The sequence below is a fragment of the Bombus bifarius genome, unplaced genomic scaffold (assembly GCF_011952205.1).
Source record: "Bombus bifarius isolate JDL3187 unplaced genomic scaffold, Bbif_JDL3187 scf7180000008072, whole genome shotgun sequence".
NCBI classification, from domain to species: Eukaryota; Metazoa; Arthropoda; class Insecta; order Hymenoptera; family Apidae; genus Bombus; species Bombus bifarius.
The window spans coordinates 1-72,089 of NW_022884432.1; the positions used below are offsets into that span (position 1 = coordinate 1).

At 33.4% G+C, this 72,089-nt stretch overlaps 2 protein-coding genes and 1 long non-coding RNA gene across 5 annotated transcripts in view; 2 read left to right on the forward strand and 1 right to left on the reverse strand.

Annotated features, from left to right (window-relative positions):
- Positions 1 to 3,511: 3,511 nt before the first annotated feature.
- Positions 3,512 to 34,632, forward strand: LOC117208414 (BEN domain-containing protein 6-like). The gene is made up of 4 exons (XM_033449606.1): positions 3,512 to 3,711; positions 8,025 to 8,244; positions 25,857 to 25,971; positions 33,363 to 34,632. The coding sequence occupies exons 1-4, from the start codon at positions 3,643 to 3,645 to the stop codon at positions 33,412 to 33,414; spliced, it is 456 nt and encodes a 151-aa protein (XP_033305497.1). The 5' UTR covers positions 3,512 to 3,642; the 3' UTR covers positions 33,415 to 34,632.
- LOC117208415 lies at positions 11,539 to 12,384 on the forward strand. Of its 3 annotated transcripts, none has more exons than XR_004487689.1 (3): positions 11,539 to 11,566; positions 11,679 to 12,182; positions 12,261 to 12,384. It is a non-coding gene; the product is annotated as an uncharacterized LOC117208415 (long non-coding RNA). The 3 variants fall into 3 exon arrangements; XR_004487688.1 differs by lacking the exon at positions 11,539 to 11,566 and having other exon boundaries at positions 11,575 to 11,829; positions 11,888 to 12,182; XR_004487687.1 differs by lacking the exon at positions 11,539 to 11,566 and having other exon boundaries at positions 11,575 to 12,182.
- A 36,978-nt stretch (positions 34,633 to 71,610) lies between the features above and the next one.
- The window catches only part of LOC117208422 (elongation of very long chain fatty acids protein 6-like), a 1,852-nt gene continuing 1,373 nt past the window's right edge, over positions 71,611 to 72,089 (reverse strand). The window contains exon 2 of the mRNA XM_033449617.1: positions 71,611 to 72,089. This exon is cut by the window's right edge and continues 29 nt beyond it. Within this exon, the coding sequence (XP_033305508.1) occupies positions 71,611 to 72,089 (479 nt within the window).

Consider the following 72,089-nt stretch of genomic DNA (forward strand, 5'->3'; position numbering starts at 1 on the left):
AATTAACAATATAAATATAATCAAATCAAATTTATATAATCAAAATATTTTTATAAAATATATAATCAAAATATATTTATAATATATAATCAAATCTCTTTCCATATGTGTACATACATATTTGGCAAAGCTAGTCTGTAGTTGACTAACCTACAAATGTTTCATGTACAGGACGTAGCAAAATATGGGGCACAAAGCGATTGAAATTTGTCGAACCGGAAACGTAAAACGACAATTTTAATACGAGGCTCAATCTTCGCGAGAAAAATGAGTTCTTATTGTATTCGTATAATAAGAATTTCATAAACGTGGCTGTCATCAAAGAGCAAAATTGAGGTTAGAATTGTTACGTTTGAGACGCGGAAATTATCGATCGATCTGTTTCGCGATTATTTTACATCGTAATTTTATGTGCCGTATAAATGAGCGTAATTCTCTGTTTACGATGTATTTCTTTTCTACGAAATAAATATTTGTATTTGTTTGTAAGTGTATCTCAAAATTAGTCTCATTTATCAATGTGTATTATATTGATAACGATATTGCATTTAGCTTTTCGTTTGTTTGCGTTCCGAGTAATTTCTCATGATGCGCCTGTATTTTGAAAATTAAACGATAGCATTTTATTTCGCATTTCTCGCTTATTCCTGCAGGTAGAATAACTTGCTGCTGATTATTCGAATTTATGCAGATAGGAATGAGCGAAACGCGTGTGTATACATTATGCGTACTTATAAAAATTTCAAACTCCAGTTTCACGGAAATGACGCCTCGTATTAAAAATTTACCTTCTACATTTTCAATTTACCTTTACTTCTTGTACCGCGTTTTTCGATAGTTTTAAATATTCATTACGCGGGCTTGGCCATTATTTAAATAAAACATTTGAGTAGATGTTATTTTGAAATAATTATGCGCCTGTTTATTCGAACAAGTAAATAATTTTCCTTAAAAGAATCTTAAAATTTAGTTCATTGTTTAACTATCAAATAAAATTTTTTTATTTTATTCCATACTTCGTATTTGGATAAATGTTTGTTGAAATATTGTCTTAAATAATTTCTCATCCAACATTGTCAATTGCGTCAGAAATGCTGCTTTTGCTGTCTCATAGGTCACGCAAAATTAATAAATAATTAATATTAAATATTAATTTAAGTAAATAATAAAAGAAATATTAATAATAGAAGGATAATTGGAATTATATGTTTATGTTGTATAATTATATATACATTTCAGAGATTAAATAATTCACGATTATGCGGTTCATAACTCAACTGTATGCAAAAGATAATATTTTAATTTAATATTAGAATCCAAATTATTTCTTCTATCTGAGAAATTTAACTAAGGTAGAAAATTACTCGAAAATTATTTATTTGATTTGAACATAAAATAAAGTTGTTTCCCCTATGTTGCTTCTAAGATGCAAATAATGAAGTAGATGAAATATCAGGTTGGCAACTAAGTGATTGCGGATTTTTCAACACCATCTAATAACAAAATCCGCAACCACTTAGTTGCCAACACAATAGCTCATTATTTTGGTGATTTTTACGCAGCTACGAAAAATGTAAAAGTGCAAAAATATGCGGAATGCGCATGTCAAAAATACATGAATATTCAATTAGTGAAATTTTTGCTTAGTTTTTTTAGTTGTATTCATAACTAAAAATTTGCATATGTAAATATCGGATCCGATTGAAATCGCTGACACAGATTTTATTGACGCCAGAGCAACGATAACTTTGACTGACAACCACTGTCATGAAAGTATTAACCGATAACAACAATGGTCGACATAAAGTATAACCAGTTTTTTACTACAAGCTCGAGCCAAGTACGAGTTTGGTTGAACTCAGCGTTTTTTAAACTTTTTTCTTTCGTGGCTCCATTTCGTCCGGGAAAATTTTACGCGACGCTAACTGTATACGTAAAAATGTAGCACAAAATAAATATACAAACAAGCAATTAATAGATAATAAATCAAAAAAGCTTAATTTTAAACAATGCGTGTTATATTTCTGATTTTATCACTCAGTAGCACTTATTAGGGCAAAACTAAATTTGTTTGTTTAATCTTGATAAATATGCTTGTTTATTTTTGGATAAAAAATTAAATCTTGGCCAAATATTTGATATAACAGAGCATTTTCAAAGTTTCTCACGATTATTCGAAATTTTGATTTCACAATCGTATATATAAACACGTAGCATAAAATGTTATAAATGTGTTTAAAACTATTGTAGAAATTGTTGCAAGTTCTGTTCTAATTCCAAGCCAAAATTCATTTAAATGATTTTTTTAGATCTATGTCGATTAATAATTAGATGAATCCTTGATCCTTTAATGACAGAATCACTGGTATGTGACAGATACAAAAATTGTCATAGCCTCATAATTCTGTTCAACCTATAGCTTAAAAAGCTCTGCTTCAGAATATTGTTCCAATCTGCATTCTGGTTTTGCCTAAACATTAGCCACTTGTGTGATGGTATTAGTTAATAAAGAACCGATTTTTACACTATAATTAACGTAACTGTCTTTACTAACCGATACAATCATACATTTCGCAGATGTACGAGAAAGCTAGAAAATAGACTAACACAATACTTGTATTTTAGTCGAGTTTGCTATAAGCAATTGATCAAGTTCTGTGTCGATCATTGACAGTTCTTAATATATACTGTCATCGGTTGAAGTTACTGTCAGCCAAAGTTGTTGTAGATCAAGTCCGTGACCTGTGAATTGTTGTTGGTGAAAACAGTATCGATGACTTCATTGGAACGCCAATAATTCACTGGCATCAGACACTTGATCGACATCAGACATTTGATCGACAACAAATACTTCATCCACAGCAGACACCTGATTAATGTCAGACTCTTGGCCGATACGAGGCACTGATCGACATCAGACTTGATCGATACCAAACATTTGACTGACACCAGACTTGAACGATACCAGGCTCTTGATCGACACCAGACTTGATCGATACCAGGCTCTTGATAGATACCAGGCATTTGATCGACACCAGACTTGAACGATACCAGGCACTTGATCAACGACAGTACTAACCGTGATCGAGATACATACTCTCTAGGTAGCTAGGACAAAGCTAGATCGTAGCTTGCTGTAAACAATTGGTTAAACTCTGTGTCGATCATTGTTGTTGTCGGTTAACGCTGTCGTCGATTAAACCTGTTGTTGGTCAAAGCGGTTGTCAAGCAAGTCTGGTGCCGGTGAATTGTCATTGGTAAAAGCAGTGTCGATGAAATCTGTATCAGTAGTTTCAATGGGACCTTAGTAAATATCCACAGTGTACTCATTATTTAAAATCGTTTTTCTCCATCTTCGTTGCAAAGAAATCTTGCCCAAATCTGTAATGTACTCTATAACAGCGTTTGCTAAAATAAGAAATTCATAGGTTCGAAATGAAGAAATTTTATTGGATTATATATATATGTATATCTATATCTATATTGAGAGAACATAGCATTTGAGAAACGCTATATGAAAATACTTGTTCAGGTCGAAGGGTACGCCGCGGCAGGCCGCGGCTTGGGACAAGGGGTGGAAAACATGGATCCCCGTCTGTACAGGGTAATTCGCCATCGAGGAGTGAATGGTTACCCTTGGATATGAGAACTACACCTCCTGCTGCGATGCCTGCTTTCCGTGGTTTCGAGGAGTCCTCTTCCGACGGCGTGGTAAATTTCCATTGTTCTTATATTTTTTTCTCCTCGTTCATTTCATTCAAGCTCGCATCATTGTTAACCCAGTCTTAGCCCAGTTTTTTATACGACCGCAGTAATTTCATATGATCTATGCAAATTAATAAAATAGATTAATGATACGGAATACGACCGCAGTAATTTCAAATGATCTATGCAAATTAATAAAATAAATCAATGATACGGAATATTCGAGATTTCGTTTTTATAAAAGTATTCATTCATTCTTTTATCTGGAAGAATCCTGGTTTATGCGTTCGTGCACTACTTACGTTGTCTTATAGAGAGGCAATGTTGCGCGTATCATTGACACGTTTCACTTACGCGCACTCAGCGCGTGTTCATTTATTGGTTTTGCAACTTAGTTTGCTACATACGTATTTCAATAGAAAAATGGTGAAAATAAATTTCACGGTAAATTTCCGTTGGACACTGGGAAACGCATTTAACGATAAATCACGCGAATTTCGTCATTTAACTTGCCTCTCGAAAACTTTCGTACACTTTCGAACAAAACGATCGACCGCGTTCAACGACGGACTTTCAAGTGAAATTCAGGCGCGACTATGCTTGTCTTTCGTTTTCTACAAAATATCTTGCACTGTCGGTTTTATTAATTATTTGCCAACATTATTACGTATTGGGTAAAGTTACATACAGTGTGTCCGGTTTATCTCCGAATGATTTTTATAATCCTATATAATTGTACAGAAATTTATTAAGTATATATAGAAATATATAGAAATATATACATAAATTGTATAATAATATCTCTGAACAATAATTATCCTAAAATATTCCGAAAAATATAGATTGTGCAAAAAGATGTTCCAGACGAAAGTTGCGGGACATCGAAGCGAGTTTACTATACTCTGGTGTATTCGACCTTGAAACCTGGTGCAAAAGACACGAGTCTGTAGTGTTTCGAAAACGTCTGAATTCCAGTTACAAGAAAATCTACTGAAAGATAAAGCTATCCATTAGACAATTTTAACGTCTTTCGCAGAGAGTTTCAAGGTCACTACAAGGTCAAATACACAAGACTATATAGTATATTCTCCTCGATATCGTGGAATTTTTGTTTGAAAAGTTTTTTTCATATCTTCATCATTCGCATGTTTTGAGATAAACTGGACACACTGTATATTTTCACAAAATTTTCAAAGACATTTCCTTTCGTTTAAACGGCTGTCTTTCTTCTTAACCTGTTAACTAGAAAAGCCAACCTGTTATTTGATTTGCGAATATTCTTAACGTAATTTGTTCACTTAAGAGTATCCCTCTTCTGAAATAATTCAACTAGTTTTTTATGAAAACGTTGTCGTCACATATGCTACGTAAAGGAATTAATTCACCTACATTAATGCAGCGCCAAGAAGAATATTTAATTGACGCATAATCTAGCTAGCATAATATACGTGCAAATTGCCGTGTCATTTTCCTCCTTTGCTTTGCTTCTGTTTATTTTCACTGAATCTTTTTCTGCGCTTGCTAATTATTAATATCATACGCCCTGAGGCTGTTTCACTCCAAATTATTCCAGAAATTATTTTCTTCTTTATCATCCTTAATCAAAGGCAGTTACCTGTCCTCTACGTTCTTTTCTTATCCGCTTGTCTTAAAGAGCTGTGATAATTTATTGACTCAAGTTGCTTGAGTCTCGCGTTCGTGTTTTTGCATCCTCTAACACTTTGAAATACTAATTTTCTTTCAACATTCAATTTTCTTGCTTCCGCATCTGCGTCGGTGACGCCGGAAGTGACTCGAGTGAAAAATTTGTCATGCAAAAACAACAATTCAACTTCTTTCAATTTTACACCATTTTCATAGTCGTCTGCACACTTATTGATCTAACTGTGCAGACTTTATATCTTCTTACCTTCTTATCGTTCACAGCAATTTATCTACTTTTACAGTTATTTACTGTGTATTTATGTACTGTACATTATTTACTGTTTTTGCTTGTTTTCGTTGGACCATGGTTCTTATACTTATATATTTATTTCTTCACTCACTGCGTGTTTATCTTCTCCTTATTTTTCTATTTACTGTTACCTCTAACTCTTCCGCTACGGCGGAGTTGGCCAGCAAACGGTTAAACTGGAAATACCTCTGTACACTATCGCTCGGAAATATCTGGATAGTTTGGTAGGTTCCTATTAATAGTACAACTTTATTAATTCTCCAGTTACATTTTACATTAAATTATAAATTCTACAGTTACAGAGTCGGGCGAATTGTTCATTATTCGAATCGTTTCAAATGAATATTTATCCAAGACTATCGGGATAAATTCATATTAGTCGAGTATTTTGTCAGTGAAGTAATTATTCGTTGTCAGTAATCAATTTCATTTCATACACTTATTCGAATAACAACCGCAGAATTATTTGAATAATACGAATAATCGTTTGTACAAGTATATACAGACACTGGTACAATTCTTACTGTTAATTTACCAAACGAATAATTTACGATAAAATTATAAATAAAAACATATAATTTTTACGTGAACTGTAACAGCAGACGGAATATCAAACGCGTGATTGTTCTGTCATTTGAACATTTCATGAACCCAATACCTTTGTTCTTCTTATTAAATAATATTAATATAGGTAGCTTTGCCGTACTCGAGACGAAATCTCTGCTAACTGCGTGTAATGTTGTAGTTAAATTATGTGGAATACTTTCGAGCGATGGTAGCTACGTCTTTTTATAGATAGAGCGAAGAACACTTTGGTGGCATCTAAATAAACTGTAAATTAAATATAAATTAATATTATGAAAATATATAACTAGCAAGTGAATCTGTTTTCAACCGAATCACTCAACGATCGAATTGATTATTTCCGTGGAAATTTGGTTGAGTAATTAAACATGAATTAATTACGTATTTTGATATCGAAGTTAAGAAATTTTTGAATTACACTTTCTGCACCAAAATTTATTTTTAGTCGTTGCAAGAAAATTATAAACGTTTGTAATCGTCTGATTAATGTGAAACGGTCATTCAATTATATAAAACTCTGATTCTGATTAATTCAGTATGCTTTAAGTAATTGAACATTTGTGCCAGATTCATTATAATTTCGCAGATAAGCTTCCATAGTGAAAGGATTAATACAGTGTTCTCTGGATGAGGATATCGGTTTTCACTTTGAGATAGCGTAACCTTCACATCCTATTAAGATGTTAATCTATTAAACAAGACAGACCTAATTAATGCTCTATTTATCTTCACATCTTTCAAGGATCAAAATGAGTATAACGTTGACTCCAAATTATTCCTTCCTCCCTTTTCTCAAAGAATTCGTATTTAACACTAGCAGATTAATTTTCTATTAATGCGATAACTGTTATTTATATATATAAATGTAACGGGGTTTTAACACGGTAGAAATTTTCATTAGAACATTGTGAACAGCGTAATTTTAACAACTCTACGAATTTGAAATATTTGTTACTGTTAAAAAATATCGCTGGATGGCAAATCAGCGAAAGAACGTTGCAGGAGAAAAATTGTATTGCACTTCAGGAAGGCAGAAAACTAAAAAGAAAAAAGAGAGTATGAAAAGACTTTAATATAATGCAATGGTAGCATACTATATTTCATAGTTTCTTATTGTCTGACAGAGCCTGACACATAATATAAATTAATTATTTATAAAAATGTAATTATCTCTTGAAACTCTATTCATAGTGTCCATATTAGTGTACTATATACTTACATTGAAAAAATATGTAAATTCCATTGAATTTTGAAAAAAACATGTTTACGAAGAAAGTGAATGCTTGTCATACGGTTTCCTGCCTTCGTATAGAGTTCAAGGTCACAGAAATGGGCACCATGTCATTTCATTGCAATAATATTAATATTGTTCCCTTTTTTTAAACGAGATTGAAAATTTGAATTTTGAACAGCTTTTTTAGGTGGAATACTCCACTGTGAGTCGCGTCACTAAATTAACTTAGAGAACACTGTATTTTGCTACTCACTACATTTATCTGTATCTGAAAATTCTATTACGTTCCTTTAAAACTTTCCTTCCTTAAGATATGTTTTAATTTCTTCCTTGTTTTAATACAAAAGCATCATTTTTTTTTTAGATCAGCATCTGCTATTTGCAACACCTACATGCATTTTTGACTCACACGCAGAACTCAAACACTGCACCTGTAATATATATACTATATGTATTATTTTTGTACCTATTTTCCTGGATTAGAAATTAGCATAAACATGTTGGCTTTCTTTTTCTTTGAAACTTTGACAAACATGTGTTCGGCAGGTGCACTTGGGAGAGGGAATAGCAGTTTGCGAGGAACAACTAAGGGCTGTGAAATGGAGCGATTACAGAAAATTGACCCGCGGACTGGCTGCAATTTTGTTCAGCCCCACCGAGTTGGCCACCTGCTCGGTCACAGGACAACGATGGAGCCGAGCTGGAACTGCCACTGAAAGACCAGTGAAACCTGCGCTAGATAAGGCCAAAGTACAGGCTATTATATGTAAGTAGCAGCTACTTTTTCTTAATATATATACAAACTACTTTTGACCATTGCTGGATTTATTAGGTTGGTATGTTCTCGAACAAGATTATAATCGTACGTATTGTACAGGAACAAGGAATGTGGATCTGATTGATTATAGTGACACAGGTCAGGTTCCATTGAAATCACCGATGCTGTCTTCGCGGATCACAATTCACCGACTTCGCCAACGCTGGAATTCACCAACACCAGACCTGCTGGAATTGACCAACAGTAGACAGTATTAACATGGAAAAATATAACAATAAGAGATGATCGTTACCTATGCATGTAGTTTTATCGCTGCAAGAAATTGATGGCTGGCTGCCTTGTGGCTGCCGGATTGAAAACGCTAACTGAAACTCAAGACAGAGCAGAAGCTGGTGGCTAACAGATAAATAAATTTTGTCAATATGAAATTTATGATCTGTGTTAGCTTTAGGCTGGTATTCTTAATCTGAACGTCACAAAGCATCCGGCTATCAATTATTTGCTACAATATACCTACATGCTTAAGTAAAAAGTCCTCTCTTATTTCTCCGTGCTAATACTGCCAATCAGTTAAAGCTGTTGTTTACCGGGTGAAATCCGGTATCTTTGAGAATTGTGGTCCGCGAAAACGGTGTCAGTGATTTTAATGGACCATAGAGCCATCCTTTCTCACACCATAAAACGGTCCGTAAAAACAAAAATTCGTGAAACGTAGGAACTTTGTTGTTGTGCGCAACTATCAACATAAATCGTTCAGGAGCCACATTGATCAGCTACATAAATTTGAAAGCAGAAAAAGGCGAGGTTAGGGACACTATCTTTGAAATTTATCTCATAAGTTGCTATTATTTCCGTCCGCAATTATTTATAAAGAGGCAACGCACGTATGATATCGATGACCTTGAAATATGTTGTCAAGATTATAATTCTGAACAACTTTTTCCTCATATATGTTACCATCGCTTGGCTTCAATATAATTTAGTTGATACATATCTAATCTAATCTATAACCCATTAATATATCTTTCATTATTATATTATTATATTTTTTTTTCATTACATCAATGGTGATTAGCATCAATGAGTTAAATTTAGGTTGGGTTATATAATATATTGTCAAGATCATCACTTTGAACAACTTTTACTTATATACGTTACCGCTGCTCGGCTTTAGTTTGGTGTTGTTTTATTTGGTTTGACTTTTATTGTATATACAGAAGAACTCAAGAACGTATAAATATATTTTCTTAACAGACCAAAAAATACTCTTTGTTTGGTAATAATTTAATATTTCCAATCTTAGTCTCTTCCAAGAAAGAGTGTTTCTCACAAGACTCACTTTATTGTAATCTCGTCCTCAATACACATGCAATCATCCTCCGTCATATCGCGCAGTGCAGCCACCTATGGGACATCTGAATTACTTTGTACATTTAGTTTGGCAAATATTAATCTAACCCAACTTATAACCTATTAATTTATCTTTTTTTATTTGTATTAAGGACGATTAACAGCAATGAGTTAAGTTTAGATTGAGCTATGTGAAAATACGGTCACTCATATGGCAGAGTGTAAAGTGTAATGGAAACTAAATTGAATTGAAGATTTTTATGAATATCCGAATAGGCTAAGCGGCGGTTACTTGTGTAGGTGAAAGCTGTTCGGAATGATAAGCTTAACAACATATCTGAAGATCATCGAAATCGATATTATCGAATTATCCAGTCATCCTCTTGAAATAAATGAATTTAGGTAGCAGGTAAGTGATTTGTCATTAAGCGTGTTTGTCATATAGCATCAAGCGATGGAAATAGTAAACAAAACACAAAACCAAGTAGGTTACAAACGATAAGATATTGACTGAAATTAAAGTCATAACCATTAATATAGCATAACTACTGCGACGACGTACATTTCTAACTACATACAGCCAGTGTAAAAAGTATTCGTAATTAATTTCAACAAAAATATTGTAGAACATCGTTCATGAACAAAGTTTTCTACATGAATATGTATATATTCTTATTAGTCTGCAGAATAATTTTCGTAAACAACTAGATGGGATATTTATATCCTTCGTGAAAACGTTAACAAACATTTAAAAAACGAATAAATCTTATCTAATATATAATACAGGGAGTCACTAGATTTAATTATTTCAATACTTAAGGAGTTTTCTTTTGATTTTATTATACCTCGAAACCGTCGTGGTATTGAATTTACCAAATTGACGAGTACTCTACTCGAAATATTTTTCCATTCTTCTAAAATAGCTCTCTCTAAATCATTTCTCTATGAAATACGATGATTCGATATTTTTCGTCTTAGATGATCCCCTATATTTTCAATAACGTTTATATCTACGGGTTGTGAAGATACTTTCAAGTGTTTCCAAACATCAAACAAGATCCACGCTCGCGTATTAGTAGCATTATGCTTTAATTGTTATTTTGCATCACGATGAAATTGTTTTACAAACCCACTTTTTTCTGCATTTTGATACAGCTCATCTGTTCAAATATCTACGTATATTTTATCCTACGAAGCGGTAACTGTACGAATATCTATTACGCATATATTTTTGCCATTCGCTACATATTTATTAATCTCTTCACAATCGGAATATGTATCGCACTTTTTTCTTTTTTGAAAATTATTCTGAGAACTTGTAAGAATACATACATATCTTTTGCTCTCATTTCGTTTTTTTTTTTTTTTTGTTACTAAACGGTGTTCTACAAACGAAGTTAAGTACTATATGAATATTTTTTACACTGACTGTACAGACACTGTCAAAGTGTGCCGTGAAATCTAAACAGTGTTCCTCGACCGTTATCGCTATTGCACGATCGTAAACTTCGACAGATGTAGATCGTGTAACTGTTCGTATACGTTTTAACATTACGAATGTCCTCGTAACGTCCCTTGAATTGACGCTTCTGTGAACAGCTTTCAAAGGTGGAGCGAGGTAGAGCGGGCAAAGTACCATTCTTGCCCTTATGCTGCCTCACCAGCCATCTTCTTTTCTCTGCGCTATGGTTTTATTGAGACACTGTATATTTAACGTGACGAGTGGGACTGATGGTGTCATGTTCGGGCCATATCAATCGCGGCAGTGGCAATCCGATTTTCAAAACAGATACAAACGATGTTAAAAATTATTATTATTATTTCTATAGTAAATTTACCACCGTTGTGTTCATCATTTATTTATATTTATACTTATCACGAACTCCAGTTTGACTTACGTAGTAAGCTAAGGACCTAATGCGTTGGTATCTCGTTGTTCCATATAAAAGAATATTAATACGTCGGTATAGGATCTATATCCATAAAATTTAACCATAATAGTCGTAACTCATAATTTTTTTACACTTTGTATATTTTTTTAACGTTTATCATAAAGTAAATCTTTATTACAGCATTGTACGAATAACATGTCAATTTCTACTAAGCTTACGGGAGTTGTTCGTTTGTGTTCGCCTAACTGCACCAGTCAAGTTTATTGCATCAGTAAAACATTTCGTTCGTAACGATGATTCTCTAATTGTTTTAAACAGTGTAATCATTCACGTAAGTAATTACATTTCTTCACGATGTCAGAACACGAATAACCTCTGTATTTCTGTAGCCTATCTGTTTCTCAAATGCTAATTCTGTTTAACTATTCAATTGGCCATTATTCTGTCTACTGTTTTTGATCACAACGGACTCACAAAGCATCTGCCAGGAAATAGACAGCGTTGCTGAACTACGTATAAAGGCTTTTCTGTTTCTACGTAATAATGCAAAGATTGCACATTGTACGAATCGTTTGAGAAGATTCAGCTTTTCGAATGGAAGCTTCTTATGCAAGGTGGATCGTAATTCGTGGCACAAGCGGAGCGAGAGGAGTGATATGGTTAAAAATAAGGCGAAACTTGAGAGTAAGGAAATTACGTTATAGACGCGTGCCAGAAGAATAGTCCATTTCAATTTTAATCGAACTCGCTTCATTGTTTCAGTTGAAACGTTCCCTCGCATATTGGTAGAATGCTAACAGACTGTCGAGACAATCTCTACCATGACACGGACTCTCTCTCCCTCTCAATGTCTCAATTAAAACAACAGACCAAATTTTATTTATTACGTTCGTTGTGTTCATCGCCCAGCTCGAAGAATTAATTAATAATTAAGTATTGACAGCGAATAAGCCAAATAAGCGAGGACTGTGGCCTAAAAAGCAGAGGAAGTTACAATAGCAGTCTGTGATGAAATCCGTGAGGCTAATCACGTGTCATTCAGCGGATCTTCAAACGCGTTTCTCTCGAAAGCGAAGCCACCAACTTAATCTTGTTATTTCTAATTCACTTTCATTCTGGGCCATAGAATTTTCCTTGCTCTGCTTCTATCATGTTTGCTGACGCGAGATGTATATTCTGCATTTTCCTTCCATATTATTTCTTATACACAGACAGCGCAGGTTCTTATCTCTTTCCATCTAATATGTAATTCTTGCCATTTCATTCTTTTAACGCTGTCTATTCGTTAAACGGCGTTTCCGTACTCTTGTTTGATAAATTTTTCGCCATGGAGACAGTCGAAGCTTCGTCAAATTCAATATATTTAAAACACGATCTTCTTTCTTGTGACGTTGATAACTTTGTTCGCACTCCGATGCTGATGCATCGGAACAACAACTTTTTTTTCTTTTTTGGACTACAGACTGGCTAACAATCTATTTCTTTCTTTCACAATTTTTCTTGTGTAGATTGAGACAGGTAAATTTGATTTTGAAATTATTTTATTCTCGACTTCCTCGATATTGGTTTCATGTTTGGATAGAGTTTAATTCTCGGTTATCTTTATGGATTCTAGTGATCCACAGTTTTACTTTGGAAAGAAATATCTCCAAGATATTCGCTTATAATTGCATTATGTGTGCAATATTATTAGTTTAAAATGTTTTTTATAATCTCTGACGATTACACCGTTAAAACTTTCTGCAGTCGTGTACAGAATGTCGTGGCAACTCTCCACAGTTAGTAATGGGTCTTGTTGACCCAGGTGTGACAAAAACGTATTTTTTGCTCAGATCGAACATATTTCATTTATGTGCAAATTTTCCATACAGATTCTTGTGCATTCACCGTGGAGGAACTCATTGAAATCTTTCTTATTTCCTTTTAAAATACATAAATTGACCTATCTATAAATAAAATACAGAATTTTTGTATCTTTGTGTCCGAATGACTTGACTTTTTCATATAATTGCCTCAGTTTTCTTATTTGAAAATTGCTTTTCTTCGACATGTCAAATGAATATCTTCTTTGAAACATGCACTAGAAAGCTACTTTCTCCCCTAGAGCACCACATCTCGAAAGCACCATCGTAGATGTTTAGCGAGGGAAACATAAAGAAGTTACCGCATAACTTTTCATAAAAGTATCTTTCTTCGAAACTCGCAGGTGAGAAGATTTTTTTCAAGAACGATTTTTAAGAACAAACGTTGTTTGTTAACCTTCCTTTTGTCAAAAAATATTCTAGGACGTTTAAACTATCCTTAAATTGTGTCCATTCGATATCACTGTTATTTTTAATTAAACAAGAGCTACTTGAGAATCGAAAAGGGCCTCTGTGTCTGAAACAAAAGTCGATTTACTATCAGTGGAAAAGAACAAATTGCAGTTCAGCAGTAAGATCATCATCTTGTGGAAAATACATTTCTTCCGGTGGCAGTACTTTTACGCAAACAGTAGGCAATTCTGAATGGCACAGTTTTGATTAGGCTAATTAAAAATGGCACCATAGTATTACCAGAATATCCATAATATATCCATAATATGATATCATATTATAAGCAGCGTGATATAAAATGTTTAGAAACAAAAGACTATGTACATTTCGTACCGGCAAGTGGATGTTGAAATATTTCAATTTCGGATTAAAATAGACTTACGAAGTTTTCCAAAGGTTGCGTAACAACTTTATCGTCTGATCTCGTGTTTCGAAAAATGCTAGATAATAAAAAAGAGATTAGAGGGTATAAAGTCTGCGAGATGAAAAACAGAAATAGAAAGCAAACGATTTAACTCTTGAGAATTTCGTTGCACGTGCCTATTGAGATTTTGTGATGTAAAAAACAGCGTGACTAATTGTTAAATGATAAGATATTTCGCTGATTCCAGCTCGAATTGATGTGTTATTGGATGACGGTGCAAAGACGTTAAATTGAAATCGGGTCTTGAAAAGTACCATATTTTCAAACGAAATGGCAAAATGTTTGATTACGTTGGAAGTATAGGCGGTTTACGAGCACTTAACGCAGTTAATGTGTTTTTCTTGCGCATCATGCTGTATCACACTATATATTCATGTGCATATCCAACAAATCAGGATTCTAATACTTATAAACCGAGCAGGAACGTAACCGTTATCGAGAATAAAAAAATGTACACGAATAAATGTGAAAATATTACTAAGCTACTATTGGGTTGGCAACTAAACAATTGCGGATTTTGTTAATATCACCTAATGACAAAGTGCGCAGTCACTTAGTTGCCAACCCAATATATCTCGCTATAGTAATAAGAGACGATCTTTGCCACTAATTGTTACGTTTAAGACTACTGCTCAAGCTGTATACTGATTTTCTACTAATTGCAAGTGCACATTTGTCTTGTAACTTCTGCGTACATTTTCTGATTGCTTTCAAATGTTACTACATTTAGAGTAAAAAAAAAAAAAACATACAATACAGAGCTAATGAAATTTCAAAAAGTTTCGTATAATGCACATAATATATTCATAAAAGAGTTGTATGGAAAATGTTCGAATATTTTTATAAACCACAGCGTATCGTGTTATTTGAAACAATGAAACTAAATTTAAATTTGTTCGCTGGAAAATTGCTAACACTTAATGAGTGAAATTTCCGAGTTTATTAATTCAAGAGTGATAAGGAATCTGGTCATAAAAGATATGTATATGTTAATAGAAATATTATTTTTGATCATGTGTAATACGCTCGTGAGGTCTTGAGCAGAAACCGAAGAAACGTTTTAAAGAGTAAGACGAATTAGAGGAAGTAAAAGAGGAAATTGGGAAATTTGAATTTCGATAAAATTTCGCGAAACAATTGAATCTAGCGGAACAAAAGGACACATCGGAAAGGAACGTAAAATGCGTGTATCAAGAACCATTGTAAACACAGGATATCCGAGAATAGAGCGGTGACTACTCTCGACGATGTCTAAACGTTTACTTGGACTGAAAATAGTTCGTTCAGGATTTGGAATTTCAGTCTATAAAACAACTCTTCTTAGAAAAATCTAGTTGCCGTACGTCAATCTATTTTCTCCCGAACTGTATAAATATCGAAATAAGCGAACGAAAAGGTAGATCAAACGTATTAGCAGTCGCGTGTAATGTTAAGGCTTGTTTGCTCCTTTATTCTTAAATAGCTTGATTTTAAGCAGTGCCTAAATATTTAAAACAGATTCAGCAGTAAAATCTGATATTAGAATATGTATACGAATTTTCTCCCAATATGAAATAATGGAAGAAAATGTTCTGTCAATATGGTAATGTTAAAAAAGATTTCAATTTCATATATTGATATTTAATTTTATACATACATACATATATATATATATATAATTGTATAATATGTATATTTCAATATATATTTCAATATGTATATTTCAATATCTATTTGAATATATATTTCAATATGTATATTTGGGTATATATTTCAATATGTATATCTGAATATATATTTCAGTATATATAATTGAATATATATTTCAATACGTGTATTTCAATATATATTTCAATATGTATACTTAAATATCTATTTGAATATACATTTCAATATGTATATTTGGATATATATTTCAATATGTATATCTGAATATATATTTCAGTATAGTTAATTGAATATGTATTTCAATATGTGTACTACTATATATATTTCAATATGTGCACTTCAATATCTATTCCAATATGTATATTTGAATATCTATTTGAATATACATTTCAATATGTATATTTGAATGTCTATTTGAATATACATTTCAATATGTATATTTGGATATATATTTTAATATGTATATTTAAATATATATTTCAGTATATATAATTGAATATATATTTCAATATGTGTACTTCGATATATATTTCAATATGTGCACTTCAATATCTATTCCAATATGTATATTTGAATATCTATTTGAATATACATTTCAATATGTATATTTGGGTATATATTTTAATATGTATATTTAAATATATATTTCAGTATATATAATTGAATATATATTTCAATATGTGTACTTCGATATATATTTCAATATGTGCACTTCAATATCTATTCCAATATGTATATTTGAATATCTATTTGAATATACATTTCAATATGTATATTTGGGTATATATTTTAATATGTATATTTAAATATATATTTCAGTATATATAATTGAATATATATTTCAATATGTGTACTTCGATATATATTTCAATATGTGCACTTCAATATCTATTCCAATATGTATATTTGAATATCTATTTGAATATACATTTCAATATGTATATTTGGGTATATATTTCAATATGTATATCTGAATATATATTTCAGTACATATAAATGAATATATATTTCAATATGTGTACTTCGATATATATTTCAATATGTGCACTTCAATATCTATTCCAATATGTATATTTGAATATCTATTTGGATATACATTTCAATATGTATATTTGGGTATATATTTCAATATGTATATTTGAATATATATTTCAGTACATATAATTGAATATATATTTCAATATATGTACTTCAATATATATTTTAATATGTGCATTTCAATATATATTTCTATATGTATATTTGAATATCTATTTGAATGTATATCTCAATATGTATATTTGAATATATGTTCAATGTGTATGTTTCAATATATATTTCATTGCATATAATTGAATATACAGGGTGGTTGGTAACTGGTGGTACAAGCGGAAAGGGGGTGATTCTACGCGAAAAAAGAAGTCGAAAATATAGAAAAACAATTTTTTTTTTAATTTTTAAAAAGGATTTTTTTTTTAATTTTTCCATCGAGACAACGATCCACAGTGAGATCCGTTATAACGTACCGCACGCGTACCGAGCGAAAATTCAAAGTTGATTTTCTCGAAAACAAAGCCTCAAACAAAAAATTTTTATTCTATATTTTCGACTTCTTTTTTCGCGTAGAATCACCCCCTTTCCGCTTGTACCACCAGTTACCAACCACCCTGTATATTTCAATATGTGTATTTCAATATATATTTCAATATGTATATTTGAATATCTATTTGAATGTATATTTCAACACTTGGTTAGTAATTGACATTGACTATTGTCCTACAGTTACAACCAAAATGACTAAAAGTTCCAGTGTAACAATCAGTAGATGAGTTTGACTGACTTTTGGTTACGAATAATCGTTATAGATCAAAACATGTTTGGTTACCGACACCATCATAGATGAGAGAACTTCTTTTTGGTTGCCCATAGCCATTATGTATTAGAGGGAAAAATGAAAACGAGAGAGAAAAATAATACTTTTTTTTGTTGTCAATTCATAAAAGTGTTAAGGGCAACATTTTTGGTGCATCAAAATAAAAGAGAATGGTCTTACACCACTTTCAAAATAAACGGTCCATATGGTAATTGTTATTTTTCTTTTGTAGTTTTATTATATTTATTATATATACATTATATTTTGCATATATTTGCATATATGTGGATAAAAATTGCTTGAGGAGAAATATGTAACATCTGGATCGATATGATCCGGCCAGTCTCTTTAGATACACAAAACCTCAGGTTCTTATAATGTTAATTTCCTTTCCTCAAGATTTTCTCAGTTTTTTCAATTGCAATAGAAAAGACCATTATATGATCGAACTAATAATTTTTGTTTCGCAATGTGTAGGGTAACTTTATTACGTGACAAAATTTTACACCATATTTTCGACTGATATTTTTACATGGAATTAATGGGACACCCTGTACATGTACTGAACGAAGGTTTCGCATTTCCTATAGTGTGCAACTACCATATTTCGTCAGTCGTTCTTTTGCCTTTCCATAACGCCATCTGATACTTTGTAACGTACGACGATTATACAAGCACTTTGACAAATTGCAAATCTTTTGTGAACAGAAATGCTACGCGTTTCTCATCGGAACAATGCGGTGCATGTCAGTTCTATGATTGAGAAAAAAATAGTGAAAAAATAAAATTGGACATACTCTATACATATATTCACTTGAGTTGGCACCATCTGGTTTCCAACTATCGTTGTAAAGTGTTGCCAATGAAAAAAAGTTTAGTCGATAAAAAAATTGTCCCCTATCACCGAAGTAAAAAAGTTTTCGCACAGATAGAATTGTAAACTGTAATAATAATGAGAATATTATATTATAATATATAATATATAATAATGAGAATAATAACATTGAGAAAATTGTAAATTGTTATTTTGCAATAGCATCTTGCACTGTATTGTAAAGTGGAATTTATATTGCGTCTCAAATAACGGTAAAATCTTTCTTGCAATTCTTATATACGTATAACACGACATAATCTGATTGGAGGTACTTCAAAATAGAATAAATGACTAAAATTATTAAAAACATGGACACTAGGTTATTGTTACAATTTCATTTTATTGCGTCCTGTACATTCTTATAATAACGTTAATTCAGTAGAATTAGCACCCACACGTTACCCTTAACAGCTAAAGCAATTTTCTGGATGTCCTACACGACAAATTGCAGGAATCTGCTATGGATTATTTGAAAAAAAGAAAAAGAAACCGTATCCTAAGTTCAGTCTTTCTATAATAAAATGTTCTGTACATGAATACGCTAGCTATATTTATGAAACAAAAATTAACTATACCGGATGTTCCAAAATATGTAGGAGATATGTGCAGGGTCGATCCTAGATATTAAAACGATAAAAAGATTTAAATACAAAAATGTCGTTTGAAGTTTATCTCCCAAGTTATGAGCAATTTTATGCAACAATTTTATCTAATTAGTTGCCGCAACCCAATGAATTAGCTGACTGGCCAATCGTCCACAGACATGCAATCGCAGTCAATCCGCATACGTTTTTCGCGGAAAATCCATGGTAAAATGTATGTAGTGTGTACATTGTAATGCATTATCTGACGATATCATGCGGACAATGACGGAAAGTGTACACAACTGCAGAGCAACGTTACCAGATTGAGGGATGTAAGAGAAAAATTCCTCTGATGGTGGGGAAAGTAGTATAGTTGATGAACTAGTGACGTCGTGACGCATACTGTAGACAAATGCAGATAGTAGGATAGTTTCCGTGGCGGGATGCGGGAAACGTAAGACGAAATTCATGTCACGTGATGCAAGCGACATAGTGTGGCAATGGAGGTAAGTGACGCCATGTTATCGTTAAATTAAGGGAACCATCTGGCAACACTGTTACAGAGTTGCTAGGTGTAAGGAAGGCGCGACGTCAAATAGACCTACACAAGGTATTTCACCTAACTTGACCATCTTAAATATCTGGCTTATTTTTTATGCTAGGAAAAAGTATCAGAGGAATAGAATAATCGATTCGAAGAGACAAATGAGATGGTAGGCAGAAAATTTTCTCGCGGCCACTTTTTTCGCGATTTCATAGTCATCGAAGTATCTTTAAACGGGATTACATATTTTCATTGCGACAGTCTTATAGCTCATAAAAAAACAAATTTAACAATGTGCAATATGTTAACATTTATGCGGCCTTCAACGAGAAAATCATGTTTGTATGGAGAGAAGGTTAAGGTAAGATTTGTATGTTTCAGTGTGGAATATTTATTTCAGAAGGAGCTGAAAATGTGCACCATAAATCCCAACACACTTTTGGAGACGGCGAATGAATGATTTCTCTACATTTTCAAGTACTTCTGTACTATACTCTATATGATAGATAAGCTGCTGATTGTAAAGCAATAATCGCGTTGATATGATGCATGTAAACATACTTCAAACGATAAAAGAAGAATACGAACGTTCGTTTATAAGCACCAGGAACAATTACACGGCACACTGTTCCAATGAAATTGAGATTCTTTCATTTACCGTCTCCGAAATCATTGACATTGAAAATATTGGTATTGAAATTAATAGCAAACATTTCATGATTTTTCCATTGAAGGTTACTCGAAGGTCAACATATTTCAAATCGTTGAATTTGTCTTTTTATGAGATATAAGACTGCTGTGATGGAAATATGTAGTCCCGTTTAGCAATACTTCGACGACCTTGAAATCTCGAAATAAAAAAATGGCCATGAGAAAATTTTTTTGTCTATCACCACGTTTCTTGCTACTGTAAAAAATAAGCAAGATATGTAAGATGGTGAAGTTAGGTGAAATACACTATATATAGACACACTAATGCGATTCATGCACACCATGCGGTGGATTATGGTACTAATCGGTAATTTCTAAGCACGTGGAACGTAGACGCGTTTATGAACGTGTTTTTGAGTTCATGGGTGTGTTACATGTCTGCGAACAATTGTCTGTCAGTATGAGCTAGGCTTAAGTGAAATGGAGAGAAAAGCTCGTCAGCTGATTCATTGTCCAACTACTTGTGTATTGTTTTATTGAAGTTTCAAGACGAGTAAGAAATTAGACAAGACAAATATTTACTACTCTTGCATCGGTATAATTTCAAAATGATTATATCTTGAAAAATTGAAATGTTTTTATTAACGAGTATATGCTGACCATTATGTTCATTAGTTTCTTCCTTTAATACTTATTCCTTGCAGTATTTGTTGTGTGTATCGTTACGACATTGGAAACATTTTATTAATAGTGGATACTTTATACGCAGGCATTGACAATAGCATTGCTAGATCTCGCACTGCTATTAAAAACTCATATATAGGGAATGATCCAAGTAGGATGTATCTTTAATTTAAGAGTTCCTTGAATTATAGAGGGATTATAAAATGAATGTAGTTTCTTTTCCTAATGGTCATGTTCTTGAAACTGCGTTTTAATATTTTACAAATAACTACTGTTACATTATAAATAGACAGCGATAACAGTTTGTTCTCTCTTGCTCCAAGGAAGACAATTAGGAGGTAAGCATTCCTCTAAGCTTAGCTGGAGGATGCAGAATCTAAATCCTGGCTTGAAAAACAGAAAGATCCATACAAGGCGAAATGCATAGCTTATGACAAAATTGTTTTACTAATGTTTTAATAGCAAAGTATAATGTGAAAAATAATAATAAAATATTAAATTTTTGTATTGTTATTAACAAAATGGGAGATAAAAGAGAATTGGGAAAACATAGAAGGAAGCAAAATGCGTAGCGTGACTATGCAAAAATAGAAAAGAAGAAAAGAAAGGAGAAGAAATCTATGAATCGTTAAGAAGAAATTTTGTTAAAATAACGCAAATAGCACTGCCGCGTTTAAATACCGTGCGCCCCTAAAAGAAGCAAAATTTCAGCTGTCATTAAAAATGCCATAAATAAATCCGTCATTTTAGAAACAACAGAAATATTGCGAGGTAAATGCTTTTCTGTTTTAATAGCTGAAATCACAGACACATCCGATAAGGCAATTATATGTTTTTTAATTCGTTATGCTCACAAAGAATAGGTACACGAGATTTAATTATCGGATTTGATTGGAATTATAAAATGTACAGCAGAAGATTCTTGTACGAACGTTCTTTATATTCCTGAACAAAATACAATTTGTCCATAAATAATATCGTTGACGTATGCGTTGACAATGCGAATCGAATTTCTAGTTTATCTAGAGACAATGATGAAATTTTTGTCTCCGGATGAAATATCTGTGCAATATATTTTCTTGTCCGAGGCGTCATTTTCAAGAAAAACTGAATTTGAAAATTTGTCAAGTATACTTAAACTTGGCTAACTTATTTAGGCGTAAGTAAATAATCGTCAAGAGGTTATTCTATATGCGTAGGTAAATTAAAAATGTGGAATAAAATTTTTCCACTTACGGTACGATTTTAAGTTCGTTTTCAAGAAAATAGGGTTTAGATAGTCGTGTTTAGTTAAGGATTGACCTACTACGCGCGTATGATAAATTATCGCACTCATTTTTCTCGAGAACAAATCGTCTTGGGAAAATATTTCGCCCTGTATTTCTCACTTATTCTCACGTGTAGAATAACTTTCTGTCGATTATTTGTTTCTGTCCAGTCCAGATTTAGCTATGTATGTTCAAGCACGTTCGATAAATTTTCAAACTCGATTTTCTCAAGCACGAAGCTTGGGACAAAGAATTTTATTCTACGTTTCCAAGTTGCTTTTGCTCGTAAAATAACCCTTTAGTCCATTAATCACGTTATACAGCACACCCTGTGTATATTTTTGTCTCAATAATTCAATTGTCATTTGTTCTTTTTACAGTGAGTATGATCTGTCCTTTTTTGGAGAAACATTATTTCATGTTATTAAACATATTATCATTATTAAACATTATTATTTAAATTGTGCTATAATTTGATATTATATCATATTATTATTATTATATCGCATCGTTATTTATATTATATAATATCTATACATAATATCATATATGTTATTATATTTATAATATAATTATATTATGTATTATAATATTATAAATATTATACTATATGCATTATATATATCATATAATATAAATAACTATTCGATATAATAAGAATAATATAATGTATAAATATTATAATATGATATTATAATATATTAATAATATAATAAATACAATAATATTGATATATGAATATAATATTATATTTATAATAATATATTGCATATATAATGTACATTCAATATTTATAAAATTTATATTCTAAATATTAATATATTATTAATAATATTGATATTATATAATATGTATGGATATGATATAATATAAATATAATATAAATAACTATTCGATATAATAATAATAATATAATGTATAAATATTATAATATAATAATATATTAATAATATAATAAATACAATAATATTGATATATTAATATAATATTATATTTATAATAATATATTGTATATATAATATACATTCAATATTTATAAAATTTATATCCTAAATATTAATATATTATTAATAATATTGATATTATATAATATGTATGGATATGATATAATATAAATAACGATACGATGTAATAATAATATAATATGATATCAAGGTATAGCACAATTTAAATAATAATGTCACGTAATAAAAAAATTATATAATATATGTAATATAACAATAAATATATGTTATTATCATATTATATCATATTAACTGCTTTATATAAGATTTTTAAGTTTTTCGTTTTGTAGTTATGAGATGTAGTAAAAATCGATTCGGGAAATATATACCGGGTGTCCCACTACTGATAGTACAATCGAGAAGCAGAGGGATCTACATGAAAAGATATTTTTTTACATTTGACGCTTCGTTCTCGAGAAAATTGACTTCGAAAATTTGATTGCTATATGTAAATTTCGATAGTTACCGATTAGATACGAGTAAACCATCAGCAGGAGATTATTCTACCTGCGAAAATATTTGTTCATTTAAGGAAATAGAGTTTTCAAGGAAATAGAGTTCGTCCGGTATGCACGTATTTGATCAATTTTCAAATTTTATTTTTTCGGAAACGAAACTTTCTATGGAAAAGTTTTTTCCTACTTTTTTGACCTACTTTCACTCGGATAACTTGCTGTCAATTATTCGTTTCTGTCCCGCTCGAAATTAATCGAGTTTGACTACACTTGACAAACTTTCGATTTTCTCGAAAACGAAGCGTCGTATGAAACAAAACAATTTTATTCCGCATCTTCGATTTGCTCTTTCACGTAAAATCACTTTCTCGCTGATTGTACCACCAATACCGGGACACCCTGTACATCATATCCATAAGCGACATCTATGTACAGTGGAAACTCCAGTATTCGAATTAATGGAAAGCTATAACTGATCTAATGAGGAATTATTCGGATAACAGTAATATCTTTTCATAATTATTTAAGGAAATTGCTCTTGCTTAGTTGTTGTATATATCCTAAATTACAGCTGTTCGAGTACTCGAGAGCTAGTAATTAACTGTAAGGTTAGGTGTAAGGTTAGCCACAAGAGGAGATTGGTTTCTCGTTCGAAACAGTATAGTTTCTTTACATCGAAAAGATCGGTAATTAGCTGGTTTAATTATTCGTGGGAATAAAAACTAGACAAATTGAAGATTTACGAAGAATTTACGAGATTTAACAAATTTCTACGACGTGTAAAAAAAGAAAATTATCATCTGTTGTCAACTAAGCATATCCATCGAGCAAATTTTATAAGTCAACATCGCATCTTTGTTCGCCATTTTCTGCTCTTTAATAGATAAATCAGAGCAGTGTTTTAAATAACTCAACGCAGAAATTAAAGTATACAGTAACAAGGAACCAGGAACCCTAACAGTTATAACCAAAACGATTAAAAGTTGCAGTATAAGAGCTAGCAAATAATTTTAACTGATTTTGGTTATGAATAATCGTTATGAATAACCAAAGTATTATTGGTTATCGATAACCACTATCGACGACAGAATTTTTTTGGTTACCGATAACCGTTATTGCGACAATTTTTTTTGGTTACTCATAATCATTATACATAAGAAAATTGTTTTTAGTTGTCGATAACCATCATCCGTAACATAATCCTTTTTTTTAGTAACCAGTAACTAATATTTATGATGGAATTCTTTTTGTTTACTGATAACTATTATCGACGACAGAATGTTTTTGGTTACCGATAACTGTTATTATGACAATTTCGTTTTGGTTGCACGTAATCGTTATATATAAGGAAATTGTTTTTGGTTGTCGATAACCATTATCCGTAACATAATTCTTCTTTTTTTTTTTTTTTTGTCACCATTGACTATTATTCGTGACGGAATTTTTTTTGATTACCGATGACGTAACATCTCTTTTTGGTTACCGGTAACCATCACCAATAACGGAATGTTTTCTTCGTCATCGTCAGTTGTTAACATTAATGATAATCGGTATTTAGCCTAAAGGCACTAAAAACAGATTCACTATTTATTTTTTACATGCAACTTTCTTAACTCGTTAAACGGGTAGAACAGGTATATTTACTTCAGTTAATTGCTCGCTCGGTATGCCAAGTAGCCAAAAAGGAATCTCTTATCGATAATGGTTATCGGTAAGCAAAAAAAAAAAAAAGAATTCTCCCCTTGTTAATGATTATCGGTAACCAAAAACATTGTGATTGTTTATAACGGTTGTTCGTAACCAAAATCGGTTGAAATAATCTACCGATTCTTATATATGGAATTTGTTTCATTTCGATTATAGCTGTTATGGTCCCAGGTTCTAAGTGAGCGTAGACGTCCTTCTTTTGGAGTGATAATTCTGTCCACGAAGGGCATAAAGTAAAACGAATGGAGGAATGAATGAAATATTGGTTGAATGCAGTGATGATCAGTAGAATCGCAGTATCTAATTTTCCACATCTGGTGAAAATACATTTTTCATTGAAATTTTAAAGCCTACGTGACATCGAGGTTTCCCACAGTCGACGTGAGCAGCGTGAAGCAAGTGTTGGCTTACAAGTGCAAGGAGAACTCGACGGCACTCAAGATGAAATCTATTAGATACATTTGGTGAGTCCAATTTAATTTCCGATTCATCCTCTCGTATTTTTTTTCTTCTTTATCTTTCCTTCGACCGTAAACCGAGACTTTCAGTTATTGCACTTCATCAACGAGAACTTGCTAAATTTTCATTCGAGTGTCATCGACGTTTGAAATTAAATGAAAATTTGCTTTTCGCACGACAATTATAAAAATCCATGATGTTAAAATAGGTATAGAAAATCATGCAGTTTTATTTACTGGTGAAAAGTATTTTCTGTTAATTATATATTTGTGAATATCGTTAATAATATTAGTTCCCTACGATTCTGAATCATTAATCGTTATAATAGATTAAACCAGAAATTATGGTAGATTAAACCAGTAATGGTTTAAAAAACTGCTGTGACAAAAGGAACGCTGTGCGTTTGCATTTAAAAGTGGTATTTAAATCGTTTGCGAGGTTTAATACCCAATAAATGAAAATGTAAATTCTGGCACTTTTTGTCGGCGTAAGCCTCCTCATATTTGCATAAAATTGTTTCTTTCAGCCTGCGAGGCGCTTTGACTTTTAAATTATAGATTCTGGGCATAAACAAATGTTTTCCATTACTGAAAGATACGCAGCATTTACTACTTTAATGTTCCGCAGAATTTTAAAGATGTTCCCTTATTCAGATAAGAGAAAACGGAAATAATAGCCTTTCTAATAATCTGGCAGTTACAAACTTTTGTTATGTCTTCAGATACACAATTTATATTTATATTACTTTCTGAGTGTACTCATTGAACGCGGTACATATATACAGTCCTAACCTAAAATTTTCTTAAGATGAAGACTTACCCTATTTGACATTTTGGTTATAATATTGAGTACAAACATGTTGTAAATAGAAGTAGTATAATTGAAGTTATTGTGGTATTTCATTTTTCTAAAACGATATCCGATCAATACTTGTTTGTTTCTATTCTGTGTGTCACGTAACGTTAATTAGAAGTTTTCTTATATAATACCTGATGGCCATATAGCAGACACACGACACAAGTATACCTGAACAGCGTTAAGCCGGTTACACACGTAACTATATACTTTATATACTAGTATACTAGCGGTATACATATACAAAATTTCACAAGTATACACAAGCGTGTGTATGATAATATCGCACAAGTATTTTCATTGTACGAGAAATATAAATACGTTTAAACATCCATACTTGTACAAGCCGTGTGTGCGCAAGTGTACCTTAAGCCGGTTGTACACGTAACTGCATACTTGAGCGGTGTACATGTACGAATTAACTGCACAAGTATATCTGACGGCCATATAGTTCTCACACGACACAATTATACCTGAATAGTATTAAACAGGCTACACACGTACATAACTGCATATTTGAGCGATATACACGTACAAATTTATTTCACAAATATACATGAGCGTGTATATTTTAATATTGTACAAGTATTTGAACTGTACAAGTAACATGAAAATGTTAGAATTTATATTGAGGAACTTAGTAGTAGAGGCGTGACTTAAATTTTAACCCTCTGGTGGTAAGATTGCAAACTGCTGAAAGTAGTCTAGTCAATTAGCTGGTTTATTTATATTCCAAACACTCAATAGCTTCTAACAATTTAAAACTTGTTTAATATTCTATGAAGTAGTTTTTTTTTCTTTACAAGTAGTCCTTGTTAATATACTAAGTTCTGTGTTAATTGAAGAGGTTGGAAGACTAACTGATGGAATTGTAGTATTCTTTAAACGACGTATGCGACTATTTAGAAGAAAAAATTTAAATAAATTTCTTACACGACTTCTTTAAATTCATGAATTTTATGTCCAATTCTATTTATGATTGCAATAATACTTGGAACAAAATCTTTTTTTGCTAAAGTATAATGAGTATACTCTATATAATGATACACTTTTGTCCATTGTTATATTTTTAACCCATGCACTGAAGCAGTCAATAATTTCCTCTTGACTTTATTTATTTTTTAGTTACACTGTAGGTTTTCAGTTCTCTGAAAGATAAAAGAAAACGATAAAACGGACAGCGTCATTTTGACATACAACTGTACACACAACAATATATATTATTTTTATTTATTTCTAGAAAAAGTTCCATTGCGTAAATTTTTATAATTACATAAATAATTACACGACTGTTGTTATACTGATCAATTCGCAAGCATTAAAACGAATTTAAAACACGTTCTTTACAACGTGTCCCTTTAAATATTAGTGATCGTATAGATGGTAGATACTCGATCTGTTCTCGGTAGTTCAATTTTCTGCTACTAGTTGGCGTATCGAAATTCTCAGTTTCCTAATCGTGTAGTACCACTACAGTGAATTTTGCTTATAATGTACGTGCTTGATAGCGCATGCGTCGATATTGGTTGCCAACCTAACCGAATCCAAACCTAATTCTTATCTTTTGTCTCTAGTTTATATAAACGTAAATTAAGCGACGTGGTAAACATGTCGCCTATGTTTGTAGCTGTATCGCAGATGGACACGTACCTACAGATATAATTTATTCTTACGCACTAAATTTATACAAGTACACCGCTCAAGTATACAATTACGTGCATAGTTGATTTGGCTGCACTGGAGTATTTAGGCCTATGTCTATTGGGCTGTATAATACAACACGAGAAAGCTTATGAGTAGAGGAATCCCACATTGGTCACAGCTACTGCAACTGTAAACGTTCTATTCTATTTATATAAACTTCCTATTTAGAAAATATGGGTTAAAATGTGTAAACTTGGTAGTAGAATAGTCTGAGCCAAACCTAACATGATCTGACAACGCAACCCAACTCTACAGTAATATTATAGTAAGACCCATATAAAAACCAACGATATTTGCTACCATGAAGTATCATCTAACACATAGGGAAATATGTGCGATCGATGACTATTTGTCACAGTGAATCTACCTTTCAGTCGTGTATCACATGATCTTTCTTGAATTTTAGTAAATTATTATTATTGTTATTAAAAATAAATTTAATTATTAAAATTTATTATATTATTATTATTTTACTATTATTATTAATTTTATTATATTATAAAATTTAAAATAGTTCAAATATTTTATTTATATAATTTAATATAATTTAATAAAATCAAATTTTTATTTTTTAATTAATTTATCATAATAAATAGAGTATTTTAATATATTAATAATTTTAAAATTTATATTAATTTTATTAAGAGGTGAATATTAATATTAAAATGAATTATTTTAAATTATGTTATGCGGCGAGATTGTGTTGAAAGTTTGCAATTCTCCCTTGCCCCCCCCCTCTATCTCTATGTCTAACCTAACCCTAATCCCCTATAGGATGTTGTTCCACGACTGTTGCTTCTCTATAATGTACTTGAATCCATGGGATGCTACCTACTCGTTTTCTGTTAATTTTATTATTCGGGTGCTTTTATATTCTTCCTTTGTATCTTTTAATACGGTTTACTATCTCCTCGGACAGAGTTGGTATTTTTCTCTCTGTGCATTTTCATTTCTGGTCCACAGGTACATAGTAACAAATATACTTAAATGAAATAAACTTTCTGCAAGAAGAATGCATTTTTTATCGCAATTTGACCTATATTTTCTGAATGGGATGTTCGCTGCTAGGATGGGATGACCTTGACCACCTTTATTGGATTCCTCTGCTCAGGAGTTTTCCAGCTCATTGGAAATTGGTTGGTGTATCGTATGGTCCAATAGAACTATAAATTATAGTACTGCCGGTTTAATAAGTCCATCAATTTAGTTAAAAGAAAAAGTGCAACATTTTGTGCTTGCTACGTTACTGATCTTGTAACGGGTAACTGAACATATTCTTAGGAAACGTTTCTGCATGTTGATCTATGTAAATACGTAGATGTTTCCCTTTTCCAATAATATTTCCATTATGATGCTTATTTATGGTATTTTATGATTCGCATATTTTTTGAAAATACATGAAAGGAAACTTCACTTAAATATCGTATAATATGCGATCATAAATGATGAAGAAGAAGAAGGAAAGCAAATCAAAAATAGAAATCAACTTTTTGAAAATAATGCAACGACATTCTTAAATAATTATTCGACAGCACTCTAAAAAAATAATAATAATAAAATAACAAAATATTCTTACCTCGATTAAAAAAAAAAAAAAAATTTAGATTTCTTCCATAGGTGGTCTAAAATTTTTGCACGTACCGTATGTTTGTATAATATCAATTTGTATAGTAGCATAATTAAATTTACCTGTAAAAATGAAATTGTTAATTTTCAATGGAAGCAAGTTGAATTAAAAATGAGAATCGCAATTTTATTTCTCAGTGAATGGAAAAACTCAACAGCGACATTAATTTAAATTAACACATTATATGCACTTGATATTTAAACCATGAAAAATGAATTATTGTACGTGACAATTTCGTACTTTTTTGTTTTTTATTTTAGAATTTAATTGTATATTAGTGAAAGTAATAACTGAATTTAGCAGAAGCAGTCACGATAAACAATTTAATTTATATAATTTATAACAATAACTATTCTCCTAATTCACTCATAAAATATCTATTTAATTCATTTAATTCATAAAAAATGTTTATTTAATTTATTTAATTCACTTTATAAAACAAGCATAAGATTTGCTGATACAAAAATATGAATTTTCTTTTGTTATAATTTTTTAGACACATTATGATTATAAATATTCCAAAAATTCCGGGGAAATAACATTTTTTTCGAAAAATTAATCAAATTTTCAACGTACAGGATCTAAGGAGTCCATCTGCTTACTGGATCGTTTTCGACCAACAATTTTAAGCCATTTTTCATTCTTCCCACATTTCTGTTTCAATTTTACTTTGTTTAAAAAGACTGAGGTAAACGAGGTAACAGTAAAAACTACTGGATGATGTTTTAGGAGCTTGAAAGAGCCTTCAGAAGTTTTTTTGGATCTTTTAAAAACGCAAAAATTTAATAAAAAAAATTGCATAAACTTAAATGACCCGTCATGGAGATGAAGTCAGTAAAGTGAAGATGAAAGATAAATATATCATTATTTATATTAAATAATACAAAAAAATCCTATTAGCTTTTCTTACTTTATTCTTATTCACGTTAACTGATCGTTTAAATTACCTTTATTTTCCCTTGAAAAATCAATAGTTGATTTTCCACTACATATCACTACATTCCACTACATTTCCAATTGTATTTACCAATAAATGCAATTATTTGCTTACACACGTGTTTACACACGTTTCTGTAAAAAACAGGTTAATAGTTTCTATATTATTAGTTGATTATCGTAAATAGGCATCAAGTAAAACAAGAAAAATTAACGTTTCCTAAGTGTTTCTCAATGAAAAATTAGTATTCCTTGCAATTAAAAATTTTGTACACATTCAACTAATAGCACAAACGTTAGATACATGAAATGCCCAAGACTATTATATCATATTCTATTGCAGCAGTTAAGAAATTTATGCGCCATTATACTATTTCCATTCAGGAATTTTGTGGATCTTCGTTAAAAGAGACTTCTGTCATGCAGACATTCAGCTGTCTCATTTATACGTTCTTCAGACTGTTACATTAATATTTCATTACATACGTTTAAGAACACTTTAAAACGATAGGTACGCGTTTTAATTGGGTTCAATAATCGCATCCGGTCATTCAGAGGAAGTTGTAGTTACGACTGTTCTTCCTTTCTGATTAATCGTAAGCTTTTTAAAATTAATTCCTACGTATCGCTCGTGATACAGTTAACTAATTTCATTAAGGAATCTTGCGCAGTAATTAGTCTAGGATCCAACGATTTTAATTGCAACGAAGAATGCTTTGAAACAAATCGCATTAATCACGCTTGTATTACGGACAACATGAAGTACTTGCATATACTCGGTGTTTCATGATAAATGGGCAACATTTGAGGGACAAATTCAGCACCCCCCAAAAAAGAAAAATAAAAGATAAAAAAAGATTCGTATTGATATATCGCAGTGTGTTATACTGTACAATATATACAATGGGTTGGTAAAAAAAATGTCCAAGAATTTAAGGGCTTATAGTACTCACCAAGAGCATTTTTTATTTATTTAAAATCTTAGTAGGTGCTGAGTATACGATTGATTTCAAATCGTCAAAAACAGCTAATTGGTTAGAAATCCGATGGATGGATGCACTGAAGAAATGCAAGGTAGTTATTTTTAGCATCTCCTACGAAGGTAATTAGATACGGAATGACAGAATGTTAAACTCGCTATATCTCGTAAACAGGAACTCAAAATTTTTAGTTTTTGAATTATTGGTACAGATAAAGCATGTACTTTCTACTGGTAGAGACATATAAGTGAACTTTAAAAATTCACCACGCGAGGGCAGCTGTGTCGCTATTGCATCATCACGAAACTATAACAGATTAATCGCAAATCATGCTGAAAAATACAAACAGAAGCTATCCAATCACCCAAATACTTTCACAAACGATACACAGCCGATCTATCCTGAGGAGATTAATTAAAAAACATCGGAACGATTCAACAATTTAAGAAACAGTAAGGGAAACATATAAATATAAATTGTAAATTAGTACAAATTGTGAGAGGTTATGCAATGATATATCGTACTATTCTTTACATTTAATACTACATATGTATAATAGGAAATAATTAATATTCGAGTACATTAGTCTTCGCATTTCCCACATACGTTTCACGTATACCAACCTCCAAAATAATTCCACAAAAATACATTGTATAAAATTGTCGAACGTCCCCAAGACAAATTGCTATTTTTGCAAAGAATATATGGGAGAAGATAATAATTCGGAACATTCAAACTCGTGTTCCCTAAAATCGTGACTTTCGAGTGATATTATTGCTATATAGTAAATGACTGATATGTTGATGTCAGTATTTTTCTGTTGTGGTGTCGAATTATGTGCTGAATCCGCCTCTTAGATATCGCCAATCTATTACAAAACACCGTGTATATAATTTTTATGTGTTTCATGAATGTCTTTTATATACGTTTCTTAATACTATAATCTTTTATAATATAGGTATCTACACTGCCGACCATAAGTACGTATTAGGACACATACTCGTTATATTTATTGAGAATTTGTGTAATTAAATTTACTTCATTGAATAAACCTTATAAGACACACTAATAACAAAATTTATGATAAAATAACTAGAAAATAAAATCTGTGATAAGCAGTCAATTTATACTAAATATCAGCAGCTGTCCTAACACGTATACACGTACTTATGGTCGGCAGTGCACAATAAAAAATTTTACACAAATCTTTTATTAGATATATGTATATGAAAGGATACCAAAACAGGGAAAGGAAAAGGAGGAGTCTGGAAGGGTTGATAATATTTGTTCGCAGTGAGAGACAGGAAACAGAAAGATCACCAAGGGCAAATCCCGAAGATAAGTGAGAGGTGGTAGAAGTGCGTTGAACGTGCAGCCATAATCGAACAACTTCGCAACGTTCAATCGAATCTGGGGACTTCTTGCGGCTTGCGACTAACCTTCTTGCTTCGTCCTCTCTCGGCATCGACACCTTGAAAATTACTATTTTCGATTAAGTTGGCACGCCGTTTAATCTGGCCGTGGTTAATATGCCACATAACCACTGAGTTACACGAAGGATTCGCTATCGTTAAAAAGTTCAAGAACTTGAAGGAATCAATGCTGCCGTGTTAATTCAAATAGGTGTATCTGGTCGAAAGGTGATTTTGAGAAAAGTGTCTTTCACCATTTAACAACCAGGCATCGATTTCACATACGTCCGGGATATGAACTGTTATATCTTCAGTTTTAACGCAGATACGACTCTCTTATTTGCTATACACACACAGGACAACTATTTTTTGCTGCCTGACAGCGATGACTTGATTTAAGCGGAAGTTGCAGATATACCTTTTTGACGTAACAAAGGCAGAATACCAAGTCGAGTTACTTCGTAGATTGATATTTTACCTTCGATGAAACAATGCCGAGACTATTTGGACAGTTAAAGCCGTTATAGGATCAATTCGTTGATTGCTTCAGAGTACCAGATTATTCTGATACATGATGTAGTTCAATTACGTGAAGAATTAAAAAATCTTCGAAGGTACGGGGGAAGAACGTCTCTTTGAGAAAGAACGTGACGTCTTAAATCGCGTAATTTCCAGATTTCCATAATTTGGATCATGTCAAGGTTGTCCTTATGCCTTAAACCGCCGTGTTTTAAATTAGCACCGCTAGGATCGGTTGAAAATCATACGAATCAATAATATTACCTTCGTAAAGAATTATTCAAAAGAAACGTACATTCGTTTAAAAAAAATAATTAAAAACATCCGACTATCGTTATTAATAATAAATAACCGAGCCTTAAATTTATCAACTCCAATTTCTCAGTGTTAAATACAATTCGTGAACAAAGAGCTGATAAGATGTAAATAAAATAACGAAAAGTATCGTGAACTTAAAAAAGAAAAAGAAACATCTAACCTAACAGCGAGATGCTTTTAAAGGAAAAAGCAGACGCGGCCTACTTGATAGAAAAATCATCTTCGAAACGGATTTAAAAAAAAATCGATCTTAATAACGAAAGAACTCGTAATAAATCATATAACTCGTATAGGATCAATAATTAGAAATGAACAGAAAAAAAAAGAAGTAATTTCGTTTGCAATAAACACGATCGTTTATTATGAACGAAAAACAATTTTGTTTGTAATTCGCGAACGAACGTAGTGGTAGTAGCAACCTCTTAGGATGGAATTCAATGAAATATAGTAGAACCTCAGTTGTCCGGACTAATTGAAGGATAAGTGTGATCGAATAATAGAATAGTTACTTTCCTGATGTTTGTCAGCAATTTATTAAATATATATATATTGTCTATAAAAATTAATTCGGCACAAATCACAAGTCCAGGTATAATAAATCTTACGAAATAAATACGCGCTATCTCGAGAAACTCCGTATGTACGTTCTATGCGTCCGAATGCTCCTGCTGCGATCGCTGAACTTCCTAGCTCGTCATTTCGTTTGTTTATTTATACTGGTCGGGGGACAGTCGGAAAGTTTGAACTCGACTGCATTGGACGGTTGAAAGTAACGGCGACATTGTTTCGCTCGGAGTTCATTACACCTTGCAATACCTGTGACCTAACGGTCATGATACTCGGAAACAAAACAACAACAGGGTTTGAATTGTCCTGCTCGCGTGCCGCTACATGTTCATCGTCGAAAAGATGTTCATCTTTGAACGTTCATATTTGTCCTATATGTTTCAAGAAATAACATAAATTATAACAATGGCGATACAAATAATGAAATTAAGTAAGATATTCATCTTTGAAAGCTCACCTTTGTTCTATATATTTCAAAAATGTAAATAAATATTGGGTTGACCAATAAGTAATATTGTACCTTTTGTACAAAAAGATAGTCACTTTGCGTTTTTATTGAGAAACTTTATTCAGCAACGTAGTGCCCGTTTTGGTCCACAGACCAAATTCTGCCATCGTGTGGACAGTAATTCCACTCTTCCAAAACTCATCTTTTTCTGCAAGGAACATGGACACGTGCATTTTGCAGGCCCTCGAAGAATCAACATTTTTATCACTGAATTTTGTAAAGATCTGAACAAATGACGATTTAAGGATATTATGTCAGAGAAGAGATGAAAAGGTATCAGAGCACATCTCAATTGAATTGCCTCAGTTTTTGTCGAGTTTACGACGAGACGTATGGTCTCTCATCGTCGTGGTGAAAAATGACTTCTTTTCTATTCGCTATTCCTGGCCATTTCTCCTCGATATTCACCTTTAGCCGGTCCAATTGCTTACAACATTTCGTAGAATTTATAGTCCCATCTTGTGCTAGGTGCTCGTAATGCACTACTCCCTTGCAATGCCACCATACACACAGTGTGATCTTCTCAGGCTATAAACTTGGACTTGGAAGTTGTTAATGCAATTGATCTCGGCTTAGTCCAATGCCTTTCCCGTAGAACATTATTGTAGGTGACCCATTTCTCATCAACTGTGACAATTCACTTTAGAAATGGCTCGTTTTCCTAACGTTTCAATAGCGAATCACAATTCTATCCGTTATGTTTCTTTCTGGCAATTTGTACGGAACCTAAATGCCATATGAGCCGTTTAATGCAAAAATGATGTAAATTGATTGAAAAAAGTTGATTACTAAATAACGAGGGATAAAGTAAAATTTCTGTGAGGGGTCGAGTGGCTGATTTTCACATATTCTTCTATCCACGACTTATTATTATTACACGACTTTATTATTATTATCTTATTACACGACTTCTTGACAAAATAGAATGAAGGTTATGTTTTCAAGCTGTATTGTTACATTAAATAGGCAAAAGATTCATTTACACTACTCTTGCATCAAGCGTCTCGTATCAGGAAACTATTACAAGTTGATGTAAGTGATTTCGAACGTTAGATTTCGCTTCTTTCAACATCTCAGTAATCTGTCTGCTTATCAACAGTCGATAATTTGTTATTATCAACTTCGACGGATGTACCAGGCTGTTTCTCTTCGCATACCGTGAAATCTCCACTACGAAATCTCATAAACAACCATTTGCATCACTTTTACACTTATAGCATCATCATCGTGCACATTGCAAACCTTTTTTGTCGTTTGTGTGGTGCTTTTTAACGACACAGTTTGCTCAATTATACGTCTCTTCGTCAGAGGCGCCATCAGCTGATTTATGACCCGATTTGTGAGGTTAGGAACACCACATCGTTACTTCGAGACAACAGAACGCCAGGTGGCGTGAAAACACGATGTTACTTATTGGCCAACCTAATAACAGCAATATCGATATTGAAATTAAATATGATCTGCTTAGTTGCTAAATCACGTAGCTGTTTTAGCAGATTTCATTCGGCAAAGTTACGTTTCTTTTCTGCATAGATTATGTCTGAAGACTCAAATGCTACAAAACGTCGAGGAATATCATTATTGCCATTATATTCGTTTCTCAATTAATTCGTTATTCGAAGCACACGTAACATTAGCACCATAGTCAATCGAAGAAGGAAATCTATTACGTCGGGGCTGTTGCAATAACCAAAACCTATTGCGTTCAATGCAGAAAGAGTCTCCTCTACGTCTGTCGTAATATTATCTTCCACTTCGTCCTGTATAGTGTCTTCAATGTAATTCACTAGTTTTCTCCATGCTGTTCTCAGTGTCACACATCTGATGCCCAACCAAGCATATGCCATCTCATAACCGCAATCTTGTAAACCTAATTGCTTGTGAAGTTGTATCGTGTTCTCGCCAGTAGTGTCGTTGGTCGTTGACAAAAATTCCTGTAAAGGATTGAACTTCTTACATGATGCTAAATGTGTTCGGATAATGGAACGTATGGGTAATAGGAAATTCGGATGACAGGGGTTCGGATGATCGAGGTTCTACTGTAATTAGGATGATAAGGGCGCAGTTTCGATTAACTAATTCTTGGTTAACTTTCTTTGCGAAGATAACTGTAACAGAGGTTATGTTTCTTTTTAATGTAACATTCAAAGAACGTACAACATGCAGTCGAAAAGTGTGGTGTTAATCGATTTCAGATTAATAAACGAAAGAGGAAAAATTACCTGCTAAAGTACCAAGCTGTTCAGTAGAAATGTCCCTTTAATTACTTACATGAATTTTTATATCTTTATTAATTTACATTTTTCAAACTTTCAACTTTTTATTGCATGATATCGATGAAATATTTGATCGTAAAATTGAAACATTTTTTTACCAGATATTATGATATGCTTGAGTTTTGCAGTTCCATTTTTGACCAATCTTTTTCTGGGATATTGTCTGAGTGAATAGAATTTTTAAACTCACAAGTTATGGGCCAAGTTATGCAGAAGGCCATCAGTTCTCGATGATCTGCACTCGAGTTTTAGTTTCACGATTTTAACTTTAAAAAGATAGCTTTACCTCTGTTGAATATATTTTATTTCCTGTTGTTGTTTTACAATTTTACCATTTTCAGTGGCTTATTTAGTAACATAGTTAATATATGGTTTGGAAGTTTTCTGCAGAATAATTATAAGCCTAAAATGGAACTGTGGTTGCGGTAGTTTTAGTAATCGTACAGTTGTAAGAGTTGTTTCATGAGTTGGTAATCTTTTGCAAAGTGAGCATCACAAAATTGTGGGATCCGTGATACGTTTAACTAATCTTGTTGCCATTTCGAGGACTGCCAGATTTCTGCGTAACTTGGCCTAATCGCATCGTCGTCTGTTTCTTAGTTTGACAAATTATTATTTTAGTATTTTAGCAAATTGTAGTTTTTCCTCGCCAGTCGATAAACGTACCAAGGGGTAATTGTAACAAGACGTTGATTACTATTTTTTCGTCAGACTTTACTAGAAATTCTCCATCTGTGTAAACTGAATAACGAAAAAGGTAAAACAAAAGGGACAACTACCCGGGATGTGAGGGTAGCAATTTTCGTATAGGAAAACGCCTAAAGTTTAAACAAGTAAATAGGTAAATAAACCGAAAAATTAAAGAAATGAAGAATATATATATATATACATACATATAAATATAAATGAAAATAAATAAACAAACAAATAAATTCATATGTGTGTATGTGTGTGTATACAGAGATACGTATATGTATACAAATGCATACGCACGCATATAATTATATTGAATTATTATTAACGAGAATAGATGAGAACTTATATATTATTTGTTGGGAGAGCATATATTATACGATATTTAATATATTTAGGATATTTATTTGTTGATTTGGTGATAATATATATATATATATATATATATAACATAGAAAAATATATATATATATACATAAATAGGTAAATAATTTTTACAAGGCCTATGACAGGTTGAAACAAATGAAACATGGTATTTCAACGGGGAAAAATCGATTGATCACTTTCGCGGTTTTAATCCGGATTATTTTAACTTTACCGCTTAATTCGTTGTTTTAATCTGAAGCAATTAGAAACTCGAATTAAATAATAACATTTGATGTATATACAAAGTTGCGCAGTATCCTTCTCCTTATCGAGATCGATTCGTCTCCATTTTCTAACCTAACTTCAACCTAACCTCAATCTATTTTCTAATTTCTGTTATACAGGTTACGTTGAAAATGAAATTGATCGGGGAATTAATTAGAAATTGTTATTTTATCGAATTTGTGGTGTACTTGCAGTGTTGGGCAAAACTTTGTTTAACTATTGAGCAGTAAATAGAAAATTGAAATACTGTTCGAATTGCGAGTAAGAATGAAATTTCTTAGAAAATGGAAGTCACTTGAACAATGCGAGAAATAATTTCTGTATTATTTCTTATTTACCAATGAAACTTTATTTTTAGTTTGAATTTAATTACACGATAAACGATCATGTATTAATAAATAATTTTCCATTCTTGTTTTGTCCATTTGCTTCTGAAACTACTCGCCTTTCAAACTAATTGTCAAAAGACCTGTTTAATTTTGTCACAACTAACGAACATGATTAAAAATTACAAACTGTCGTTTACAGTAATGTACTTGTTAATAAATCGTAAATAAAAATAAATAAAAATAACGAATACAATTGTACCTGTAAATAACAATTAACTTGATTACTTTATAAACAATGCATTTAGAATTGTCCAAATAACAAATAATTTATCTCTGTTTTTCATTCGAACTTTCAAATAAACAATGCCTCTGTAAATAATTATTTACGTCAAGATTTATTCAATGATGCTCAACATTGTTTGCAAACGAACAATTAACGAAATGTGCAATTAATTGTTGTTCGATCGATCGGTATCGTTAAGCCAAGCCTGTGGCAAAACGTCGATTAACTTAATTGCGAGGCCTAACAGATACAAATTTTAAACTATTAATGGAAAATATTTCGTTCTTTAGTTGAGTGATTCCATCATCGGATTTCGATAATCCTCATGGGAAAACAATTTATTTGAAAGATGAATCGATCTCGATAAATCGTTTCCAACGTGAAATTATTTCTTGACTGTTTTATTTGAAAACTAGAGGTGAAAATACATCTCGTGTTAACCATGGTTTTGTCGAAAGTTTCTTAAAAAAAAAAATTCTTTCGGACACTTTTTACGGTTTCACATGTTTATTAATTTTTTGTTGTCATCGGAAATGATAGGTGATTTTAAACTGATATGTATATAAATGTTTTGTTAAAATGTTATTATCAGTTATATATGTAGATGAATGGAATTTCATAATTTTATTTAAACGTTAGAGACGTTGTGTAAACATTTAGAGAAAATATATTAGTTCGTTACGAGTCTGTTAATTTTATCGATGTCCGATTTCTTTAGCTGCAGTAACAAAGAATATTCAACATTTGCATTATTCATAGTCGTTTTATTATATATTAATATATACATATATAAATATACATTAATTTAATGAAATATATCGATCGATCGTGTTGTGTAAGTGAAGAGGAATATCGATGATAAAATATTTGGGAGGAAATTTTACACGTAAGAAAATGAATCTAGCAATAAATTTTCTAAATTAGCGGTTAGTGAGTGAAATTACCGTGGAAGGTTCGCAACTTTGATCGTTCTCGGATGTCTTTATGTATTGCGACTGAAAATTATCGATGGGAATAATTTTCTTTCATTAACGAAAGTTGCCCGTAGAATCAGATGTACATCGGTCGTCGATTAAAAACCAGTTTCGAGCAATAAGATTTTGTATACAATTTATACAAAAATTTAGAAACGATTTTACCGAAACTGAATAAAACAAAATTGTTCGCGTTGTAAATTCGTACAGTCGGAAACAAAAATAAAAAAAAAAAAAAAAGGAAAAAGAAAAAATAAGTGGACAAGTGGTAAAAATGGTTGTCAATAAGGTTGAAAATAGTATTGATCTTACATATATTTATATACGATTTATATAAACACCTGCCTAATTTATATAATATACCTACATACACGCACGTATATATGTACACATAAGTATACATGAATGATCTAATCAATGATCGAAATCGTTATTTATATTTCCAGCAGAGCAAAATCTTTTAATGAATTGTCAGCCAATTGTTGGAGAACAAAAATAGTGGTAGAATTTACTGCACTGTTTCTCACTGAAGTCTTTCTCATTACTTTTTGGACACACCCGGTATTAAACGCTATTCAGAAGAACAAAAAGAGAAAAAAAAAGAAGAAGATATATATAGACATATTACAAAACACTAACAGGTAATATGGATACATAGCTACCACTGCAAATTGGTCAGGGGTACTGCACGTTGCTAGAAATTCTGTTTAGAATATTCTGCAATATAAAATATACCTGCAATTTGTGAAGTTTCTTATTTATGAAGTTACAATCTCTATCAATACTTTCTAACAATTTTTACCAAATGTATTCTATCATATCTCTTATCCAATGTAATCTCAGCATCCAATGAACTCCACAAGTTGCCAATTGAATTACTTGAAACCTTGTTGATAGCCACTTAAGCAATTGAATATTTGAATCTTGAGGAAGCTTTTTACTTTCCTTGGCAGTGTGTCTAGAATCATTTTCTTGTTATAGGATGAACACTTCTTTGAGACCAATTCTTAAGCCTGTAACTTTTAAATTTTCTTTTGTTGTATCAGTGTACTTATGTACATTCATGGCTGTATTTATAGATACTAAATCACCAATTTGATGTGTCATGAGAAATTCCTTTATACCAGCGTTCCTTAAACTTTCTCCATTCTCATTTTGTCTGCACAAATTTGACGCCATTTCTGTTGTGTGTACACAAAAATGTATACAAAGTAAATATACAAAAATGAAACATTCATTGATGATAAAGCAAAGAAGTTTAATTTTAGATGAAAATGTAATTTATGTTATATTATATTATATTTATATTACATTAAATTTATATTTAATTTAGAAGTTCTTTTTGATTGTTCTAAATTAAATACGTTTGATGTCCTGAATAACAGAATCGGAAATGTCCTCTTAATCGACTATCTTATTTGTCAAACACGATTTTCCACAGTCTACTTACTCGTCATTATTTTGCTTGTACGTTTATATTTATTATAGGTTTGTTAATTTCAGTTATTGATTAAGAGGATATATTATAAATCAGATTTAAATATGTAAGATTAATACTATTTTAATGGAGCTTTATCGAACACCGTTTCTCCCATTTGTCCACTTTTGTTCCTGACCGTATATTTACTTGCCGTTAGATTTTTAAATAATAAATTTTTCCAAATTGTTTCGATATTATCTGACAGTTGCTTTCGATTTGAACTGGATTAATTATTAAACGATTCGATCGATTTCGACGTGCATTTCGTTTCCTCAATCAACGTTCACGTACCTCGTGAAGGAGCGATTATTTTCTATCGTTAGAGTTCTAATTGTTACATTTCTGATTAGTTGTTTTTTATAAGGCGAAATAATTTGTAAATAAAATAATAATAATAAATAAGGAGAAGAATAATAAGAATAATAATTAGGAGTAACGAAAGACAGAAACTTTTGTGATGGATGGTTACGTTAGTAACGGATAATTAACAAATAATTAATTAGGTTGAACTTTATTTTGCCAGAACAAGGATTATTGACTTTGTTTCTTGCAATCTTGTAGTTTTCGTCCTGTAGAATCTGGAAATGCAGCTTTAAGGCGCGGCAGACACTAGTTCAAAAGTTATGACTGTGTAAAGCCGAGTATTTTTAGGTTATTGTATACCTTGCTTTGACGCCATATTGACTTCTATACACGATTCGTCCAATAAGTGTCGCTGGCTGTGAATAAATGCACGTGAATGGTGGCCACCTTGTGGCGGGATTTTGAATCATGGGTATTGGATTATTTATTAATTGAGTTATTTATCAATTAGGTTCGGGTTATTCTTTAAGTTCATCGTCCATTTAATAGCACAACGATGACGTAACGACATTCAGCTGCTCATACGTCTTCAACACGTGAGATTCACACCTATCGTCCACTTTACAAACTGTCGAAATTTTCTAGCATAGTAGCATTACGCCTTGATAAAGGGAAAGATAATAGAAAAAGAGGAAGAAAATACTGGGCACACAGAAGTTTGAAATTACGAAGAAGCGAAGGTGCATTTGATGCATTGTATGTGTAAACAGATAATTGGAGATGTAAAAAAATCGATACTCTCAAATATCAATGGCACGATATCATATATTATAAAAAAAAAAAAAAAAAAATAGAAAATATACAAAAACGAAATACAAAATTTGGAGTAGCAATTAACGTCCGTAGAAAAATTGACAGTACGTCTAAGGCAGATGCAGGACAATAAAATCCTATTTACGATATTTATAATATACATAAAATTAAACCAACTGAAGTAATTGTGGGTCTTGAACTGATTAAATAAATAATTATAAAAAATTCAAGTGATTAAGCTAACCCTGTTCGTCACCAACGCGTTATCAGCAGTAAACCTAACCTAATTCAGATTACTATCGAGATGATAGGGAGAATCGTCGATGCTGTGCTGTTGTCGTTAAATGGACAAACTTCTATGAAAACACGTAAAATATGTAAATTGTGTGAATGCTAGTCTGATGCTGTTAGATAAGCGACGATCCTTGTACATGGGATTGGACTGGGATCATTGCTACTAAAGTAGAAAATTTTGTATTTTACTGATCTTCTTAAAAAACAGTTTTTAAATGGGAAGGGTCAAAAATGTATTAGTTTCTTCCAAAAAAAAAATTAATCTTCAATGAAGTTCAGTTGAATCCTCATCAGTGCAAGCCAATTGGTTGAGAAACAGAAGCAACATGGCGTCAATAAAGGGACGTGCAAAGTACTTTTGCAATGCTGATAATTTGTTATCCATTAAGGTTTCTCGCCTTAAAACTCATATTTATCGAATCCTTCGCGTGGAAAATAGCCAGTCAGCAAAAGAAGAAAAGACAATAATTGTCGATCCTGCGAAATAAAGTTCAGCCGTTAATTAACCTCTCTCGGTAAGCTTTAATTATTGTTAATTATTGAATATTAGGTAACCGATAAATTAGTCATTGATCAACGAGCTAATTTACTTAGGGCAGAGAATTCATGGGACTTTTACTCTAGAGAAAATAGAATTCGCGCAGAGACGAATGTGTTACCAGCTGGCGAGCTATTCCTTGTGATTCGAATGGGGAATAACGGGCTGGCTGATCGTATGGTTAAGCAGTTACCGAAAATATCTTCTCTCTGCTCTGTGTCCGCCGTGCAACCATAGGCCACATACACATAGATGCACACTAACAATTGGTCGGCAAGATTAAATAAACAAATAACAATCTGGATTCCGTGAAAACGCGATTCTATCAGAGCGGTGGGTCGATACTGGGAATCACCGAAGGCAACGGTTTTAATTAATCGGTTTTTGTCGGCCGAAACACTCGAACGTAAATTCAAAACTCGATCGAACATAATTGAAAGTAAAAACTGAAATGTTTCTCGACTATAGTTTAGAAATTTATTAATGAATTTTAAATTATCGAGAGAATGTTGGAAAGGCGGAGGGGAGGGGGAAATATAACTTTTTTTCGACCTGACAGGTAGGAAACGCGCGATTGTTTCTTGTTGAACAAAAGGGCAAAAAAAAAAAAAAAATTGCCGAGGGAAAAATTGAGAAATGGGGCGTGTGTGCGTGTGTGAGAGGAACAACAAGAAATTTATAAAGATATACGAATAATCTAGATACCAGATAACGAGATGACATACTCCATGCCTTACATAGAATTATCTAAGCCTAAGTAGATGTATCTATATAATTAGTCGTATTAATTGAAATAAATTACGAGAACGTCATGGTCAACAAAGAATCGAGAAATCGAGCATATGCACAAATCAGTTTCCGGGGATAGATCTTCGAAATTAGAAGTTTTATCTTCTTTCCTTTCCTAAGTGTTTTCTTCATATTTAACAGAATAGCCAATTGATGTTGTAACGTATCACGTTGCGTTAACAGATATGTTTATATGCTTTTTATTTTTTCTTCTTTTTCCCCTTTTCATGTGATTTAAGATGGATATTAGAAAGATCGAGAGTGTTGAAGTTTGCACGAGCTGGGTTGTCGCTATTCACACTGTTACACTTAGCACCGATCCGTTTAACGCAGATTGAAGCTTCTGAGAAACAGCCTCGTCCAGAAGTGAAAGAATTCCGACGTTCCGCCGGCTTTGTAGCTTGTTTCCTCAAGGCTGGAGTGGAATTTACACAGTTTCACTTTGGAGGAACACGGCCGATGAACGCTGCTTTCATCCTCGAATGAGCCACTGATGGAAACAAGTTCATCCGCCATGTTCCTCCAAACTGAAACAGTGTAAATTCGGCTTAAGTGTAAAGGCCCATATACACTTGCAACATGTTGCATGCATCGAGTCTTAAGTTTCATGGCACGTGTTACAATTATGTAATTAAGCCTCGACAGATAGACATCAGAAGCAACTTGTATCGATACAGGAACCCAACCAACAACACAATAATCCAATCTTAGTTGGCGACCATAACCTTATTGGGACACAAGTTTCAACGTGCAGAGGGCATTACCGATTTAGTTTACTTAATTTACAGCAGATTCGTTATCATCGTATTTTTGGCTGAACTTTATCCAGTAGATGTTGAGAAACAGGGTGATCCATACGCAAATAATTTCTATAATCGATCGGTTCGTTCGTTTTTAGTTCCATCAACAACGCGAGGTTAGGAAACCTGTTTCTTTCAGTTGGCCATCTTCTCGCGCGTTTCTTTTTAGATTTTTAAGTTTCTATCTTTTTACAACGAACAGACCTCCTATTGTCGATGATGATACTGGAGTTGGAAAATAATCAGACACGTCGAAACACGCGTTGCAACATTGGCATCAGGTTATAAATTGAGAAGAACCGACAACGTAGAGGCGAACTGAAACTGAACAGATTTCGTGAAACGTAGACGTCGAAGCATCGAAACATGTTTCAACGTGAATTTTAACGGTGTGGATAGCGATAGAGGGAATTGTAAAATTCTGTGATTGTGTTTGTAAAAAGAAGAGTGTTACTTATTGCCTTTTTGCAATTTTTTAAAAATTTCTATCGTATCGTACAAGCTACGTACATTAATCCTGACTGATTAATTCTGATTCTAATTAAAGGTATATTCGTAATTGAAAATAATCGGAGGATGTTTCGAATGAGAAGAAAAACGAACTTTATCTCGAAGTTAACGAGAAAAGGGACGATGAGAAGGGTTGTGATTTAAAACTCGTGTGATCGTTTAGAGGAATATTTTCATCGACGATTTACCATAAACAAGTGCACGATAGTTGAAAATATTTATATACCTTTAGACTCCAATTGTTATTTACAAAAAAAATCGTCGATGGGAGGTTTCGGTAAACGAGCGAATTGGTGAATGTGATCCGCGGGTTCGTTGTTGACCGAGCATTTTTCTTAATGAACTTACATCCCTAATTAGAGTGGAAAGTGGCGCTGATTAACTGGACATCACCTCGGAAATTGAAAACTCGGTGGATTCTAAATTTTGTTCGTACGGTGTTTGTCGATAGAGCTAAGATTCTCGTAAACATCCGCGAAAAGAGATGTATATTTTCTCTTCGAGCGTTTATATTAAACTTCGTCGATTTCTCTTTCACATCGTGTATTTTCACTTTTAACTTGATCCATTAGTTGTGTACATTTCTAAAACCGAATGACTTAACAACTTCCTGAATAGCGTCGTTGGCAATAAAAATTAATAAATCTGTCGAACGTGAAAATAAAGCGTTTGTAAAATACAACCGTGACAAAGTTCCCGCAGTAAATTAAATTCGTCGGAAGCGAATCGATAAATTAATACGCCTCGTATCGGTTAATTACGGATTATCGAACGCGATGTATAAGTGATGCGTTAATAAATATATTCCTTAAAATACTGATTTATTTCCCCAAAGAAAAACTTCTATATAGTTACCGTGTGATAAAACAGATAGAGATAATAAATATTTATTAACTATAACATTGTTTATTTATACGAAGGAAATATTTTGAAATCCTATTCTTTAATCATTAATTTATTTCTTTATTATTAATTCAAGTTCTCTGATATATTTAATCGCAAATAACATACGAATGCGTGATCGAGACAAGTCACTAGTATGGAAATAACGTTGAAAGAAACAATTTTTTCTTTTTATTTATTTATAAATAAATGAACATATATGATATAGTTAACCGGGAACGAACAATTTATGAATTTTTTTTATCGTTTATTCTGTCGAATGTCAGGTATATGAAATTGATTAAAAATTGAGAAACTATTGTCGATGACTTATTTATTCCTCTCGAATAATTAAGTGATCGTGAAAAAATTCTCTTTTGCCCTAAATCTTTGAACGTTTCTTTCTTAATGACGAAATGCGATTTGATTACTATCGAAGAACTAAATCTACTACTATTCATCTTTATCGATAAGAATACTATTATTTAAGTAAAGGATATGTAGACATTCTGGAAATGGTCGTTCACTCGTATGTATATCCGTATAAGTTGATTGCATATACCGGTGCTTCTCAGCCACGCGATAAAACCAATTTCGTGTTTGAAATTCTTGCAGTAAAATTCAATTTCCATCTGAATCGTTGGTTGAGAAACGCTAGCTCGACTCCTCTCCATTTTACTGCTACTGTATTCTCTTATTTCTGGTTGCAATGGAAAATAAAAAATTTCCCAATGAAATTGTATGATTCAATAAAAAGTTAGGTAAAACTGTTGTTTAGGGGACCCAGGATATATGTTAGTGGCCTTCAAAAGATTTTAGACGTTGCTCGTTGTTCCTTAAAAAATTACGAGGTAAAAATTGTGGGTCTATGATACTTTGGTCTACATTAATTAAGGTTAGAGCTAAGTTAAAATGCTCAAACCTGACCTAAACCTATTTATGACAACGTAATTAAGAGACTCGTAGTAATTCTCACGGTTCACCCACGCTTTTGTTAATTTCTCCATGTTGACCTTGGCATTTATGCGTTTCTTCCTCTGATAGGAAAGAGGCTTAGGTTAGGTTATGGCTCAAAGTGCGCAGCCAACATGAATGAAATTCCTAACCTAAATCTAAACAAAACTTTAAATGTGGGAATATTAGTATAAAACATGTATATACACTGTATATACATATGCAGCTGAAATGTGTACTCACTGTTGAAAAATATAAGTTTTACTTACGAAAGCTATTTTGTTAGTAGTTTTTTAACGAACAACGAGACACGATTAGAACTTTTCAAAGGTCACCGAAGAGGATTACCTTGATAACATATCGTTCTTTCGCTGCAACAATGACATAGTTCAATATTTGTAGTTTTTGAGTTATTGGTAGAGAAAAAACACTTTGTGCTGGTGGAGTCGTGCAAGTGAACTTGGAGCATTCACCGCGCGAGGGCAGCTGTGTCGCTATTGCATCACCACGACACTATAGCAGTTCAGGACATTCAAATCTAAAATTGTGATTTTTCGGTTATGTCATTGTTTGCAGCAAACGAACGATACGTGAAGGACAAGATCGTTGAAGATGGACTGCCAGATAGTAGTTTTACCAGAACTGGAGTTATAAAATTGCGTAAAAAAATAGAATTGGTTTGAACAACGGAAATTGTAGCGATATTCAGAGAAACTGTATGGAGTCGAAATATTTGCGTCATATGGGTGAACTGAGAAGCTTTATTTGCCGACAATTGGTCGAATATTTCCATCAAGTTTAGTTTGATATTGTATATGTTGAAGCTACTGTGAATTAAAGTGTAAACAGTTACCTAGAAATTCTACGGGCTATCGACGATAGAATTAAACTGCCAATCTATGTTGCAAAATATTTCGTGCACATAAGTCTATGATAATCTGTACAACGAAACGATGTGATTTTAATAATTACATTATGCGGAGAATATTTTGCAAGATGTGGCAGTAGATCGAGATATTGTATCTTTCAAACAAACTTGTGTATTCATCCGTGTTTCTTTTTTATTTCTATCGTCGAAACGGCGATACCAAGCGTTTTTGGACTTATCCGCATGAAAATTGTAAAAGCTGATGGATAAGTGGAATACGGGACGTAAGAGTTGATTTACGTAAGAGAAGAAATAATAAAATTGAAGTGATGGCGATACCGATGGTCTTCTCTCGAAAGCTAAAAATGTAAAAGAAATAGGTACCGAGAGGAGCGCCCGCGGTTGTGATACGCTACTAGCTAAGTTACGATTAGCAGATTTACTAATTGATTAATTAGATGATCGTCCTAACCGGTTAGTGCGGCTTCATTGTCCTGATTTGTTGTTTGTCATTTCCTTTATTCTTTCCTGTGTTATTTTTAATAAATTCACGGATTATTTTGTTTAAATGCCTGTCTGTTTATTTATTTATCCCCTTTTATCGTTCCTTTTTAATACCCTGAAGCGTGTGCGACGAAACACCTGAGTTAAAACAGATACAGTAGAACTCTGTTTATATGAACCTATCGGAGAACAAATTAGTTTATATAACCAGGTCGTTGATATGGTAGGAATCCACCATTTCTCCCTACCATCTATGATTTTTCGTTCAGTTAATAGGAATATTCATATAAGAGGATTCCACGAAACGTACGCTCTCGAATACGTAATAATATTGCAAATCTGTATCGACTGCGATACATGGAAGTGTGTCACATAACACGTGCCTGTGCCGCTTATATCCTAAAGGCGTGTATACACTGACACAGTTCGTCCACATACATTGTTCGCCGATAATTACCAAAAAATGTATGTAGGCTGCTCTACAATTGGAAATTTGTTGGAAATGGAACACACAGATTGTCGAAATCTATCTTTGTACAAATATAACCATCACCAGGTCCTTGCAAGTCCCTTTCGACAACGAAAACGAGTACCCTAAATTTTGTAAATCCTGATTTTTAAATAATAAATACATACGTATGTACTGTTCCGGGGTCGGATATCATAAAAATATAAGTAATTAATATTATAACGACGAAAAAATTTTCTACCATAAAATACCACTATTGTCTGACAGAATTTTTCTCTCCGATTTGAAACGCAAATTGTAAATACACGTCTGCAGATAAACATTTGCCAGTGTGATCTAGGCTTTAGGTTAAGCGCGCACTAGCGACAATTTGTCACGCGATAGTCTTTTCGCTTACGAGAAGGGCATTCGTTTATACGGACGTGCGCGCATTTGACGACACGACCGCAGAACTTTTTCGTTTTTACAAGAAGAAGAAATGGAACTTTTGATTGATGCGACTGAGAGTGACAAATTGTCGCTAATGCAGACCTAGCTTTATTGGTGGACGTTTACATGAGGCCCGATGCAGACGAGCAAGATTTCTCGGCGCGATGTCGCTGTGATCGTATATCTGTCTTCGTTGTCTTTGGCGGAAAGAATTGGAGAAACAAAGAAAAACACACGATCGCACTGACATCGCGCGGATAAAAGTTGCTCGTCTGCAGTTAATCTAAGTGTATTGACACTCGGCGACAGTTCAGATGAATAGGAGCTCAACTAAAGTTAAAGTCAGTACTTAAATTTCGTTCATATAAACGGAGTTCCATTGTAGTCAGTGTAGTTCTTGGTGAAAATGGCGAAAATGGGTTTTACCTCATTTACAAGGGAACTTTCGACTTGTGGAAAAAGGGCGAACGTGGATTCGGAAACTTCTCAGTTTGAAGTAGGCGAAGATTATCGACAATAATTTTGTAAAGTAATTCCTTACAAATTGAGGAAGGAGCAGTTAACGATCTACTGAATCGGGAAGTTCTTTAAAGGTTTCTTGTCCTCGATCGTTTCCTTTTTTTTTTTTTTTTTTTTGTTTTTAAATAAATAATGGCGCAACAGTAACAGCAGTATTAAAACTAGGAAACACATCGAATTTCCAGATAATAAACGTTAAGCATACTTAAATGAAACAAATTATGCGAAGGATAAAATTTAAACATATATATGTACCTACTACATCTACATACGTGTTAGGTTAATTGCACCTAATACGATAAAGTAACTGCACCTAATATGATAGAGCAACTGCATCTGATTTGAGGTTAGGTTGGATTTAGCTTCCCAAAAAGAAAAACATACTTTTCTTCGATGAAATTATCGTCGAAGCATGACAAAGTTTATACACATTCGTATATTAATAGCTTTTTTATCAACTGCACAAAAACTGCAACTATGTACAATTCATCAAATAATGATATCTAGCACTAATTATGGCCATTTATATATTTTTTGAAAGTGAATACATCTATTTACTATCTTGCTCTGCTAAATCTGAAGGATAGATATTTGAAGGAAGTGGTGCCTTTTTAGCCTTTTCTGTTTTTCTGATTGTAGCAATGAGCTTGCAGTGGCGATTAAAATCATTTGCCAAGTTAGGTGACTTCTTTCTTTATGGGGATTCCTTGTGAGAATATCAGTTTCGTTATTGATTTGGCGGTTTGAAACATACTAATCTGCATTCGTAATGACTCTTAGCTTTCTAATATTTTGCCAGCTGTAAGTAATTTTAAAGTTGGAGTCAGAGGCGGCGTCCCACAGAGTTGGCTGGCTGTTGATAGCTAACTACGCAAAAGTTTAAGTGTCTTGAAGTCAAGATAGAGAATTTAAAAAAGATAGTTTAAGAAAAAGTTTAAGAAAATGCCACCTAACATGGGGCAGCTAGAAAAGTAAAGGAATCTCAGAAAGCTTTTATTTTCCTATGAGAAATAAACATTTATTTAAATCAACAAGACAAACAAACATCTTCCATCTTTGTCCACTTCTTTGTCTTCTACCTGTTGAACACGCGAAGGACGCAGCCGAGATACATCGTTCGTCATCCCAATAAAAACAACGAAAAAACTGAACCCACTTTCCACTATCGTCGCCTCTTTTGTATGATAATCTTTGACACCTAATACGTTCCGTGTCACGAGTAACAGTATTACTTACTGTTGATTTTTATGATGATTTTACTGTTCCATATTACGTACACTCTACGTGCTCCACATACGTATTTCATCAGAAAACTAATCATTATACTAAAAAGCAGATAAATTTCACATTAAATTTCGTTTGAAGAAACACGTTTTTTTTTAAATTTGCCTGCAGTAAGAGATTTTACTATTTAACTCACCTCTCAAGAGATTTCATACGCTTTCGAGCACTGATATAATCAACTTGGATTGGATGACAGATTTCCAAGCGAAGCTGAGATGCGAACATGCTTGTTCTCTTTCTTTTGACGAAATATTTTACGCTTTGCTGACTGATGTCGCTAGTTACTCGGCCAGATATTGCAGTGTGTTCCGTATTAGGCGCTGCTTCCATATTAGGTACAGTTACTATATTGCACACAGCACAGGATTTACGCGTGTCGTATGTAGTATTACGTTTCATATACATCATGTCAATATGGTGTCAACATGCTATGAGAGGCTAACTTATCATAACAAATACTGTTGTTGTTCGTTCCCGCCATAAACGCTGTACACGTGTTTACGATAGAATTATTTGCCAAGCGTTCGAATCGAATTTCATTTTTGAGGAAGAGGCGCGTTTACGATATCAGATTTTAAATTTGCATAATTTCCGCCTATTCGTTGAACGAACGAAAAGTACGTTTAGAAGAAAACGATTATTCTCCGATGAAAGAAAATTCTCGACGAATTTTGGGTTATGCAATTTGGGATTGTGTACGTTTAATGATAAAAATAGAATTAAAAATAGGAATAATAGAAATCAAATATAATTCGATTGATAAAAATGATGGATTTATGTATTCGTGAAAAAATCGATTGGCTTCGTTTCGAACGTGCTGTCACGGGATCTACTGACGCAAATGGAATCAAATCGCTACGAAAGACGAACAATTCGGGGTTATGTTTTACAGGTATGAGGAAAATATTAACGATTTCATTACGTTTAATTTAACAGAGTCCATCGTGTTTTTCATTCTATCCGTGGATTATAAATTCGAATGGATTTAATTAAAGAAATTTAATTAAACTTTCATTTGGTTTTGTTTTAATTAAATTTTGGATAGATTTAATTAAAGAAAATAGCTGATTTTAGTACGTACAGCAACAGCGGAAAATTCCTCAGATCTTAAAGGTTCATGACACTCGTCGTGGCAGAAAGTCGATCTTTTCGCCATAAAGTGTAACCTCTTATTTACGAAAATTAAACAACACAAACGAGTTCCTTGGCGAAGCACTATATTGTGACAATGTGCGCGAGGAAATAGAGCCTTTCGTTGTCAAGAATATCGATTTTCGTATGCATAGTGTAATATCAAGTATCGTGTGAGACTGTAGGAAGAACGATTAACCTGCCAAACAATATGAACAGTGTGTTAAATTCAAAGGAAAGTTAATAAACCTTACTCTAAAGATTACAGTTTTAAATAGTATTGTTATTTGCATTAAAACTAGCAAGAAAAAGAAAAATAAGAAATTTGAATAAAATAGTATATCAAAGTTATAATAGGAATATAAAATATATATGTATATACATGTGCATACAAAAGTTCAGATATATCATACAGTTTATATAATATTACTAAAAATTATCTATTGTTCCCAAACACGCAAAAATAGTTGTAGCGCATGAACGACCTTTTTAGGTTAGAAAGGAATACTGTAATCAAAAAATTCTGTCGAAATAACGGAGTGAGGGACAAAAGAAAGTTTATAGGATAAGCAGACAACAATAAGACAAAAGATGTTAGAATCTTAGAAGAAGAAGTTCTAATTGACAGGAATAATTAGATTCGTAAAGTGTTACAATTTTAGAAAAATTGGTTATAATTGACAGGAAGAATGAGTTGATTAAAACACTACAATTTTAGAAAACGAAGTTATGATTGATAGAAGTACCTAAGTCATTCAGACGCTATAGTTTTGAAAAAAGGAGTTATAATTAACAGAAATAATTAAATTGTTAAAAGACTACTAACATAGATGACTCCTAATGTAACAATGTGGTAAAAAATGTTCAGTACATCAAACTTACTATCAACATGTGTAGTTACATATACTATACATATATAATATAAGTATTATCGAAGAAAAATATGAATTTTGAAATATACTTCAGCCACAATTATATACCCTACATCTTTATATGAATTTACAAATTTCACAAACAAAAATGTTTCAAAATATATAAATCTTATTTTGTCTGCTTGTCGCTATTACTGTTATGGTGTTCTATTGACATACACGGTACTTTTGACATCGAGTAATCAGTTAGATCGTTGTTGTTATAATTGAAATGACCCAATTCTGACTAAACGTTTCAGTATCTGTCATTTTATCGGAAACAACATTTATCAATCAAAGCATGAGTCTATTAAATACCCATTGACCGTCATTTACATATCTCTTTAAAAATTCCGCGCTTTCGGATGCAGGAAACTCCTTGACAGCGTTACTTAAATTGTACGTATTTATTTATTACACTGTATATTTATACTTCAACTAACAAAAAATACAGTATTGGAGTTAGTATAGTATTTAAGTCCACACATATTTGGTCACACGATACATCGTTGGAAAGCTCATGAGCAGAGCAGTCCAACATGAATGGCCACAGTTACCGCAAATATCCCATTCAGAAAATATAAACTGAAATGTGGAAACATTAGCTTAGGTGGGCAAAATCTATTTGATGCAATTCTGTATACGGCGATACAACATTACTGTTATATAATATTATAGCAACAACCGCACAAAAATAAGCGATATTTACCATCATGAAGCATCTAACAGAATATCCATCGACGAATATTTGTGTCCATAAACGAATGTCAATAGTACGTGGCATAATCTTCCTCGAATTTTGGCGGTGAGGCTGTTAAAAATTTGCAATTTTCTCTTCTCCTTTTTTTTTGCATAAAAAGTATATCCCAACCTAACTCCAACATAACCTCAACATAACCACAACATAACCACAACATAACCACAACATAACCACAACATAACCTCAATCTAACATCAATCCTCTACATGTGAAATGACAAATCTACCTAAATGAAATTTGCAAAAGGAATGCGTTTTTTAATCGAATGCTATTATTTAACTTATATTTGCTGAATGGGAGATTTGCAGTAGTCGTGACTATCTTTGCTAGACTTCTCTGCTCATTAGCTACTCAATGATGGATCGTATAATCCAATAGGCGTGGGCCTATAGAATATAGCGCTGCGCAGTCTGGTGTAAAAATGGATCTTTTAATTGTACGCGAAGGAAACCCATAATGTTCATTAATCATCGTGAAGAATCCATTTATCTTATTCTTTCTTCCATGAAGGCTTGTAAATGATGAGAGACTGTTATATACCGTGGACTTAATTTACGTGCACCATCTAATCGTACAATGACATGTATTAAACACGATTAAAGTCTTTAGACTATCATCGGTAACTTCCTTCGATCGCTTGTGATTCATCTTGTGTTTGTATCTTCTTATTCAAGATCTCTCGCCAATAACAAATTGTACGTTCATTTATTGTAATTTTTGTACGAAATCCTTTATAAGCTCGTGCTTTTTGCTCCTTATAATATTGTAATATACTATTTCGCAATATGCCTAACCATTATGCACTATATTCTGCAGTGCAGCACTGTATTCTCTAGGTCCACGCCTACTGGGTTGTACGACCCATCATTAGGAAGCTGATGAGCAGAGAAGATTTCGTAAGATTTTACATCGTTAAGAATTTGGCCATTTCACACGCAACGATCTAGTATTTATAATAATTACTAATTTATAGAGTTCAAAGCACAGTAAAAAACTACAATCAATTATGATCACCTTTCTCGTAATCAAACGAAGTTTTGATTGTATAGGTTAATCTGTATAGTATACACTGATTTGCTGAAAATCGTGGTACACACGTGGAAAATCACATGCAAAAATGAGTCGAAAATGTAATCAGTTTTTCATACAACGTTTTCGAGAAAATCGACTATGAAGTTTCATTAAGTATGCGTGCGCTCGAGGAGCAACGAGATTATACAAAATTTTGGCTTGTACCAGAGAATAAAGGGATACAAGAAATTCGTTCAGTCGACTCTCGTTATCCCTTACATTTTGTCTGATTTTGTCGATAATAGAAGTTTATACCATAAAATCTCAGTTAGTTCATCTTCATGTATGTATTTCAAAAAAAGAACATAAATATTAATAATAGCAAAACAAGTAATAAAATTAAATAAAAAGCTGTTTATCTTAAGAAATTAATCTTTGTTGAATGTATTTCAGAAGGGAACATAAATATTAATAACAGCAATTTAAACAATGAAATTGAATAAAAAGATGTTCATCTTAGGAACTTCATCTTTGTTCTATGTATTTCAAAAAAGAACATAAATATTAATAATAGCAAAACAAGTAATAAAATTAGATAAAGAGCTGTTTATCTTAGGAAATTAATTTTTGTTGTATGTATTTCAGAAGGGAACATAAATATTAATAACAGCAATTTAAACAATGAAATTGAATAAAAAGATGTTCATCTTAGGAACTTCATCTTTGTTCTATGTATTTCAAAAAAGAACATAAATATTAATAATAGCAACACAAGTAATAAAATTAAATAAAAGCTGTTCATCACATCACATTCGATGTCCGCTTTTAATTTATTGATTACAATTCTGCTACATTGTTCATTGAGGTCCCATTGAGATTACCAACACCGATTTCGTCGGCAACAATTCGCCGACACCAGACTGGATCGACAACAATGATAGTCGACACAGAATTTAACTAATTGCAGAGTTTGGTTTAGAGTTCACAGCACATATTATATCAGTGCGCGTCCCAACTTCGTCCACCTAAGGAATATGTATCTCGATCATTATTATTCGGTTGACAGTATCAGTTAATATTGACGTCGGATAACATTGCTGTTGACGAAATTATCATCGTTGAAATTTCGTGTGGAACAGCTGCGATATCGATGAATTGTAATTGTATGAAAACAGTATCAGTGAAATCCGTGTCAGTGATTTCTCAATGGAATCCATTCATTGCAGAGGTTTAAAGCTACCAGGACTTGTCAAAATTATAAGAATAAATAAAAATATCTTTAACAATATTATTTTTGTTTCTAATGACCAGGAACTGGATGAGTATGAAAAAACAACAATAAAACACTACAATGAAATTTTCTTATTTCTTCCAATGAATATGTACTTGTACAATCGATAAACCTTTAAGATCTTGGGTCATTTTGTCGAATATTTTGTATGTTAATTATATTAGATTAATTATCTTAATTATTTAATTTGATAATCTAATAATTAATTAATTAGATTAGATTAATTATATTAGGCCTGCCCTATCCTACAACATTAATAATCATACAATCCGTCACTGAGGATCTTTATTTTTCTGTACATGTGAACTCCTCTTGCATATTGCTCCATTCACAATGTGCCACCCTCTATCTTTCACCATTTTCAACATTGTCTCTCCTTCTCTATTTCTTTCTATTACGCTTTGAATTTTTTCTCATGCGTTTATCTTCTGACTCTCGCCTGTACACAGTTCCATCTCTTCCTATTCTTCAATTGAAATCCTGTCCTATAATTCAAATCAGCACCTTGTCTTTCACTTGTACTTAGTTCAGACGTTTTGCAACTCCTCTTCTACTTTCATTTTTCTCCCTACAAGTTCTTGTACTTCATGACATTCTTCTATTAGTTGCTAGTTTGTTCCTTTATTCCTATTTATAATAGGAATTTTTATTATTTCATATATTATTTCATATTATTTTTATTATTTACTCTAATTACCTATCTATAATAGGATTATTTCCCCTTTCATTCCTACTTTCACCCTTAGTTCCTCCTTAGTTTCACCCTTGTTCCCTCACCTAGACCTTGTAATTGTCTTTCTGTCTTTACTTTTCATCCTTCCTTCTGCCTACTTTGACCTTTGCTCCCTTCAAATTCTTCTGTACGTATGCCATTGCGTCTAAACTCTTCCACTTTCCACTATCTTTACCTTGTGGCTCCTTTTTATCCTTGATCCATAGGATGGAAAGTATCTTCTTTAAACTTTGCCATCTCTTCACTTCCATCCATGTTCTGTCAAATCTTCAAAGTCTTCAAGCTTCTGTCAAATCTTCAAAGTCTTCAAACTTCTGTCAAACTAATGAAACCCCTTTAGAAAATCTCCAAACCTGCTGACCTTTTTCTCTGCTCCTGTATGACAGAACAATAACCTACTTTCTCTTTCCTTTCTCCATATTTCTATTCTTACCTTTTCTAGCTCTCTCTGCACTCCATACGTTCCCTCTTTCTCTTCTTTTCATCTGTCTTTCTTGATCCCCGAGGCTACTTCAGAAAGATCTTCCTATGACAGTTACACGAATTGCTCGTCTTTATGCCATTTGAACCAACAATTTAGATCTTCGAAGAACGTTTTATCTAAAATATTTGCCAGATCTTTCGATTGACTCTGCTTGAAGGACGTGCAGTTGTGCATAGGTCCAGCGCTTTTTGCCAAGTTACAGAAGACATGGAACACGGTGAAGTTTTAACACGTTTTCTTTTTTTTTCTCTCATTGCTCTTCTACGTTCGAGAGATATTTGCCGGTACGTGCTTGAAACGCGGACATTTTTCGAAGCAACGGTATATACAGTTCAAGTGTATCTTTGAACATTTCAACGTTTAATGCTTCAGCTAATATTTTAATTAAATGATACGTAAATTAACGTTGAACGATTTTAAAGCCACGTTCAATCGACAGATTCTCAGCAGTGTTAGACGAACCTCGGATCGTTTTACATTGTGATCCTTGTTCATCCTTAATATTAATATACGTCAATAACTTTAATATCTTCTGTTCTATGAGTTAGACGGTTCTTGAGGCTTTATTATTTGATTAAAATCTTACCTGTTTAATATCGATGGTTAAAAATTATCTTGGAATGTTATTAACGCAAACTGACCATAGCTTGTCCAATGTTATTGGAACGTTCTGTAATAATGTATAAGAAACTTTTTTGTACCATCGTGTCATTCAGCGCCATTTCTCACAATATCCCAAGTCAATGCACGAAACAACAGCAATAAAGATGATTCTTAAGCGGTCATTATTCGATATTGTTAATGATAGTTATACAAATAAATCGAGCTGTGAACATCGGAGGGAATTAACGAGTCGAGAAATCGCTCGCTTCGTTTTAAATTGGAGAAAATTTCTTAACGCTCGTATCTGGAAAAAAGATTATTTTTTCATTATTTAAATAGTCGAGAATACTATGGACTTGCGTAACAATACAATGTAAGATATCGTTTCGGGAATTTCCTCTCGCTGTTCGTCTTTGCAAAAATTATAGTTCTTCTGGCGTCTTTCGATGGGAAAAAGTGTCGAGAACTTCCATTCCGCGGTCTAAATCAGCAACGTGTAGTTGGAAACGCCAGTTCTCGCTCAAAGTACAAGTAAAACCGAGCGAGAGGTTAGGATGTTCCCGACGTCAGGGCGGTCGTTGCTAAACAGTTGTGTTTGCGTTTCGTATTTTGCCACATCGTCGAAACGGTGAGAGTGGCAGCACTAGAAAGGGCAAAGAAGAACGATAATTTGCAGGGCTCGAGAAATGATCGTTCAACGCGATAATACCAGGTAATTGTGATAAAAGTATAAGAGAAGCGTGAGGCAGAGAAAAAGGCAAAGATTACCAATATTAATTAGTTAATTAATGAACACATAGCGAAGTAGATAATTTTTTTAGATGATCAAGAAAATAAATTACAGGGAATATTTATACATACGCGTGCGTACAGGAAAAAAAAAATATATATATATATTATAGTTGCACGCGTGCATGTGTAAAGTAAATGAAACGAGACGAGAATTTTATCCACGAAACAGACAAGTGATTAATATATAATTGATTTAAGGGCTGTATTAACCGACACACAATTAGAAAACGATAGAGAGATATACAGTATGATTAATTAATGAAACATTAGAATAACTATTATACCAATTAATTAATTGGATGCATACATTATGCGTGTATACATTAACAGCAGCAACGTATGTACTTGTATACATAAATAATAATACAATATTATTATTATAATTATTATTATATATTATACATATAAATATATTATATTGTATACACATTAGTGAATGTTCAATGTTGAAATAAAATGCATATACGTTGTTTACACCATATACGTCTACTTGCTCGCCTATTATTTTATTCCCTCGAACGTACAACCTTTACGTTGTTTTCTCACGTTCGTCTAATAGCTTTCCAGTCCAGTTCCTGCGTCCATCGGTTCATACGATCCAGTTCCTGCTTCCATCGGTTCATACGATCCAGTTCCATCCAATCCAGCAGTGGATCGTAATTAACGCGACCAATGTTTTCATTCCAGTACAGTAACGTCATTCTGGTAAGTATTCCCAAAATTGTTCAATCCAGCGAACGTAACATTCCAATGTTTCTGAAATGAGATTCTAAATTCTGAATTCTGGAATGAAGTGAAATGAAAAACGCTATAACAGCTTTCGAATAACAAGGACATTGACCGATTTCCAGTCGAACGACTGGAATGTAATCCAGCGACTGGACTAAGGCAAACCCAGCTTTACTTTTTGGACCATATTTTGAACATTGGTAGGTAAGTAACTATTATCAATGATATTATAATATGAATATTATAGAATAGGAAATTTTTCAAGGTTTTCATTTGTATTTTATTCTTTATAGGGACGTAGAATATAATTTTATGAATATCTACTATTTTTTGAAAGTGTAATATGTTGAGAGGGGTTTGCTTAAAAAAAAATAATGAAAATAAATATCGTAGAAGAAAGTGTCGTAAATAATTATAAGCGCTTTTACTTTAATATTTTCTTACTTTTATATTTTGCTTTCTCTCTTATATGAGGTTATTGCAAAAGTTTCTCTCGTTTTGTAAGGAAATAATAGATGCACGGAATTTTTGTTTTATATTATTTTATTGAATTATTTTGTTTTATTACTACAAAATGGTTCATATATAATTCAATGAAATAATATGAAAGAAAGAATGTTGTGCATCTATTATTTCCTTATAAAGCAAAACAAAAGAAATTTTTCGGATAACCTAATATTTATAAGCAATTTTACTTCAGGACGAAAATTGAGTGACAAGAAGTAAACAGAAAATAGTTAAGAAAGAAGTTTACTTTAATATTTATTGACGATGAATTGATAATAAATTCAGTTAACCGAAAATAACAAATAGAGAATAATTAAGAAAAAATGGAATTAGTAATCATCTAAATCAATATCAGTATCTAGCTCGATAGCTTTTCAATTTCTATGTCATCATTGTGAATCTCGTTTATAGCTGTAAATATGTCGCGGATTCATATTTTGTGAGGCTTTTTCCAAGATTGAGGTTAGGTTTAGATTGGTCTTAGGTTCGATAACGGTCAACGGGAGGATAGTTATACTTGCTCACACAATAGTCACAGATCGTAAGTCGAGGAGATCGCAAGAAAGAATGAATTTTCGTCCCAATGATGCCACCGAGGAAAACTATGATGGAGTGTGTCTAAGGACACGAGATCATCGGATTCGTCGAGTATAGCCCTCGTTCCGAAAGTAAGGGAAATTGACGTCGCTGTCAATTGGTCAATTTGGGACAAAGACTGCTTGTCCGTTTGAAGAATCTTAATTACCAGTGTGGCGGATCGGTATCAATAGGACGCAGACAGGTCGAGGCATCAACGCGGCGCAACACCTCCCGGGCGATCCGCTGGTACCAACCGCCAACACTAGAGGGCTACGACGACAACGAGTCTGTCTAACTCGCTAGCGGTCGAATATACGAGCGATTGATACAAATACCGCACCTAGCGAGACTCCCTCTACGTCTAAGGCAGGGACTACCGGGCATAGCCTTACTGACGAGTCCACCGGTAGTCCTGGGACGAAACGCACAACTCTCTGGTACCTCTATGGGTATTCTTTTAATGAGGGTCATACTATCGTTCCATACCTATGTTAGATGAAGGGCCCGTCCCGTTGACCGCGGCTACGTTCGGCGACTGATGGTCGCCTTGAGCCCAAGTTTATTATTACAAATCACAAACAAGTACAATTGGGTAGAATGACGGCAAATTGTTTAATTAGAGCTGTAAACTTTAATTGCAATTTTACGGATTTTCCCGAAGTTCCAAAGGGGAGGCTCCGGTGTCCTTTCATCTCCGACATGTATTTATTGGAGATTCGAAGGTATAAAAACGTGCAAAATGCACATAATATGAAGAAATTGTTTAAATATCCAAAATAAAAGTTAAAAAAAATTGTTTAAATATTCGAAATACACGTCATAATATTTAAGAAGCAAATTTCTATTTACGTTTCGTTTGTTTTATCATTTTGATAGGAGTATGGACTTGCATAAACATCAGCATTCTAGTAACAATGTTCTGAAAATGTGGAAAAAGCGATAGAATTTAACGAGAAAGATATCTATTCTCGTAATTAGAAAAAATATGTTTAACTTGAAAATGGTCCTTAATTTCATAACGCACAACAACTGCAAAGATTAGGGAGAAACATATCAAATTTCTCGGAAAATTATTAATTGCCAATTGATGCTAAATGCTGCGCGAAATTTTCAAAATGCTACTAACGTACTCGTAATTCAACGATTTATTTTATTTATTCCAATTCATAATAAAACGTATTGAAAAGATATTACACCTCTTCATTTTAAAACAGCTGCATAATCCTTGACGTATTGCAATTTATTTTATTATGAAACATAGTGCAACTTCGCTTATCCACTCTCGTTTAAACGAGCCAGCTTCTGTTTGGCGTCAATTCTATGAACCCATAACTTCGCGCAGCGAGCGAATCTTCATTATACAAACTCGTCGGTTCTGCGAACTATCTTCAATAATAATAATAATAACATTAATGATAATGAGATCGATTGGATAATTTATTTAAAGTCGTATCGACTATTATGGTTGTTAGCGACTACTTTTCCATTCGGTGGCTTATTAAATTGTTCAATAAATAAATATTGTTCGATAAATGTGCAATACCTTAATTTCTTTAGAGAAGTTGATAATCACTTGTTGAAGCGGGGTCGGTGCGGCCATGTTATTAAGATTACTGCCGACTTTATATTTTTCCTTTTTTCATTCTACACAGGGTGTTTCAATCATATATGATCACCTAAATATCTTCCTTAGAACGAAGTTAGATTACTTCAAGGAACACATATTAGGTGGAAGGAATTTCTTCTCAAGGTCATTTTTCGGGAGACTTCAAGCTTGTTGGATATGTTATCGAGGTTATACAAATATTTTTATTGTGTATATATATGTCGGAGATGGAAGGACAGCGGGACTTTCCGTCTGGAATGTTGGGAAAACCCCCAATACCCTAGTTCAGACTTTTGCTATAGCTATATTTAAGCAATAAAAAAAGAAGAAATAGTTCTAATGTTCCAACTTGGCTTTATGACAATGGGTTCGGGCTCTAGGTGGCATAGCGGGTCACTAGACGTAGCCACGATCACTGGAGGGGCGTGTACCTGACAGAGGGATAGAATGATTATATAGCTCCCCTTAAAACAAAGATTGACCCGAGAGGTGGGGAGAGGAATATATAAGGACAGTTCCACTTGGATTCTTTTATCGCCCTTCTTCTTTCCTTGGCTTGGAGTTCTTGCAGATAAGTTACTTGTACGTGGAGTCATACGTAGATCAGATTGCATTCGTCATCCCGTTGACCGTGGATTCGTTAACGAACCCGAAGTCATTGTCACTAGTTTCGCGAGTGCCTAATCGCCGTAATTAACTGTCAAGATTGTAACAACCCCATTATTGCAATAAATTACACCTGTGCTGTACTGCATCAATGGCTAATTCCTGCGAAGATACATCTGACGCCCACAACCTTACTCCCAGTGGTACTCCGACATCAGAAGTGAGATTAGAGCAGTTTGTAACAGTGGTGGAACGGCACGCAGCCATCGTGAGTCAGTTAACTCAGCCGAGGGAGCAAAGACCGAGTGCGGAACCTGTAAATCTGGTGCCACCACGTTTTAACCCCGAAACCGCGGGCGCCAGCTGCGTGGTGTGCGACTGTTAATGTGATTATGGAAAAAAGCCATTTATCAGACAACGAGTTATACCTTGCCATAAGTTGTGCTCTGGAGGGTACTGCAGCACGGTGGTTTACGCAAGTTCCGGTCCGTGGTCTTACTTGGACGACGTTTACGGAACATTTTCTTGCGCAATATGGTAGGACGGAGACGGCAACCTCAGCGCTAATTAGGATGCTCAACGAACCACCACTGAAGGACGAAACCACGGGGGCTTTGACAGTCGTCTCCACTCCCTTCTGTCGGCGGAATGGGAAAATCTAACCAACGTCGAACTAATCAACGCCGCCGTCCTTCTACGACTGATCTCGCATGACCAGCATGTCGAAAGGATGGCACTCACGAACGATATTCGGACCCAAGATCAATTCCAGAAGGAAATGCGAGTCTTCTCTCACGTGAAGAAGAGGACAGTACCTTCGTCGAATAATTCACCGGCGGAACCTGGGGCCAAACGACATAAGTCATCAGCCCACCAGGCGAGGTGCCTTTACTGTGGTAACCGCGGACACAAAATAGCGGAGTGCCGCAGCAGAATGCATAGAGAACAGCAAAAAAATACACAACGCCCGGAAGGAAGACGATCAGCCGCATCGTCACAGGTGGTTTGCTTCAAGTGTCAGACGGAGGGCCTGATCGTCCGCTACTGCAGGACAGAAAACCCGGCCTCAAGAACGAACGTCGAGTCGACTCCCGCGTGATGGAGTCTCCAGTTGGTAGTTTAAGCCATCTGGGTGAGTCGTTCCCATTTTACGTCAATTCCGGAGGCGAATGCTCATTAATTAAAGAATCCGTAGCCTCGAAATTCTCCGGTAAAAGAACGACCAATATAGTGCTAATGGAAGGAATCGGGAATACTTGCGTTAAAAGTACGTCTCAGATTTTGTCCGTCGTACGTATTAACGGTTTTACATTGGAGATAACTTTTTACGTCCTTACCGATAGTTATTTAGAGCATGATATTATGATTGGTCGCGAAATCTTAGGCCAAGGATTCGATGTAAATATTACGCGCAATAGCCTCGATATTAGTAAAACGAAGATAGTTAATGCTTACCATAAAACCGCCGAAAATGGGATCGATCTTGATGAAGTAGACACTGAAGTATTTGGTAATGATGAGAGCTGATTGATTTCTATTCTCCAAAATTGTAAAGAGTCATTTATTACGGCTTTCCCGCGTACTCGCGTAAATACGGGCCAGTTAGAGATTCGATTAATTGATCCTAGCATCACCGTACAAAGAAGTCCTTATAAACTCAGCGAGGAAGAGCGGAGAATAGTACGAGAGAGAATCAGCGAGCTAATTAGAGCAAAAATCATAAGGTCCAGTAGTTCACCATTAGCGAGCCCTATGTTACTCGTGAAGAAAAAGGACGGCTCAGATAGACTGTGTGTAGATTTTCGGGCGTTAAATAAAAATACGGTCGCGGATCGGTATCCCTTACCCCTCATCGCGCAAAAGGCGAGATACTTCATTAGCCTAGACATGGCCAGCGGGTTTCATCAAATTCCCATTCACCCTGGAGGCAACGTCTGGAATTTTGTTGGTATCCCCGGCCGATATACAACGAACAAATGCGATAAGGAGAGGAAAGTTTCCGTCAGTCTTTTATTTTTGCGATCACCTTAAAGAGTTTTCACATCGCCTTTACGTGCAGTATTATACTGAGCGTCACAGCAAACGTTACTTTGTGCTTCAAAATATAATCTACGTTTAATAAAGAGTTACCCCTTTAACTGTGGATTCCTAACTGTGTGCACCTAAGAACACTGTCATTAACATCTCAAGTATCTAATGAATATGTCGGAGATGAAAGGACACCGGAGCCTTCCCTCTGGAACTTCGGGAAAATCCGTAGAATTGCAATTAAAGTTTACAGCTCTAATTAAACAATTTGCCGTCATTCTACCCAATTGTACTTGTTTGTGATTTGTAATAATAAACTTGGGCTCAAGGCGACCATCAGTCGCCGAACGTAGCCGCGGTCAACGGGACGGGCGCTTCGTCTAACAAAGGTATGGAGCGATAGTATGACCCTCATTAAAAGAATACCCATAGAGGTATCTGACAGTAAAACATTCCAACGGGTCCTTCGGACAATGAATACCAGAGGTTGAGGCACTTGCACGGCACGAGTACAGTTAGCCTGATGACCCGCTATAAAACCTGGGGTTTTTGGTAATTAAGATTGTTCAAACGGACAGACAGTCTTTGTCCCAAATTGACCAATTAACAGCAACGTCAATTTCCCTTATTTTCGGAACGAGGGCTATACTCGACGAATCCGATGATCCCGTGTCCTTAGACACATCCCATCATAGTTTTCTCCTCGGTGGCATCATTGGGACGAAAAGTCATTCTTTCTTGCGATCTCATCGATGAAGAGAGTAACGCCTTACGATCTGTGAGTATTATACGTGTGAGTTAGATTTTGTGAGTAAGTATATCTATCATTCCGTTGACCGCGGATTCGTTATCGAACCTAAGACCAACATCACTGGTGTCGCGAGTGTTCAACCGCCGCGGTTGATTGTCGAATTGGTAGTATCCATACTCGTGTTAGCAGACCGTACCTTTGTTATACCACAACGATGGCCAATTCCAATGAAGATTTATCAAACGCCCACAATCCTATTTCTGACGCTTCTCCGACATATATAATACTTTGATTTAATTTGAAAAAATTTCTTCCACCGTAATATGTGCTTCTTGAATTATAATAATTATATACAGGGTGGTTGGTAATTGGTGGTACAATGAAAATTTTTTTTTAAATTTTTTTTTAATTTTTTTACAAATCTACAGTGAGATCCGTTATAACGAGAGATGATAAAGTGCACGCGTACCGAGCGAAAATTCAAAGTCGATTTTCTCGAAAACAAAGCCTCAAACGAAAAATTTTTATTGTATGTTTTTGACTTCTTTTTTCGCGTAGAATCACCCCCTTTCCGCTTGTACCACCAGTTATCAACCACTCTGTATATGTAATAACGTAAATTGTTAGGTTAAATGAGACGATCGATTCTGGAAAATCGAGATTATTTTGGGAATAATCAAATTAAATACAACAACAGTTAATAACAAATCTACTACAAATATTATCTGGGAAATCGAGAATCGATTTTTTAAGCCCTATATTACCGTTCTTCTCTCGTGAACTATTCTATTCAACAAGTAGCCGCCGATAAAGCAGAACAAAAGTAAAAAATATCGGTTGGCGGGTAGTTTGAATTCATAAACACTTTTAAATTCGTACGAAGCATTGTTTAAGTTTTACCATTATACGATATGCAAATCAAAAGACAAATGTGATTATTCTATCATCAAAGTTTGCGCGTTCTGTAACGATGTTCTGCTTCTGGTGGTTGATGCGAATAGAATTTTTATGCCCAGTGGAATAATTGTAATTGTTAAAAGTTGAATAATCGTATTGAGAATTGCGAATAAATTTCCACAATGGGTAAAGTTTAGTAAGCAGTAAGACGGATTGGCCAGTGTTCTCACGATATCCATTTGAAATGCATTTAGATGCATTTTAAATCGCTCTTTGCATTGTTAATGTTACAATTCATTCGCGAGACCGCGTTCGAAACGAGAAACTTGCTAAAGGATTCGATTTAACTTCGCTACGCGCTTATTTTTCTGATTACTCTAATTGATGCCTTTGGTAAAGAGAAATACTCATTCGCAATGTTACGACGTACCACGAAGTTAGCAGAATTGTACGTGTTGAAATATATGTAATTTTGTGCGGTATACCGGATCAGCCGCGAGGTAGTAATACACATATATGCTTGAGTATGTACGTCAGTATGTGTGTGAGCATGTGTGTGACATATGCGTGCGCAGCGTGTCGTAGAACAAAAGAATGTCGCTGTTCGGTACGCATGGTAAAAAGTGAGACTGGAAGAGCGCTGAAACCCGTGTAATAGGTATCTGTGAACATCTTGTAAATCATATATTAAATAAATACAAAACTATTTTATTATCATCCCTACATGTAATGACAGTGTTTCTACATAATTATTTCGGCGATTACGATCCACAATTCTCAACAAATGAAAAGCGGCTGTGTTGTCACGACCGGCACACTTCAAATCCGATGGACTGGTGACGGAGATAAAAATGTGGCGGCACTCGACGACAATGTATGTCGCTGAAGTGCCTAATGAGCCATCGATATCCCAACGGTCCTTCCGCCGAATGTTCTAGAAGAAGGCGTGCGTAGCAACGGTCGCGGACGTCTAACAAACGCGTGGTTAGTGGGGATATTGAGGGGTAACAAAGAAAAAAGAAGCAGATCCGATCGAGAGTCAAATTGTAAGAGCTGCAGTCTTGAAAAGTCACGACTGGAGTTCAGAAGCAAATCGTAATTAGTGTAAATCAAGTATTTAAAAATAATTCTTTTTATATTTTATTTTTCTTTTCTTTTCATGACACTGTCATGGCTCTGTGAATGGCTGGAAAGTATATAAGGTGGAACCGAAAAAAGTATTCTACAAGAGTAGATCTATTATCCAAAGTGTTCTAATTTTTTTTCTACTGTACCTAATACACTCAAATATAGGTGTCTCTATTGTGTCTATAAAAGTTTTCCTAGGTTTCATTTGCTTTCAAAGTAATTTCTCTTTGCAAGCGATACATCGAGGTGAGAACTTCTTCTTCTTTGTCATTTCTTCAAACAATGCTGCAGGTCTTAGTCCCGTAGAACGTTCGCCTGGTCGACCTTTCGAGCGTTTCCGAATCGAATACGAAAGAAATGACCTTTCGAATAACTTTTAATTACAAGAAATAGAAAGAAGTCACTGAGACTGTAGCACGCTCTTACGATGTTCCTTCTAACTAACACACGCAACGCACCCAAACCGGTGTCATGTAAAGTTGGTACTTGGATTGTAGTAAGAAGGCCGAGTCGTAACCCAACTACTAATTTTCCTTTATAAAACTTTATTATAAATGTTAACACTTACAAAATAATACCGAACCGGAGAAAAGGGGTTGTATGAGTACAGCAACTAGAAGAAGAACAAGAACTGGGTGAAGTCTCGGTTTATATACGTTTTGGTTTTAGGATGTTGAGGGGCTAGGTGTATGTTACGATGTGGAAAAGTGTCTGAAGGTTGGTGGTCCATATCCTATCTCTGATGTGGACTAAGGTGCGTCACAGCCTTGGTGTATGCTATGATGATAAGGTGGTGATGTGTCCAAAAGTGTCCGAAGGTTGGCGGTCGATGTCTTATCACTGATGTAGGTTGAGATGTGATTGATGTCACACCGGCTGGCAGCGGAAACGGTCGGCACATCAAGCATAAAAAGAAGATTAAAAAGGAAACACTCAACAGATCTCACAAAGGACATAACCTAACAAACAAACACTCACCTCACTAAAGAAATAAAATAATCAAATTCGAAGATGGTATCCCACTGGGGGTAGCCATCCACATGTTATTTAACAATTAAGTTAGACAAATCTGCCAAATGTCCAGCTGGATAAATTGTAAAGTACAAATTAAATAATAAAAAAAAAACTAACACACTGAAAATGCAAAAAGGTGCGTTTGTCGCAATGGAATAAACACGTGGTATAGTGTTATACTATACTATACTATATTATTATACTATACTGTAGCTACAGTTGTACTGGACGAGCTCATGGAACGCCTTAAAATAAGCAGAAGTGGCTAGTGTTGCACGCGTTTTCGTCGGCCGCATTTGTTCGAACACGTTCAATTAGTTTGACTTGTTCGTTCGATCTATTGCGATCGAGAATACGTGGCCTGGATATTTCGGACGAATGATGATTTTCTGCCGAAAGTTTCTCTAGTTTCGTCTAAAATTTCTACATGGAATATAAGAAAAGTGTTAGAGGGTTTATTCATACCATACTATTGGATTCATCTGATCGACTCAGTAAATACTGAAACGAATTATCGACCATAGTTTTCGCTTAAATCTTTTGAAGAAAACATTTTATTTTCGTCTTGTAATTTACCATTTCTTGGTAAGGTTTTTAATAAACGATTATTTGCAAAAGAAAGTGGTAAGAATCTTTAAATTCATGTTCATTTCCTACCATTATCGAAATTGGACTAAACAGCGTACTAGGCTAAATGCATATTCGGATAAATAAACTCGTCGTTGAAACGATCAAATCAATTCGACTTTTTCGTTCGATTTGTTGCGATGAAGGACACACATATTTTATACACAAGGTGTACAGGGAGATAGGTGTAACACATTTGACGCATAAGATATATAAAAATTGTTTTATATAAAAATGATTACATATGAAAATGATTAAATTTATACGTGCACTTTGCATTTGTTTATATAATAATTTTACAGGTCCGGTTCGATGAAGTTTTGTGAAAAAGACTTACAGAAAAATCGACCTTGAATTTTACACTTTGTCTCGTTCTACGTTGTTGTTGTTTGATTTCATCGTGTTGGAGCAAAGATGCAAAAAGAATCATGTAAAAAAATTTGGTCCCTCTACTACCTAAACATTCCAGTATTCAGATGTTCTGTTAGTTGTACAATATTTCTTGCTTGTATTCATTGCTATTACACAGCCTTCCTACAATTTCATATCTTCCTTATTAATTTAATACGAAATTCATATTGTACGCACCAACATCTCGTATATAATGGCATCAAAGACGAAACGTATTTTATTAAGCGTCGAGAGGAAACAAGAGATGATTTAAAAAATTGTGAAAAAAGTGTAGAAGGAATTTTGTAAAGGTTGCAGATATCGAAGGAATATTATAGAATAAAAATGAAATAAAAATATATTAGATATAACCAGAAAAACTAAACTAAAAACATGCAGCTGAAAGCTCTTCGGGTATTTCAAGAAGTAGAAAAAAGTTTCAGTGGAATTGAAGACATATTTAAGCTATGTTGTATAATAGCGATATTTGTAAATTAGCTTTAAAGAAACGTCGATGTTTAAATCTATTAATATATTATGTGGAAAAAATTTAAAATTCGAATATCGTCAGCCATATTAGTAATTATGCAAAGAGGCAGTCTTCGACTGCAATGACCTTGACCTTCGGATATATTGCAAGGAAAAGATACTAAGTAGCAATCGTTTTTTCTGACTAATGTTTCCTAAAAATATTGTGAAGATACGTTTAACGAAGTTTCACCCTTGATTTTCCATTATTTCTAGTTTCTTCCTAAGCAACTGTCTTTAAAGTCTTCACATTCCATATCATAACATCAAATACGTTAATTCTTTTATAGTAATTAAATAATCTTTATCACTTTCATTTTATCGCACAACAAAAACAAAATTTCTATCATTCTGAACTAATAAAGACTCCTGAAATACGTTAGAAATGCTTCCACGAAATGCTATTTAAGAAATGCTCGTAGAAAAAGATTTGAAATATAAAAGAAAAAGAAATAACTTTGATACACTTTTCATTTAATCTTTCTACCTTTGTTTCTCTGTTTCCTGGACATGTAAGTCGAGTAGAAGTATCTAACATAGAAGTAAGAAGAGGCGATGTAATAGATGGCACCAATTGCTGCACTTTGATACGTAATATAACAGTTACGCTTATGGACATCTCGCTGATTATAAGCGATAATAGTTAGAATGTAACCAGTCACCATTTGTAGTATTTGCATCGCACGGCACGTGATAATAAGATATAGTGGTACTTTGCACTCCATTGATTCCAAAGCATAATAAGAATATATGCAAAAATTAATAAAGTACTCCATTACGCTGACCCATCTCATGGCTGCTGTAGTCTCCGTGTATGTGAAATAGAAGTAAATAATAATAGATAAATGACGGTAGACATGCAGAAATGTCATTTCTTGTTTTTGTAACACGATGAACATCGTATCGAACATTTGTATAAATTTCAATATGACAAGTGCCAGTGACCAAA

What these genes read in the sequence shown, in the direction of transcription:
- LOC117208414 (XM_033449606.1), top strand. Translation starts at nt 3,643, where the DNA reads ATGAGAACTACACCTCCTGCTGCGATGCCTGCTTTCCGTGGTTTCGAG. An exon ending in AGTCCTCTTCCGACGGCGTG is followed by an intron (nt 3,712 to 8,024) that starts GTAAATTTCCAT and finishes TGTGTTCGGCAG; the next exon opens with GTGCACTTGGGAGAGGGAAT. An exon ending in CAAAGTACAGGCTATTATAT is followed by an intron (nt 8,245 to 25,856) that starts GTAAGTAGCAGC and finishes GAAATTTTAAAG; the next exon opens with CCTACGTGACATCGAGGTTT.